Raw genomic sequence first — 66,812 nt, 5'->3', positions numbered from 1 at the left:
AGTTTTAGAATGGATTAGATGCAGTATTTCGAACCAGAGAAACAAATATTGTGAGCAAGTAGGAAAATCAAGTCTAATGCACACATTTTAATTTATTGTAAAATAAATATGCCAGATTTGCCTAACAATTTAGGGACATTGCATAATTTATTGTGACAGCTCATTTACGAAAGAACCAGGATGTCTTTTTTTTTTTAAGCCATAAAACAAATTAGAGAGTGACTCTTATCCCATGATTTATTTATGGTGGAATATTAATAAAAATATAAAGCATGATGAATGCATTTCCAGTGACAGAATTACAGCAAGAAAAAATTACCAGTGACCATAAAGTAAAATGAATTTTACATTCTTAGTCAATCTGAAGAATTTTGCTAAACAACAAATCAAGTGATTTTATTTTTATGTGGCACAACATTAAAAATGTTTTATTATGCAAACTACATTTAATATCTATTATATATTGCCTTTCTCCTCAATTGAGGGTTAAAACCCTGTGAATACAGAGGTCATGTCTCTCATTCTCATAGTCTCTGCATCCAGGTATTATCCTGCATTTAGAGGTACTTGCTAAATGTCTGTTGATGAAATATGAATTTGACAGTCATCAATACAGTTTTCAAATATATTGAGCTTTATTAAAGTAGGAAATAGATGAAATAAAGACAATGACTTCAGTTTGAATAGTTGTTGTTCTTCTGAAAAATAAACAATGATTATTTGGCCAAACAGATATTTGGGGAATTGTTTTTTGTAGAGTTAGGTTCCAAAGTTAGTAGATAATAAAAATTCATCTAGAAAATCTCTTAAATGAACCACAGAATTTAGCACATCTCTTTGAGTATAAAACTCATACCAAGATCCTTATGTACACAAAAGCAGGGACGAAAATGAAGTCTCTTTGCACCTGTGTGGGTGGCACCCACACCCATCTGTCTTGAAGTATTGATCAAATTCCCAGGTGAATGGACATGAGGGAGAGATGCTCAAGATGTTTCTGCTTGCCCAGAGGATGCACTCCATTCTGTCTTAATATTCAACCTTCATATGTGCCTCACTCTGAGAAGTAAATATGATATAGATAAGAAGTCACATTCGCTGTATCTTATGTAGGGAATGGTCAGATGCTGCAGTTAAGGAGCCCACTGCCTTTTATAAAGATGGTTTTATTTGAGGTGAAGGGAAACTGGAAGTGATTTTCTGACTGAATTACACTGTCTCAGAGTTGCTTTGGCTTCAGGATTGAGGAATCCTGGAGCGCAGTTCACTCAGAAATTTTGATCCAGCAAAGAACTGCATGACACTGTCCTGTTTGGTTAGTTACCACTCTTCGGATCACAATTTACCATAGAGTGACAGTAAAACATCATTTATGTCTGAAAAGTAATTTCGCTTTGTTCTGGGTCTTAGGAGGACTGTGTAACCACTGTCAAAAGAAAATTGTATAAGGTGTAGTAAGTCAGTACAGTATGTCACCATTATAAGCAAAAGATTGCAAAATCAGATAGGCAGTCTAAAGTTGATTGTATGTATGAAGTTCATCATTAGCTATGTGTTTGGACAAAGGTATAGTATTTCCATTCCACTGGTGTGAGTACACTGTACATGTCTCAGCCATTCTTTTAATGATGTCCTTTCTAATTGAAGTTCTAGCCAGAACTTTGTTTATAACCTGCATGTGGAACCTGGATGGTCAGAACTTGTGCAACATTATCCTGAGATAACTTGATGGTTTAGATGTCAGTAATACTGACTTGAATCTAAGCTTCAAATATTACTACCTATGATGGCTTAGCTTAGCGACAAGATTTATTCCTGAAAATTCCATGGAGGGCTTCAGCTTCAGAATGGTTTTCGGGGGGTTAGGAGAGCATCAATACTTGCCATATTGTTGAGCACAAATGGAATGATGGGTAGTGTAGAGTCCGTGGAATCCATGAATTTTTGTGTTCTATTAATTTAATTAGAGTGATTATTTCTCTTTGATTATCTGCTCCGTGTAAAGGGCAATGTCATGACAGATCCACGTTGTTTTAGGCTGTGAAAGCACATGTTGTTCTGATAGCACAGACCAGGTCTGCATTTCCACTGAGTTTCAGAGTAGACCTTGCTAGCCCATAAAAACAGAACTGAGCAACAACAATGAACAGACCCTGTTTATTTCAAACCATAGAGTTCATAATATCACATTGTCCAGATGTTTTACGCATATCACCTCAAGTTCTTTTGAAAAATAGAGTTAATTAAGTGAATTAAATAAAAATAATGGGGACACCCCCTCCACCACCACCTCCAGAATCAGAGAAATACTAACACTGAAGAAAGAGAGTCATAAATTTGAGAATCAGGATTATTCTGGATCATCTTTCAGGCTGGCAGTTAGAGCTAAAAGCTCAGTTTTGTCCCCCAAAGTGGCTCATATGCCAATTGGTGCCCTGTTTGACCAAGAACAAGAAATATGACTCAAGGAAATACAGTGTGAGGGCCTCATGTCTGGATGATCTCCTGAACAAGCTGAAGATTTATGGAGCATTCGTGCCACCAGCCTTCCATTTGATGCAAAACCCAATAAAAGCCTCATCCAACACCTTTTGCTATTTCTTCATTGGATCTGCCACCAGCCACCAATTTTAAAAGAGAATTTACCAAACCTTTGAATTTATAAGCTTCTTTATAAAACAATTCCCCACTCCATCTGCAACTCTAATCTATGATTTGCTCTCAACGTCATCACGTGAAATTAGATATTGTACAAACATCTGACCAGCAGCCATTTTTGACTTTGATGATGTAAGCATTTTGTTGGGAATATATATGCAATCAAGCACTTAGGAATTTTAGAGAGTTTCCAGGGTCTGTCTCTGTAAGAAGGTAATGTACTCATTGAAAGCCAGAACCTTTTTTTTTTCTTTCTTAGTGCCCCAAATAATGCTGGGGCACAGGCACTCTGGTTAATTTATTATGTACATTAGTGATGCAAGAGATTTTCTCACTGTAAACAAGGTCAATCAAGAAAAATGTGTTATCTTCCTATAGTAAATATTTGAGAGTCAACAATTTACTATGACTGTTAAGTGGAGTTTGCTATCTTAGCTTTGAATTGTATATGAAATATGCTTTTAAATAGTATAAACACTGCCACCATACATTAACCTTTCTAAATAGTTGAAAATAGTTTTTTAAAAATATTTCTCTAGAATTAATTAAAACGAACATTTTTTAAATTGTTATGAACAGATTTAAAAAATTTAAATCTTTTAAGAACAAAGGAGACTTCAAGAGCATGTAATATACAGTTCTCATGTAGGAAGGCAAATTATATTAAATAATTTAATTGGAAAATGAATATTTAAATTTATTTCCTGCAGCATGACTTAGCAAGGTCTAGAATTGTATATTTTTTGCCTAGTGAGCAGAAATTTTTCTTCATGATGAATTCATTTACTCCCTACATGTGTTATTTTGTATTTTTGTAGTTAATTGAATTAATAACATTAGTCAACATTAGTCATAAAATCCAGGTCATTTCATGATTAAATAATATTGTACTTATAATTCCTTCTAAACACGAGTTTTAGTTGAATCTCTTTAATGACAAAGTTATCAAAAATTTACTATAATATTTTCTGCAACTTTTAAAGAATTGATCACGAGGCAAAGCTGCCACCTTCTGGCTAAGATTTATTACTTCACTTTAGAATTCAAACTCTTTTTTTCATTCACTACGGCATAGGATGCAATACAATTTGAAACAATCCTACATAGACTTTTGAGATTTCCTAGGTTGTAGGCTTGAGATGTGGCTCAGTGGTAGAGTGCTTTCCTAGCATGCACGAGGCCCTGGTGTTCAGTCCAGGCACTGACTGGCACTGCCAATAAAAATATTTTTTAAATGAGATTTCTTTTTTATAGGTTGTTACAACCTAAAAAAATTGGAGCTTGGAAGTTCTAACAGTCATTTCCACAAAGCCATTAATAACAAGTCTATAGCTGCATATTTTTGAGTGATAGAAGAGCTTTAAACTAAACTGCCTTACTTTTGGGCTGTTATGAGCCAAGCTGTAGCTGAGAGTTTCCTGAGAGTGGTGAACCTGCTGCATTATTGTCCTCCTGTCTTTTCATTTTCTGAGCACAATTTCACAAATGCTGGTAATGCTGCTCTGTACCCTTCAGGGACCCCAGCCTCAGGCTGTCTCCTATCCCTTTGGCTGACCCTGAGCCCCACCCTGGAGTCATCCATCACTGAGGCTATCATTAGCTCATTGCTACAGTGACACAGTCATGCATTCTGACCATGGGGACGCTTCAAATCTGAAGAGTCCCCATTGAGGGCTGCTTTACTCCTGAAGACCTGTGTGGCAATTCCCTACAATCTGTTTCCTCCTTTGTAAAGTGAGGCTAATCTGTTGCCAGTTGTTTTGAGCATTAAGTTAGGTAATGCATGAAAAGCATTCACTCTATTATTATTTGTGAGTCTTTTAATATTATACTCTACATGTCTGTCTTTAGTAGTTAGAAGATTCACTCAGATATGACAATATGACGTTTTCTCCTATCTATATTGACAAATCCATTTTTTATCCCTGTTTCTTCCCCTCTTGTACTTTGAAGGCCCCCTTTGTTGACAGAATTTGTAATTCCTTGGACTAGGGAAATAACTGAATCACCATTAACATGACAGACAGCATCTGGAGGCTGGAGAGATGTTCCCCAGGGCCCTCCCAACATTTAAATCTTCTCTGGCTTTGCTCATTAAGCCTAACTTTGTATTTGCTAGAAAAAGAGGATAATGATGATGACTATTTCAGTAAACAAGAGCAAGTGAGGCAATTAGTTCAATAAATGTTAATTAAGTGCCAACTACATGCAGTTACCCTGAGAATACAAGATCAGGAAAAGAGTCCCAGTCCAGAGCTACAAAAATCTCCTCATTCTTTTAATCCCAGTTATGAGGCACCATTCCTAGGTACTATATAATGTCACATTCGGATTACCCAAGTTTGTTTGTTTTATGTTTTTGGTCTTCTAAGCTTCAAGGGCCTGAAATTTTTCATAATTTCCTTCTTTCCTCAGAAGAGTTGAGCCTATAGATCTGCAGGATGAGTCTCTGGCTATCCCAAATGAACGGTGTTCACTGTATAAATTAAGCATTCGGGAAAATGTTCATCTTTTTAAATGCAGTGTTTAGCAAGTGCTTGCTTCATGGAAAGTGTTCCATAAACACGTTTTAATTATTGAAAAAGATTTTCAAGTTGTCAGGGTACCATTTAATTTCAACATACTTAGTAATTTAAGTGTGGGGACAGCTGACAGGATGTGCATAATGTGGTATTCCTGGGAATAAGGAGAAGGTAGAGCAATATCTTGGAAAAGAGGCTGACACCTGAACTTGCATCTGCACCTCCTCTTCTCAGACCTGAGCCCCTGGGAACCCGCAATAAGCACAGGGCGGGGAGGTGGGGGTTGAAGCATTTAGGGAGAGATGTTTATAACTTTTAGTTTTGCTTATGACAGAATCACTGTTTTCCTTTGAGTTAATTAGTAAAAATATATGAGGACAAGTTTTCATCATATCAATGACCCAGAGGCATGCTGGTTGATATTTCTCATATAGGTCACCAGGAATGACGTTTATGCCTCTGTGCAATTCTTTTCCTTCCCTTCTCTGTTGACCCACTCTGGTCAGATTTCCAAATGCCCTCTCCTGGCCCAAACCTCTTTATTTCTAGGTCACCAGTAACTTCTGCATTGCGTGATCCAGTGGATCAATTCTTGGTCCACAGTTAGACTGGGTGGCGGTGCCTGCCTGGCTCTGTTGGTCCTTCTTCCTGTTTGCTGCCCTCCCTTCCCTGGCTCCCAGAGTTCCATACTCTCCTGGCACTTTCTATCTGATAGCTCCTCTTCAACCTACTTGGGCTCTTCTTTCTCTCAGCCTGTCCCTGTTGGCCTAGAGCTGAGACTGGAAATGGATGTTGCAGATGTCCTTATTTAATATGGAGTCCCTAATCCAAGAGGACTGCTGTCCTTGGAAAAGGGAGATATGGAGGCAGACATGCACTCAGGGAGGAGGCCCTGGGAGAAGTGGAATTCTGCTGCCGGAAGCCCGAGGACAAGCAGAAGCCAGCATGGGCCCTGAAACAGATCCATTTCTGCACCTTCAGTGGAGGTTACTGGTGACCTGGGAAAAAGCAGTCTGTTCTTGTTTGGACTTCTAGATTCCAGAACTTGGAAATAATAAATTTCTGTGGTTTCAACCACTCAGTGTATAGTACGTTGTTGATGTTGAAGAAATCTTTTTTTTTCTATTTTGGCTTAATGAAACTTTATTAAATTTAACTTGTCTAATATCTTTAACAGATTGGCCTCAGAAACAGGGTCCAAAGTAGACCTCCAGTATCCTCAGATGCTCTGGGTCATTAACCAAAGGTCCTTGCCAGGGCCCACTATGTCCACTGGTTCTTGCAGCTATTAGAATTTGGGGACAGGTTGTCTCAGATTTGAGCTCCAATAATTTGTGTTTTTAGCTCTGAGTGTATCTGAGCAATTCTTAGACAGGACTAGGTTCGGGATCAAACTGGATCCAAAAATTTACTGAATTGAATCCAGTCAAGGGCATTGGGTAGGTGTCTTTTTGATAACAGGCTTGTTTCAATACATGAAGTCTGGGATTCCACCTTGTGGGACTCCAGCTAATTTTGCACATAAGAGCAAAGTACTCAGAATCTGTGTATTTTTGGAAAAATTGTGTCAGCCTTTCTGGAGAAAACTTAGACTTAAAAGGGCCACCAAAGAGAAGTTTTAATTAAATAAAATTATTTACTTGCAGGGCATATTAGAAAAGAGGGATGGAATCCTCACAAAAAGCAGTAGAATACATTTTTAATTGCTATGCAGAAGCATCTAAAAGATTAAATGGGTTAAAGATTGCCTTCCTAAAATTTTCTTACAGAGGCAAATGAAAAGTTTAAGGACCAAGACTGCACCTTGACTGAATTAACCCCGACATCTCATTCTCTCTGTCAATCTTTACGAAATGCTCTGTGTCCACTAACCGTCCTGCTCCATTACCTTTGCACTCTGAAGATCAAGAAAAAGGGGGGAAGTTAGACAAAAATGCCTTAAGGAGGGAGAGCTCTGACCAGCCAGAATTTCCTGCTATTGCTGCATTTACTTCTTGGTCTAATGAGCTTAAAGCTGAAAGCCCTTGTTTAAAAGGCCTTCTCTAAACTGAGGGAAAATCCTTGAAAATTTACCAAGGGGTTGAGAATCCTCATAAGAGCTTACAAGACAGGACTCCCTGACCTTTGCCAATTGAGTCACAGGACAGTAGGAGCCTGCAGACCAGAGGGAGCCTGAGGAGGAGTCTGTGAATGATTCTCCCAATTCTCCTCACAGGATAGGTCAAAAGAACTGCTGAAAACCTTTAAAGTTGAATCCCCAAGGCTTTTTGGTTAATTATACAGTTTCAAAGAAAACACACAAACTCTGATGAACCAGTTTCAGATTATAGAGTTTATTAGGAAATAGTACTTGTAAAACAATCCAATCTGGAAATAGAGCAAGAGGCATCTCCTCTAGGGACTGCAGTGGTAACCGGTGTGTCTGTAAGTAGACGTCCCCTGAACTTAGCAGCCAAATTAAAAAAAGAAAAACTAGGATGAGAACTTAGAGAGTTTTGTCGAATTGGTGGCATTGGCTGAGCATTTTGAGAGGATTTAAGAGTAAGAGACCACCCCCCACCCCCCGAGTCTAGCAAGCTTATGTCTCTCCAAGTACAGATTGGGGGGTCCTGCACAATTCTGGTATATACTGGGACCACTTTACCTTCCATAAGCTCCACTTTAAAGAATCCCTCAGAGTAAAAAAAATGATCATTTCTGTTTTTGGGGTTTTTCAATCAAGGTAAGAAGTTCCCACTATCTGAAACCATCTAATTGACTTCAGGGACATTTTTAGAAAAACATGCCCTTTTTTTTTTTTTTTTTTTACTATGTGATACTGTTCCAGTAAGCTTTCTGGGTGAGACTGACTTCCTAAATGAAAAGGGCATAAAACATTCTCTTCAGAGGTTTATATAATCTCAGGATTTCCCAACTGTATGCAACCAGAACTACTGTGCTCTCTATAGACAGAAATTGGTAAATTCAAACTCAGGGCTGCAATGCTCTGGATCTTTCTAATATATAGGATTATTTATGAACTTCTTTTTCTACTGATAGAGGAAGGTTAAATGTGTGGAGCCCATTAAAGACTAAATAGATCATTCTAACCCTTTGCCTGAGTTAATCCAAAATACACTAAAGCCTGAAGCAATTCAAGGACTTTCCTCAATTGTAGAGAACTTAAACCAACAGGAACTCGCAATTCCATGCACCAGTCCTTGTGACACTCCAGTCCTATTAGTTAAAGAGCCAACTGGACACGTTTGGAAATGCCTTCAAGATTCTCAAGTAACTTATCAAATTGTGATACTGAGGTTTCTTGTAGTTCCAAACACTAATACCTTCTTGTCAAATATCACTGATTCAAAATGGCACATGCGAATCAGCCTACAGTCTTTTTGACTTAAATCTTGTCAGTTTATACTAAAATGTTTTCACATGTCTATTTAATAAATGTGCTTCACTCAAATAACAGCATCTATATTATGAACTGGCGGTTCAGTTATGAAAACTTAAAAATTACAAGTATGATAATAATGTTTGTATTGTTCATACTATTTTCTGAAGAATTGAACCTGCACCAGATATACTGGCATAAAATAATAAACAATAATAAACATTCTGTCATGAGAAGAAATAGCAAAGACCAAACCACCACCCAACCAACCCATGCAACAAACAAACAAATGAAAAAAACCCAAACAAAACAAAACAAAAATCCAAACCAACCCCCAAAACATAAAACCTAAATGGTACACAGTAACAGACCTTTGAACAGTAACAGACCTTTGCTTTCCTTAGTATCCTTATTGAGAAAGAGGTCCAGTATTTGTGTGTTCTTGGAAAAGTCAATAGAATACCTGGACTGTATCACCCTGGGGCTTACTGAAGCTGCTTTCTTTTCTCCAGTAATTGCATCAGGACCTCACAGTCCTGCAGTTTCTTAGAAATTCTAGTCTCATTCGGTACAAAGATGATTTCAGTGTTACTCTCCCCCACTGAACAGTGCCCTGAAATGGACTCATCTTACCTTTTACAGCAATTTGTACATAAAGATCAGAAGGTTTTGATGGAAAAGTTCCAATTTTTAATTGGAAAAGTCCACTATTCAGGACATGACCCGACTCCCAAAGGGATTTCTGTGTTGCTTGAGAGAACAAAACCTATTCACTTTCCCCTGGCCTACAACCAAAGACAATTAAGAGGTTTTCTTGGACTTGCAGAATACTGCAGTTCTTGGGTCCCCAAATTTCCCCTAACAGCCTTACCATTCTGTGAGCTTACTAGCAATACAGTTCCAGAGCCTTTAATAAGGGAAGACACTTATAAGCAGGCTCTAACTAAATGAAGCTGACCTTACAACAGGCCTCAGCCTTAGGAATTTCAAACTATTCTAAATCTTTACCTTGTTAATTCATGAGTGTAACAATCAGGCATTCTTACCCATGAATGTGGGGGACAACATAGACCCATCTTGCATCAGTCTGCAATTAGACCTAGTAGCTAAGGCATGTCCTAAATATTTAAAACAGAAGCAACAGCAGCCAGATGGGTTTTAGGAAATGAACTTTATATGCAAGTCCAACTTGCTGTGAAAAGTCTATTAATTTCCAAACTTAGCATTTCTTAACAGTAGACTACTAGAAATTGGTGAGATTCTTCTCCTTTCTCCTGCTGTCCATCTAAAATGTTGCAACTTAACCCTATCACTTCTACCTGATGATGGTGAAAAGTACAATTGTATGAGTGTAGGCCGAGAAATAGTGGCTGCTCAGGTTGATTTGTGAGATGCCCCATTGGATAATCCTGAGTTCATGTTTTTTTGCTGAATGGGAAAATATCAGTTAAGGGTCTCCTGTTAAACCAAGATGAGTCAATAGAAAAGGGAACTCTTCCTCAGTGGAAGTTGGATTGGCCTTTAGGGATTTTTGCTTTTACCCAAGTTTGTGAATAGCTAATCTGTAAATGTTTAGCAGAGAGTAGATATGCTTTTTGGAGTAGTCCACAATTTTGGCATGTTGTGGGAACAAAAATGGCTTCTTGCTTCTTGTTGTTGGACCCACATAAAAAATAGAGTCCAAGTAGATGAACTCCTTTCTGATATCCCATTGCCCTTATGGATTGCCTTTGTTAATGTTGAAGCCCCTACCTATGAACTAATCCTGAATATCAAGGAAATGTGGTATCAACTTCCCCAGATGACCTATTTAGTAAAGAGTGCAATAGTACCTGACAAAGTTGGTATATGAAAGGATATAAATTCAATGGTCAGCAGGGACTCATAGAGGGCTCAGTCAACCACCTGGTCCTCCCTGAGTCCTCGAAGTTTCCACTGTTTCAAGGAACAATTTCCCTAACATTAAGCCTCTGTGTTCCCAGTGAGACTGATTCTGAAAACCCAAAAGGGAAAGGGAAGACTGTGATATTGTACATATCACTACTGCTTGGTTTCTTAAGCTGACTGGAAATACTACCCTGACCTTTCTATTAGTAACCTGTTCACTATCAAATATGGAAAACCTATCCAAGTGATGCCTGCAAAAGGTATGTATTGCTAGGTATTGCACAGTCAAGACCAAGGGACTACTTATGTAGGTACAAATAATTGCTTGTATAATGTCACTGAATTAGGTCTAGTAAGGTCCCTTTCTACTAAATGTTGTTATGTACTATTATAGCATGCTATATGGAGACGGCATAAAAGTAAATTTCCATTGGACCTTGTTTAAGAGCTGCATAGACTCATGGGTGAACAAATTTGACTGATTTCTACGCAAACGCCACTAGGTGGCCCTCTTTTCCATTCCCTGAGGGCCTGTATTGGGTCTATAGAGAATTTGCTTCCTGTTTTGCCTCCTTTGTTGGTTTGGATCTTGCCATCTGCCTTGTCTTGGCTTCTGGATAATATTCCATCATCAGAGGGCAAAGCAGTCAGTAACTAAAATTAGTGCCAACCTTGAAATAGATGAAGATAAGTTAGTTTCCACTGAGGAAAGGTTCCCATAGGGTTCCTATGGAATTACTCTGGTCAGCCAGCAGAATCTAGTCATATGGAATTTGAAGCTACTCTGCAAGTTAGGGTAAATCTTGGATTTTGTAGTCAATCAGGTCTCTCTGGCGTTCAGTTCTACTTAGAAGTTCTACTTAGAAGCCATTCTCCAAAAAGTAAATGAGATTATACATGTTTGACACACATTTAGTGGAACATCACGCATCTTTAGATCTCTTTGCCCATGTTGGGGGCTTGTATAATATTTGTGATGAACAAAATTGAATATTGTACCTATTTTTCTTCTGATTTTACTACTACAGAAAACTTAATCTAAAAGGTGGCTGAGATGACTGTTTCTCTAGACGCTACCACTAACTAAATTAGGACATTTCTCAGGGAGAAGGAACTCCTAATGTATTTATGGGAGCAGCTGACAGTTGGTTTGCAGGCATCCCGAAGTGTGGCATTCCAGACTTTTCTAATGTTCACGTTTCTCTTTGTGGATGTCCAGATTACTGTGACCTGTGTTAATACGCTAATTACCAAAATGATACCTCTTAATCATTATCATGCCCTGAAAAAAGACTCTGATCAGCTGGACTTGAGTGTGGCTGAGCTACCTTTGTTACATAAACGTAGTATTGTTTAATTTTGATTAGTTAAGTTTGTGGAGATGCCTGTCAAAGAGTGTACTCTAGTTTCTTAGTATTATCCCCTAATGGCTGTTGTCACAACCTTCTGATCTTTATGCGCAAATTGCTGTAAAAAAAAATGTAAGATGAGTCCATTTCAGGGCACTCTTCAGTGAGAGGATGAAAGACTGGATCATCTTTGTACTGAATGAGAGTAGAATTTCTTAGAAGCTGCAGGACTCGCGTATGTAGTGCTGGGCTGGGACATCTTTGTTAGTGCTGAAAATTACTAAATGAAGTAAGTAGAAGGCTTATTTTATCTCCATAAGTCTAATTTATACTTTCCTCTTCTCCCAGTTAAGGGGATTGTTAGGTCTTCATTTTGGCCATCCTTTAGGCCCTGAGTCTCTTTAATCTCTTCTAAAGAGCTGTGACCAGTTGCCTCAGAAATAAGGATTTGGACTTGGGGCCAGGTGCTTTGACCTTTGAGGTAGAAGATGATGTGACATTTCACCCAGATGCCAAGTCAACAATAAGTATCATGGAGATATTCATATACACAAGGGGTAGAATAAATAATAAGGACATAAACTTCCAGTTCCTCAAAGGAACCCATAAGTTTACAATTGCTGGATCTTGAAACACAGTGTTGATTTGTTAAACAGTGATAGAAAACTAATACAGGGTATTTATGATGCACTGTCACAATGAGTGCCAGTGTTTTAGATATCACAATGTGCATGCATAGGAAAGCATCTTGAAAGAAAAGTGATCGATGCTGATGGCAATTATCAATGGGGGTGAGAGAGTGAGTGGCTTTTACTTTATTCCTCACACTTTCTATATTGTTTGAAAGTTTAGGATAAGAATATGTTACTTTAGGGCTGGGTTGTAGCTCAGTGGTAGAGTGCTTGCCTCTTATGCATGAGGCACTGGGCTCAATCCTCAGCACCACATAAAAATAAATAAATAAAATAAAGATATTTTTTAAAAAAGAATATGTTCCTTTAATAATTGGATGGGAAAATAATGATTTAAAAAATATATCCTAATACCTCAAAGGGTTGTAGTAGATTTCAGTGACATAACTGATAAGAATGTGCTTTTGTAAATTATGTAGTATCATGAAAATACAATGTAGTAAATTTTCCTATGCCCATGATTTCCCCTCCTTACTTAGAATTAATAGGCCTAATGCCTTCAGGTATGTTAATTCCAGAATTTTATTTTAAAGGGATGTCTGGAGCATATGATAATGTCTATGGTATTCTTACCAAAGGATTAATTATAATTATAATGGTCAAATTAGAACAATTTTTATAATAAACTATCACTAAATTTCCCTAAAAATAGAAAAAAATATACCTTATATACCATTTTGAACTTATTTCTTTAAAATTACAAATAATGTGTTTGGTTTCGAAGATTTACAGGATATTATAAAGCAACTACTGAGCACTTCACAATAAAATTCAAGATAAAAATATTTTTTTGCAGGTTAAAAATTAATCAGAAGCTATAAGTAAATTCTAAATATATTTTGGCTATCGGATGGACTTAAAGGCACTTCAAAACTTGTCTAGTTAAAATAGGACATACACAGACATGACACATTTGATGGAGTCCAATCTAGAAGTCCAACGTCAATGTTCATTTCTTACAAATAAACACAAAAATAATTTATCTGGAAAATCTATGAGTACTATAATCAGTTTGATTTCTTCATAAATTTTCTTTTATAAGTTGAGCTAGTCTCTGGAAGGCCTAAAATAGAAAAGAGACAAGAATGGATGAAATCAGGAGACTATTTTGGAAAAGTCTATCCTAATTTAAAAAATGCAAACAGATTACTTATGCAAGGTTGAGATAAGGAGTTGAAAAATCACCCTGGACATCACTTTTCTCTGGGGAGGATGCCTCCAACATCTACTATAATATGTAGATGGAAGCATATTGGATTTCCAGGATAATGGGGGTTCTTATAGATCTCAAAATCAATATTTTCCATTTTATCTACAATGCAAATTGTTTTATATTTTCATATAATTTCTGCCCTGAAAATGTATTTTATACAGTTTCAACTGTCCAACTCTCTTCATATATAAAAGCAGAAATAATTTATGAAAAGCACATTTAATGATAGGAGAAAGCAAGTAAAGAAAGAACACACCCAAAAAGCCCATCTCCCAGGTTTAAGCACAAGCACCTTTCGAAGGTGAATGGCACTGTCAATTTATAGCTCTTCTTTTTTAATTCCAGATGTGTAGCCCTTAGGATCTTCTTTCTTTGCTTCTTTTCATTTTGGTTAAAGCATTACTGAGATTAACTTAAGAATATTATTTTCTTTGACCCTTACTGATGCTATTTTCTTCAGAGAAGGAGAGTGAAGGATATGATGAATTTGTACTTCTCATGCGTGGTAACTTTGTGACGAAAGGAAACGGGTTTTCCCCATGACAAGTTGGGAACTTTCTGGGACTGCTCATTAGGTTCTGAAAGGTTCATCATGAAGACAGCAAACTTGAACTCCAGTTTCGTCTCTTTTATCTACAGAAGCCTAAAGGGAATGTTTAATGGGAGTTCATGACTGGCCCATGAATATCTGCTTTATAGAAACCCAAGAAGACATTGAATACTGTTCTAAATCACAAAGTGAACACATGCACCAAACCCCAGAACTGAGAGCTAGAGTAACTCTAACAGAATATGGTCCTCACCACATCCATCTGCTCTGGAGAGACTGAAGAGAAGGATACTCTGAAGTAAGGGCTAGGGGCCGAGCTGTCGACATAGAAAGCATTTCCAGGAAGCATTAAGACCTAGGAGACATGGTAGGACATCAGTGATGTGCCAGTAAGGAAAGGCTAAGAGAAAACATAGGTAAAACTGTTCTCAAATGGGGACGGACATTTTAGGTTTAAAAGCGGTCGAAGGAATCACAAAATAAAATGTTCACACAAAAACTGCACCCGCCATACAAGAAACAAAATTAGGTGCACAGAAACTGGAAAAATGTTTACCATAAATATGGCCAGTGCCATTTCTTCTCCACATATGAAGAACACATAGAAATGGAGAAGAATGATGGAGAAGAACATTGATAAAATTCTAGTTTTAATGTGCAAAGGACAGAAATGGCGATTAACGAATAAATGCCTCGCCTGACTAGAAAACTAATATAGATTCAAACAATGAAATACCATTTCACTTTATCAAATCTGAAAGTGTTAATTTGTTCTCTTTCCACATTTTTATTGGCGTATTGTAGTTGACCATAGTGACAGGATTTGTCGTCACATATTCATATGTGCACACGGGATAATCTGGCCAATTTGGATATGATTTGACCAATACTGAAAGAGATTTTTGAGCTGGGAAACCTGAAAGATAAGCAGATGTTATCCTGGAAAGAATCAGGGAACAGTGTCTTAGGGAGACAATATGGAGTGTGAATGCTCTGAGAAGGCAAGAAAATGGTGCAAAGAACTGAAAGGAGATACAAGTAAATAAATAAATAAAGTGAAGTATTAAAAATGTTAACCAAGTGTGTGAAGATAGAGTGGGAGAGCAACTGCAGAGACACTCCACCCTTGAGCTGTAGCTCAGCCATCTTTACTTTTTATTTTGAGACAGCGTCTCTCTAAGTTCCCAAGCTGGCCTCAAACTTGGAATCCTCCTGCCTGAGCCTCCCCAGTAGCTGGAACTACAGGTGTGAACTGCACCTGGCACAATTGCATTATGTCAGGAACAGCTCACTGACTGGAGACTCCACTGCCTTTTCATCCTGGACAAACATACTTAATTCCCTAGCCCTTCATTTCCTCCTCCTTTCCTTCCTTCCTTCCTTCTGGTGGGAATCGAACCCAGGACCTCACTCATGCATTCTAAGTACCTGCTTTGCCACTAAGTTATGTTCCCATTCTCCAGCCTCTTTCTAGTTGTGTGTGGTCACATGAGTGAATCATAACCAGAGTCATGAGTGCTACTTCTAGTCCTGGGCCCTGAAATGTTCCCCTGTGTGATCTCCCATACTCTTTCCACTTTGTAGCAATCTTAGAATCCCTATGAAGATTGGGAAGCAACAAGATGGAAGGAGCCAGGGTCTCTGAGTCACCATTGGATTGTATTTGCCTGCAGATTGCAGCTCTGAATTTTATGTCAGTCAGAAATAGGCTTCTGCGGGGTGTGGTGGTACATGCCTGTAATCCCAGGAACTTGGGAAGCTGAGGCAGGAGGATTGCAAGTTTGAGGCCAGCCTCAGCAATTTATTGAGGGTCCTAAGTAATTTAGTGAGACCCTGTATCAAAATAAAAAATAGAAAGGGCTGGGGATGTAGCTCAGTGGAAAAGCACCCCAGGTTCCATCTGAAATAAAAAAGAAAAAGAAAAAGAAAAAAATAGACTTCTATTGTGTTAAGTCTTTGAGATTTTGGGGTTTATAATTTACAGCAATTAATGTTAACTAGTGAAATTATGGCCTTCAAAAACAAAGTTCTGTTTGTTCTTAAATGGTATAAAATTGGGTACTATCCAGTAAAACAAGATGAGCTGGGAGTGAAATAATTTGGGGTACTCTTGGAAAAGGATTTCAAGGCAGAAGATGAGTTTCTTGGTACTGATTAATAAAATATGAAAACTACCATTTCTCCCAATATAGTGGAAAAGTTTTGGAATGGACTAGAAGCAAGGACATGTAAGAGAAGGAAGGAGTGGTAATAATCTCTTTTAAGATGACCAAACTTGCAGGAAAAATGATAGAATGAGATGACCATCATTACCCTAGGTACATGTATGCCTGCACATATGGTGTGACTCTACATTGTGTCCAACCAGAGAAATGCAAATTTGTGCTCCATTTGTGTACAATAAATCAAAATGCATTTCCCTGTCATGTGTAACTAATTAGAACAAACAAACAAAAAAATCGTGTAAAAAAAATGACCAAACTTTGGGCTAAGGCAGCAGTGATAAATTGGAGATTGTTTAGAAAATGTTGAGGAGTAGGCAGCAGAATATACAGAATGAATGAAGAAGAAGAAGAAAAAAAAAAACAAGCAAAGTTAAACATCAAGTCCACATCCTTAGCACTTAGCTCAGAGATACAAACACAGAGACATTAACCGAAGTGCTTGATGATAATGGCATTGATAGAGAAGCAAAGAAAATATAAAGTTGATTTATTATATTAAAATGTATTTGAGAATTAAAATCAGCATGCTATAGTGTAGACACATCAATGTTTACAGCAGCATGATTCACAATAGCCAAGCTATGGAATAAGCCCAGGGGCTGTCCACAGACAAATGGATAAAGAAAATGTGGTGTATACACATGATGGAGTATTATTCAGCCTTAAAGAAGAAAAAAAATCATGACACTTGCAAATAAATGATTGAAACTGGAAAATGTCATGGTAAATGAATTAAGCCAGATACAGAAGGCCAAAGGTTGAATGTTTTCTCTCATATGTGGACACTAGAACAAAATAAGGGGGGAAAAAAGTAGGGACATCATGAAAATAAAAGGGATATCAATGGATTAGAGAAAGAGGATTAAAGGGAAGAAGGAGTGGAATGAAATTGACCAAATTATGCTATGCACAGTGAATTCCACCTTTATGTTACTTACAAAGCACCAATTTAAAAAATAGATGGAAAAATGTATTTGTTTGATATAAATTAATTAAATATATATTAAGTACCTAGTATGTGACACTACTTGGATTAGAATAATGAGTAAAGTGTGAGTCCTGCCCTCAAATAAGATGGATAGAAAGGATAATGACTTTGCTCAGGTGGTCTGTCTCTAGATCTAACCTCTAGAGTCTCTTATACACCAGCTTAGGCACCCTGTCATCCACCAGTCAATTCACTCTCTCCTTTTATGTTTACAAATCCAAGAGAAAAGGCATCTAGAAACAGACCTCTGTGTTTACAAAGATTCAATGACAAACATGATAATGGAATTAATAAATGCAGAGGGATAATTTACCAAATATAATTTATTTGGTAAATTATAAAGCTATACAGAAAAAAAGTTTCCTTTAGAATTGATAGCCTAATCAATGCCCCCAAATGAAATCTCAGCAGATTTAATTATACAAGGGGAGAAAAAAAAATGACGTATGAGCTAATTTTAATTGAAAAAAATCAGGATACAAACTTTTCCATGTAATTTTAGCCATGCAAAATAACCACACGGCCGAAGGTTGCCAAGAAAATCACCATAAGTGGTCACAAAATGTGGGTGGTGAAATGATGGGCTGTTTTTAAAAATTTTCATTATAATTTATGCATTTTTTCACATTTCCTACTGTGAGCACACTTTACTTTCATAATCCGGGGGAAAAAAAAAACAACAACAACAAAGAAAGTCCCTCCATTGGAAATACTAGTGGCTACAACTTAGTAGGTGCCAGGTATTTATTAGTCCAAGTGCTTTACACAGAGAATTCATTTAATCATAGCAACCACCTTTTGAGGGATGGATTCTTACTCTCCCTGAGAGAAAGCACAGGGAGGGTGACTTCCCCCACACCACACGTCCAGTAAGGGGTGGAGCTGGACTGAAACCCAAGGAGTGTGTCTCCAGGGATCGTTCTGAGCCACTAAAGTAATCGTCCACTGAGATGAATGATAGTGTTTCTGTTGACTTAGACCAGCCGAGGAACTATAGAAGCCCACATTTATTACAATTTGAATAATGAGAAAAACACCTAATATCAGACCATTACTTATGAATGGTGGGCAACCAAAATATATCTCTGTTTCATTTTTATTCAAATAAAAGATTACCTTAAAGAAAAAGAGCAACTTTCCTTTAGGGTCCCCCCTTCCACCCACCTCCCAGGTTTACCTCTTTCTTAAGGGCTTTTTCTTTAATCAGTTGTTCTGTGTCGGGAATGCCTTTCATTTTAATCCATAAGAACATTCCGGCAACGGGAACATTCCATTCTGCCAAACCTACAAAAAAAAAAAAAAGGAGAATAAACATCTTCCAAAGGCATTTCGGATGGTATTAAATGTATTGTTCCATGACACAAGTGCAGTGATTATAAACTAGTACTTCCAAAAAAAGTTCCTTCAGTGATAATATTGGTTTTTTATTTGTTGTTTTTGTACTTTGAATTGGACATGGATGCTTTATCACTGAGCTTCATTGCCAGCCCTTTTTATTTTAATTTTGAGACAGAGTCTCACTAAGTTGCTTAGGACTTCAGTAAATTGCTTAGTCTGGCCTCAAACTTGCAATCCTCCTGCCTTGGCCTCCCAGGCCACTGGAATTACAGACAGATGCCACCACACCCAGTAATAACATTTTTTGAAAATATAATTTTATGATCCTTGAAAAATTAATGTTCTAGGTCTATTTCAGAGTCAGTGTAGGGATAAGAGGTAGGGAGAGAGGCTGAATAGTTCCTGAGTATACATGTACAGCTGCAGCCAGGCTTTGTGGAGATCAGGGAACTGGTGCCTCTCTCTCCTTATGTAATTAGGACCACACCTGGGGCAAATGTGTTTGTTTCATTTTAAAAGAGGATTCTTCATCTCTTTCTGGAGTCTTTTGGTATTTCGATAAATCCCATTATTTAGTTTAGAAGTCCAGTGAATTCTTTTTCATCAGAATGCAATTAATTATGAAAAGGAGGGCTTAAAATTCCAGCTTTCTGTTTCCCTGAGTGTTAGGAAACCAAGAAGAAAGGATGATTATTTTGATTTTTAATCACTATCTTAAGAAAACAACAACAACAATTTGCTGTTGGTTAAAACTTTTTCTTCAATATTACTATGAAAATTGGAAAATGGTACTCTTATCAAACAGGTAATAATTCTGTTTTTACCAAGACTTTATAGGGAATGAGATATGACAGAAATAAGGAATTGATATTTTTGGTTTATTATTGTTCTTATCAAAGGCTGCTTTTGATAAGACATTTTTAATGATACAATTAAAGCTGTGTAATCCATCTAACTTTCTTCCGCAATGTAAAGTAAATCTTAAGCTTCTTACAAATTAGCAATAGGTAATATTAGATAAATGAGGCTAATGATTAAAAGGCAAAATCTGTATGTCATGAGAGATCTGCCTTAGACTGTATTATTTGTCGATACAGTTTAGTTAGAAATAGAGTACATTGTTTGGGACAAAATTTTGAAAGAACTATAATATTTTGAAGATGGATGTTATTTAGCTTTAAGTAAATTATTGCTGGTTGATTTTTAGACTGATTTTTTTGAACCAAAATTCTTAGAGCAGACAATTAGGGATGGGGAGAACTGTGCCAGGGTGGTGGGTATAGGATGCTACTTGTGAGATTATTTGTAGGCAACACTTCCTTGGTAAGAACACTGCCAGACAATGTTGCCTCTTTCCCACCAGATTGTTCATTTGCCGTGTTTATCATCCATTCACATGGGTGCTGCTGTTTATCCTAAGGGCAGACACATGTTCCACTCACCACTTAGCCACTTGTCTGCAGCGGCCAATACTGCATCCCTCTGGCTCCTGTAGAAATCAGTGACCCTGGAAGAAGGAATCAATAGCAAGGGTGTGTTCAGTCCATGGGCTGCAGAAACACAAAAAAGCTCTGGAGTTCAGGCTGTAAGAATTTTTTTTTCTATCTTGACTACATTCTTGATAAGGGACCAGAATGTATTTGCATGACCTAACTGGTGATATTTTTTCCTTTATTATGGGCTGATTAGAAAAATGAAAATTAATAAAGCCAAAAGGGTTGTTTCTATGTAAAACAGGGAACGTAGAAATAGCAGGACTGGTCCTTGTGTTTAGGTGTCTCAAATAACGATGGTCATTGGGAGGCTAGGAGAATGCTCAAGATCAAAAGTATACCAGTAGTATACCAGTGCACTCCTCTGTATTTGCATCAGTCATGTATCTCTCATAGTGAATTGATTATTAAATAAAATATTTATGTGTATGAGTAGTTTATCCTCTAAATTGAGGATATAACTTAGTGTGAATTTCAGATTGTCGTGGACATGGGTGGCCCTGGCTCTCAGACCGTACCTGGGATGCTCCTGAGTCTCTCTAGAGAAGAGATACTAACATGCAGAGGCGGTGACTTCTGGGAGACTGTCTTATTGTCTATCTCAGGATACTTAAGGAAGAAGAAGAGGGAATCAGTACTGGCTGCTCCATACCTTGTCCACTGGGATCTTAACATCTTATAAACATCTTAACAAATGATTTGATACCTCTGTACATGAGCCAGGAAGCCCTCTTCTCCCCACTGCTGCAGAAGCTCTAACACCATGAACTAAAAGAGACAGAACGGTAACAAATGTCACGGCTCACTCCCTGAAAGTGTTTGGTTTTGTCAGATGTACAAGTGGATCATTCCTGATTACATGTGTATGCTGGCTGACTTACACCAATCAGTGATTTATAATAAACAATAGTTAATCACATGACTACCACATAGGTCAAAATGAAAAATATTCATATAGTCTTGTCATATGCTGGGCGCTATTGTAACATATCAATAGATTTTGGCTAACTTAATCTTTATAACAATGTCATCATTAGGCAGATTCTTTTTATTTTACCGATAAGAAAAACTGAGGCATTAGGGCTAATTTTTCTGATGAAGTAGTCAGAGAACTCATATTCAAAGACAGACTGTCCAACGCCAGATCCAAGGCATCGCTTACCAGTCTATTGCCTTTTCTCCCCCCACCCTCCTTTTCAGTGGCAAACCCAGGGCCTGCACCTGCTAAGCAAATATTTTGTCAATAACCTGCATTTCCAACCAAAATACACACACACACACACACACACTGTTTAAGATATGTAAGTTCTATAATATTTAGAGATTTTTCTATTTAAAGTGGAAGTTCTAAATGTTATAAATTAATATTGACTCATTGATGATAGCAGGTATAACATGGGAAAAGTCCCTGACCCATTAAAATATGGGGACATCCACACTTTATGGAATTTACAAGACCAAACAAGTGTCCCATAAAATACAAACTTTCAGATACATTTTGAGTTGTTACATAGTAATTCTATCCTTAAAAATCTGATTTTAAAGATTGCGATAATTTTCAAATATAATAATTTCTCAGTGCTTGTGGGAAAATTCATAATTTCTCCCAAGTTAAGTTGACCTTATTTTCATTAAAATGCATTCCAGCTAGTGTCTGCAGGAGACGGCATCTGTGCAATGAAGGCCATCTCTGAGTTACTAAAGAGGTTTGAATTTCATGCTCCCATTGCAGGTTCCAAGACAATAAAGCTAAAGTCAACATTACTTCAAAAATTCAGTTCCATTTTGTTCTGTTTCACAGGCTTTTTTAGAGTCCCCTGAGGGTACAAGATGAATATGATGCCCTGATTCTCAAGACGTTTGGGTTTTTGCTGCACGGCAACACCAGGGTCATTCGGCTCTCATCCGCCTTTTAGGTAAATACCTGGTATCTCATCTTCAAATTCAGTCTGTATTTAGAACCAGATTTAGCAGTGGTGATTTTTCTTCCCTGTCACTTTAGCTTAATCTCATTTGCCAACATCTACTTTATTCTTATCTGATTTTTTAAAACTCCTGTTTCCTAAATGGTACTTACCTGTGAGAAAGTGCAGGGGTGTAGGGATGAAACTTGAATGTGTAAAAGAATTCTCTCTATCAAGGGTTTTGGGCCAGTTAGGAACCCTACCCTCAACCTACACAAAAACAGAAAAGGCTCCATGTCAATCCCGTATTAACAATTAGTACACATCACCTTGCTGATTTCACGAGGAAGAGAGCAGTGACCTGGGCTCAGATGGATCTAGACAATTAAAACATTCTAATAAAACTAAGTTCTTATTTTTTCAAATACAAATTTAAATTAAAGTGTACATGTATAAAATCATGCAAGTCTAGCCAAGTATTTCTGAATATCCTCTTTCATACACTATACTGGACTAGTCGCTCTATGACTTTAGATTCATGGCCAAGCATCTTTGACTACTGAAGATGAATAAAGAGAAAAAAAAGGGCCTATATTCATATTCACAAAGAGACTGGTGTTGATAAGGCAAGTGGAATACAAGCATCTTAAATGAGAAGAATTGTTTGGACTAAACGATACTGAGGCCAATCTCAGGTTAGAGACACAGGACTTACCCAGAGGACAGGACTTTTGAGAAGGTGTCAGCTCTGATGACACGCCCATCAACATCCATGGAAAGAAATGTTGGTTCCCAGGGCTTAAAAGGGGAAGAAAATTACTGTTAATTTATAAACTCAAACTGCAGGGTTATTTGTACAGAGCAGAGAAGGGATGGATTTGAAACCCAATAGCACTACTCTTTGTCTCAGCCCTTTATCATGGAGAAAGAAACATGTGCACGTTCTTTTACTAGCATCTGCCTGTCTTCAAGGCTTTTTTTCCAAACACACGCAGAAAGGCTTCTGTCTTTGCCCAGATGTCATGGCTACGAATTTAGAGGTTTCTCAAACAGGCCTTCTTTGTTCCAGGAGATAAAATCTGGATTAACAGATTTAGAGGAAGGACTCAAGAAAAATTTGTTTGGACAAGATCAACATGAAGAGGGCCAGAAGCATTCAGGATTGTTGAGAGAATATTGATCCTTAGAACCAACTAGAAAGATGGGGGGGTGGGAAGAGGGGAGAATAAAGTTGAGAAACACAGTCAATATGAAATAATGACTTCAAAATTTGCTTCAAACGTAGGTACAAAGAAAGGGGTTTATGGTCATGCTGAGGTAGGAGGGCAGGTAGGCAAAATAATGTTCTGGCAAATCACAGAGAATTTCTGTTTTTTTTTTTTTTTCTCAGTAAATTTAAAGGGAGCACTGAATCCAAGAACATGTTCTCTGCAACCCTGAGAGCAAGTAAAATATCAGATTTGAGGAATCAGGCGTTGGGTAGTCTCCCACTACCACTGTTCGTTAGAAAATAGTAATTGTGAAAAGCACATCTGTGTACAGTGAAAAGGAATCTAAAAGCCCATTATTCTGCAGATATTGTTCAGGGCATAAATGACAGGAATGGCAACTAAGTGGCCTGTTGCCTGAGGCCTCTCTCTGTGTGTAGAATGGAGAGCACTAACTGAGCACACGTCTAATTCTTCAGCTTGAACATGGCTTCCCCATCCTTCTTAGCCCTACCATTACATGGAGGTCGACACCCAAGGTGGAATGCTTAAGGAGCTAGATAGAACACAATTTCAAGTTCAAGACAAGCAGCCTGACTTACTCTGTTCACTTAAATGCATGGTATAGAGAGCCAGTTACTATTTTAAAGGTAAACAATTTCTAGAAAGAGCAGTAATAGAAAAAAATGAAAAGTGCTAATCCTGAGATAAAACTGGAAGACCAAAAAATTAAAGTCGGTAACGAGTTAGTAATAATTCACTAATTTCAGTGCAAAAGTAGACAGTTCTAACCGAGCAGCCAGACTGACCTCAAATGCTGCACAATAACTTACAACTATGTGTCTTCTACAGGCGAAATGAGTTGACATCATCACTTACCTTGTTAAACTGGAGAAAATAGTAAGGATCATCTTCTATTATGAGGAAATCATATTTTCTTGCAAGCTAAAAGGTTAAAGTAATATATTTACTTCTTAGGAACTATCTAAAATTAAAATCATTTGGAATTGTAATTTTTTTGGTACTCATTTGTCCATTCATTTGAGAAGTGTCTGAGGGTCTGCCATACCAGACAGTGAGGATAGAGATGAATGAAGAACTAAAGACTCCTTTTCTTCAGAAACCAATGTCTAGTGGGAAAGAGAATGCATAAGCCAGTGGGCAATGAGCAGAATAATCATTAGATGCGAGCAGAGGTTAAATTCTAGGAACATTCAATATGATCAGGTTTGAGAGAGAGGTAGTTATTCAGGTTGAATCCTTGGGAAGCCCTCCCTGCAAGGTAACACTGGAGCTCAGAATGATGGGAACAAGTTGTGCAAACATCAGGGGAAAGATTCTAGACTGAGGGATGCATGACAGCAAAGATCTTGGGGTAAGCAGAAAGCCTGGCATGTTTAGAAAGAAGGCCAGAGTGACTGTAGCAAGTAGGCTTGGCAAAGATGGTAAGAGAAAAGGCCCAAGAACAGAACTGACCATGTCATTTGGCTTTGCAAAGTGAACACAGGAATTTGGACTCTAACTGCAAGGGAAAGCCACCTGGGACTGGAACCTGAGACTGGCTTCACATTTACCAGGCTCCTGCCCTGCAATGAATGGTCCATTGGTCAAAGACCGAGAGTGAAATGCAGCAGTGTCCTTTTCCTAGTCTGGTGACAGCAGGTGTGGCTTAGGAGATGGGTCTAGGAATGGTAGTGTAGAAAAATGGATGGATTTTGAATGAACACGGGGGTTGAGTTCACAGGATGGACTGGATGTGGGTGTTGGGTGGAGAGAGGGAAAAGAGAGGAATGTAGGCTAACTAACTCTTTGTGGACACACTATTTATGGGGATGGAGCACCTGGAGTGCTTGTGGATTAGAGGTTTGGGGTAGAACTGGGGAAAACCAGGAGTCCCAGTTTGGCCATGTTAAGTTTGAAATTCTATTAGACATCTATGTGGAGATACAGGTAGAAAATTAAGGACAGAAGTCTGGAGTTCAGAAGAAAGGTAGAGCTGAACAATGTGGGAGTCATATGTGGAATGGAATTTATAATCGTGAAATCAGATAAAGCTTTCTTGGGGGGTTAGAGAAACGAGCACAGAACCCAGGAGAGAGCATAGGAGAGTACAAATAATAACAAGAAAGTGTTTTGAAACTATATTTTTCTGAGTAAAAGGAACTGGTTGGTATCTGTCTTATGATTCCACTGAAAATGATTAAATTCTATATAGTTTAATACAATTTTGGTACTTATTTTAAAAAGTTATTTAAAGGGAAAGCTTAGGGAACACAGATATAGAAAAGAGATTTTAAAAACTTCTCTTATTTTTCAAAGATTTCTGTATAGTTCAATAAATTTTGGATATTTTAAAAAATGTTTAGGGTGAAAATCTAGGCATCATAGATACTAAAAGAGATTTTACTAAAAAAGAAAAAAAAAGGAGCATGTCTCTTATTTTTGAAGAAATCTTTGTTACCCAAATGATAAAGAATAGGAAGCAGAAGAGACAAGTTAAAAAACCCAAATTTAAAATAATGAAAATCAAATGTGGGGCCATATATTAAAGGAAAAAAATGAAGTTTAACATCAGGCCAAGAATGTTATTTCTGTCATATGAAACATCAATTAAGGGAAAAGAAAAATTTCATCAACAAAGAACATAGTGATTTCTTGTGTCTAAATTTACTAGAATTCTCAGCATTGGTGAGCTACTTTTATTAAAAATTATCTTCCTCAAAAGCAAGAGGTTAACAAGGAAGGGAACTTGCACATCACTCTTCCAAAATGTCAAACATAAACAAAAGCATAACCACCTAACCCATTTTTCAAAAATACCTCATAGATTTTCTTTTTTCGGTCACCTCTCAGTGAATTTCCAGTTGGGTTGTTGCCATTTGGGACAGTGTATAGAAATTTGGGGGTGTTTTTCTTGGGGTCCTTTGAATCTTCTGGTTTCCATTTGCAAAGTATTTCTGTGAGGGAGTCTGGAATAATCCCATATTTATCGCTGGGAACATTAATAATGTTGCAGCCCAGCGGTAGCAGCTGTATAGCACAAAGAAAGTCCAAGAGTCAGACAAGAACATGAGATGGAAGTGCCACTTTTTTTTTTTTTAATATGAACCAAGAGCATTTTACTTGCACCCTTGAAGATATGAACCTGTACTCAGCTCCAAGCTCTGGAGGGCTGAGGTTACATACTGTAATTCTATTGTCCCTCTGGGGTAGATTCTGTTATTGTCCCACTCTACCTCCTGTCTGTTTGCAGGGGAAGCATTATACTTCCTTGCCCCATTTATGTTTGACTTGGCCATGTGCCTTGCTCTGGAAAATATCTTTTGAGCAGGGGTGAGGGGTGTTCCCTCCAAGCAGAAGTTTTATAAACCCTAGCATGTGATTTTCTACGTCTGCTTTCCTTCTTCTTTAAGATTGGTGGTGTTTGAGATACAAGCTGCTTCTGTCAACTTGAGGCTTAGCATGAAGATGCCATAGGAGAGAATGGCAGCAGTCTTGTGAATCTGTAGTGCGAGGGAAACGAACTTTTATAGCTGCAAGCCAATGAGATACAGGGGTCTCTCAGCATACAGTCTCACAAAGCCTTTTCTGAAGGAATTGTTTTAGAAGTCAGAATTTGAAGTGGTTCTTTTTAAAAATCTTTTAAAGATTTATGTATGACAGCAGAATGCATTACAATTCATATTACACATATAGAGCACAATTGTTCATATCTCTGGTTGTATATAAAGTATATTCACACCAATTCGTGCCTTCATACATGTACTTTGGATAATGATGACCATCACATTCCACCATCATTTCTAACCCCCTGCCCCCTCCCTTCCCCTCCAACCCCTATCTAGGGTTCATCTATTCCTCCCATGCTCCCCCTCCCTACTCCACTATGAATCAGCCTCCTTATGTCAGAGAAAACATTTGGCATTTGGTTTTTTGGGATTAAGCAGGTAACTTTGAACACCTGCAACGATGGGAAATGTGTAACTTACTTAGGCAGTCAGGTAAGGCCAATAACTAAAAATTTCTTATTCTGAGTTGAAATCATTTCCCTGTAGTTTCCACCTTTCAGTTCTGCCCACCTGAGAACATGGACAAATAAATCTAATTCTTCTGTCACATGGCTAACTTACATATTTGAGAACAATTTTCTGTCTTCTCTGTGGCCTTCTCTTCACTTCTGTGGTTCCTATAACCATTCACTATGGTTTCCAAATCCCTATTCATTATGACTATACTTTCCTGTACTTGTTCAAGTTTGTGGACATATCTATATGAAAGCAGAGTGAACCAAAGAAACCTAATTCTCAGTGGTGAGGCAGAGGATCAGACTTTTATTCTGGCTATTATAGTCTCATTCATTTCACAGTAGAGTGGGAAATCCTAAGTATTCCATATTAGTTTGAAGTTATATTAAGTTGACATGCAAAATGGTTACACTTAGGCATACTGCAACAAAAGATGGTAAATACAAAGCAAGTTTTTATAAATTAAGTCACATTTCAAATAAAATATTAAGATGTAATTTGCGCACTCATTAGTGCCTATACATTTGGATTTTAATAAAGAAATGTATGCAGCAGAGGATACATTTAACCTATTTCACATACATCATTTAAGATCCTCTTGTTTACAGATGAAAGATGCTATTTTAGTTTTCAGTGGGCAGATAATTCTCAAGGAGCAAAGCTTTCTTCTAATTACTGTAAGAGAAATGCTGTCGTATAGAAATGTGTACTCACAGCTTGAATGGTTGCTGAATAAGCAGGTTCATTTAGGAGGATGTTGTCTCCAGGATCAACAAGCATTTCAAATATCTAACAAGAGAGGCAGAGGTAAGCTTGGATAATATTATTTTCATGCTCAAAACCCCCTTTGTTGCTTAAGTTCAGAGGACTCTAGAGTTGGCAAATTTTCTGTAAAGATCCATATAGTCACTATTTTGTTGACCATAGTGTCTGTGTTGCAACCACTCATATATTCCTGAATAGTAAAAAAACAAAACAAAACAAAAACCCAGTAAATGGGTGACCAAGTTCTGATAAACCTGTATTTACAAACTTATATGCCAATCTGGGTTTGGCCTTCAAGCCATAGTTTGCCAACTTACATTCTAGGGTGAAAAAGAACATAACTGGCTTGGCTCCTAAAATCCATTGTTTCCCTTTATTGCTTCTTTGAAATGTGTTAAATGCCTACTAGTAGTCAGGCCAGTGTAAGGTTCTGCAGATAAAATGATGAGCAAAAGGACAAGGTTCTAACTCTCACAGAGTTACCAGTCCTCTGGAAAGCTAGACACTATGCAAATCTATATGTGATCACAAACAGTGGTGCTTGCTATTAGGTACAGATGCACAATTGCAGGGCTTGGGCATTTAGGGAACTCAGATAAGGCTTCCCTGAGGAATTGATAAGTTGGTGTCAGGGTGACAATACATACATGTTGAGAAACTGAAAGAATTCTGGGAAGTGAGATTGAGTATCCAGAAGGAGGTAGAGAGAGAGGCTAGGAGAACTGGACAGACACCACACCAAGCAGGCAATCAGGTAAAGGGAGATGGGTAAGAATTTTAAGGAAGGAGTGGGGAGGAAAGCTCACAGATAATCATTAAGGAATGGGCATTCTGGCTGTAGTATGAAAGAAGAAGAGAAGAGCAAGAACATACGGGAAAAAGTTTGGGAAGTTTTTAGGGTGATTAGGGAAGTTACTGCTGGCTCTTTGGGAAATGAAAGCCAACAGGGCATGATTATGGACCACAGGGCAGTGAGGAAAAGGAGTTGTCAAAAAACGATTCCTAGAATTCTGATTATCAAACTGATAGATGGCGGAGATGGTGCTCCTCACTGAAATCCAAAACCAAAACCTCATCCATATCTGGGGGAGAGGATGAGGAGCTCTTTTGGTTTGGTCTTTTAGTCTGGTGGACGATGGACAAATGGACTTGGAAAGAGTTTGGATGTTACTGGCCTATGGTTGATCATACGGTTGTGAACGCAGGAATCCAGCAAAGTGCACAGCTGAGGAGATGATCTGCTCAAGGACTGAGGCTGAACTCCATAAAGTAATGATAGGTAAGCACAGGAGGACCCTGCAAAGATGTGGCACAGGTGAGCTGGAGAACCATGCTACAAGGTTGGGAGACCCAGTGGAGAGGGATTTAAGAAGGTTGGGCTGGTTGATAGTGTTAAAGGCTATTTAGAGGTCAATTATGACTAGGTTTGACAAGTCTTAGAGTTTTTGACCACTGACATCATTGGTCTCAGGCAATGGGTTGTTCCAGCCTATATCAAAAGGGTCATAATAATGACTGAATGGTACACAGTAATCCCTTCTTACCTTGTGATATTTCACAATCCTGTCCTCAAGCCCTTATTCCTATCATTTTTAGCAACCTACATCTCAGAACCAAAAATAGGATCATTTCCAATGGAGACAGGAGATTTGACTTTTGTTCTCCATTTTGGCCTGTGATGTTCAACTTATTTTTTTTTTTCTTATGGAACTTTTAATATCTTAAGACAAACATGTTCTTCTGAAAAGTTCCAACTGACTCAGGCTTTACAGAACATCCTAGGGCCAAAAAAATCACTTAAGTGACTTGTGCATTACTAAAAGACCAAAGAAAAACCTAATTATGTCCATTTTCCATTTCAATTAGGGGACATACAAAAGTCAAATATCCTCAATTAAAAGGGAAGGCTGTTTCTCATCTGACAGCACTGTTTAATAGATGCAGACAGAAACATAGTAGCCCAAAACAACATCCTTCCTGGATAACAAAGTGGAAGAAACATTAAATCAGATCCCTACTAAGGCCCCTGTAATAAGCATGTACACAAATAATCAACTATTTATTTATTAGGCCATTTGTGCTATCTTCCTTCTTTTACGTGACTGGTGTTGTGACAGGTGGAGAAGAAACTGTCTTGAACATCTTTCTGTAGAAAAAAGCTCATCGTCTATCTACTTGCTAAAATAATTTTATTGAAAGAGATTTCTTAAATATGAAACCAGAGAATTATAAATGCTTGTCCTCATGCAAAAGCTCTACCAGTAGCCAATCCTTTTACTTTTTTTTTTTAATAATTAAATACAAAAAAGAGGAAGGAAAAATTGTTTTAACTTCTAAAAATCTTTAAAAGGTATTATTACTACAATCCATTATTCCCTAATAATAATTCAATTAAAATTCACTAAAGCTAACCAGATTACAGTTTTCACAAAATAAAGAAGAAAAATAGCTATTCTGATGTAATATAAGTAACCATAAATAAGAGTCATATTTTAATTTAGATGTGAAGACTGAATATACAGAATCTGTATTCAGGACTGATTATTCATGAAAAAGAAAAGGAAAAAAACCTCAAATAGATGCAACTGATCAGACATGGGTCTTTTTATTGTGAGATCTACCCAGTGGTGATTCCAACTGTTGAGTTCTAAGAACCCAGTAAGGAGGCAGATGGAATAGGTGACAGAGGTAGGGAGAAAGAGAGAAGGAGGGGGATGGAAGGGATGAGAGAAGTTAGAGACAGACATGTATAGCTGGTCCCTGACTTAGAATGATTTGACTTATGATTTTTCTACTTTATAGTGGTGTGAAAGTGACGTGCATTGAGTAGAAACCACACTTTGAATTTTGATAGGGATCTTTTCCTGAGCTGGTGATGTGGCATATTGCTATTCTCACAGGATGTTGGCAGTGGCAGCTCCCAGTCAGTCAGGCAATTGTGAGGGCCAACAGCTGTGTTACCAAGTTATGAGATTCAGCAGGTGTTGTAAATGTACGTGTGACTTTCTCAGATTTTCAATTTACAATGGGTTTATCAAGATGGAGCCCAGTTGTAAGTCAAGGAGTGTCTGTATAAAATCTAGAGAAGTACAGCCACAAGGCAGATAAAATGCAAGCAGTGGTGAGCCTGGGGATTCCATAAATAGGCACCAAAGGAGTACCATTTTCATCTCAGAGGTATGAGGATGTGCCCTCTAGGGAAGTTTGAAATTCTATCAGAATTTCATATATACAGGTAAAAAATAAAATGTAACCCGAATCTTTGAGCCAGATAAAATGAGGCAATGCTCATGAGCTTTTTTTTTTTTTTTTTGGTTTTTGGTAGGAGTTGAGTATTCTTTTGGTGGGGAATCTCTGTTTAATGATTCATAGCTCTAGGCCATTGGTCACATGCTGTGTATTTAAGAAAAATCAGACTGACGAGTGATATTAAGAGCAGATAATTTTTGAAAGTCACAATAAGGGAAATTTACAATAAGGGAAAGAAGAGGGAAATATTGATAGATTAACCTAAAGAATTACTATCTGGCTTTTGTTTATTGGAACCATCCCATATATACACTTTTGTCCCTGGGCTTTGTCTTTGAGTTTTCCGTTTATATTCTAGGTGAAGGTAAGAAAGACTACCAGTAATCTACAAAACATGAGCCTCTTGTGGTTGAGGGAGAGATCGCTATATTTAGGCATATTTGATTCTTGCATGATGGCTATCTTTTCCTTGCAGCCTTACCTTACAAAGACCATCTTGGGAGCCAGATGTGACACATAAATCCATTTTTCCTTGACTGGGTGGATAATGAATGGTGGGAGGATTATGCAATTTTATTTGTAACTGTTTTAGCCAGGATACAAGTTTCGGAAGTCTAAAGTATAAAATGTATTTGTAAATTGGTAGTAGTGAAGTTGTAGTAGTAATAATCATAATGATAGCAGACAGAAAATAAAAGGTATCTTTATACCAAACCCATTATACATTCAACTTAAAAATCCTAAAATGCTAGTGTCAATATTCCCATGTAGAAGATGAGGTAATAGATTCAGAGATTAGAAAATTCACATACTGTCAATAATCAGAAATTCACATAAAGTCAATCATTTAATCAATGAGCTGAGATTTGAATGTACACCTTTCCTATTTGAAAGCATAAGGTCTTTCTTTTAGCTAGAGCATACACTGCATAATAGATTCCTTGTTCTCTTTAGGAAGCTTTCTGAAGACTTCTTGGAAGTTCAGGCTCAGTAAATTATTTGTATCATGGAAAGAAAAGCTTAGGTATAAGTTACATGTAATTCATGCACATTATGTTTCAATATATTCTTCAGTTGCAAAATAAAGAAGGTTCTAATAAAGTCCAATTTATAGATTTCATTAACTGTCTTTTATCCTTGGAAGAAGACCAGGTAGTAAAAGTCTTAAGGTACATATTTCAGCTTGCCTTTAAGAAGTTAGAGATATTTGAACCTTTAAAAGCAATGTATTTGCGTAGTTACCTGTTTAAATGGGGCCCTTATTCAAGATTGCTGCTTCTTGCATTATCCATTTCTTCCTTTCTCCCAATATGCTTTTTCACCTAGCCATCTTTTCAGTTGTCATACTCAGCTCAACTCATACTTCCTTCTAGAAGCTTCTCTGGTTTTCCCAGCCATTTAAGTTTGAAATATAGTGACTGAGTAATGTTAAGTAAATATTTAATATCCCTTTTGTTTTTAATTAGCACTTGAAAATTTTTCCCTGAACCTCCCTAATCATGGAACACCTCATTAAAAAGCAATGTCACTTTATGAGCAGGATATGAAGATGAGCAACCATAAAATGATGTTATCTATGATGACCTACCCAGAAGATGGAGAATACTGAAGTGCTTCCTTCATCATCTCTTCTCCAAACTTGATGGAATTTCCATTTTCTACAGTGATAACAGCACTCTTAAAGGGGAACATATTTGCATTTGGAGTTCCAGCAGCCAGGGAGATGAGTGATTTTGGTGCCTTGCTCACAATATCAGCTAGGATAAACATGGAAGAGAAGAAAGATCGTTATCAATAGAGACAACTTAGTATGCATTATAGTCAACTCGAAAGTGTAACAATTTCTGGTGATAAAATGTGCTGTGGGTGAATGTTAGTGTCCACCCCCTCTCCATTGGTATGTTGAAACCTAATACCCAATGTAGTAATATTAGGAGGTGGGGGTCTTTAGGCAGAGCCTTCATGATTGGGATCAGTGTCCTTAAAAAAGAGAGGGGAGGAAGGCCTCCTTCTGACATGGAGGATACAAACTAACCCCTTTCACCACATGAGGACCCAGCAACAAGGTACTATCTATAAAGAATGGTCCTCATTTGACATGGTGTCAGCTGGCACCTTGATGTTGGACTTCCCAGCCTCCAGATCTGTGAAAGATAAAATTGGTGATATTTTGATGTAGTAGCCCAAATGTATTAAGATAGAATGTCAGTCTAAAGTAAATAGAGAATAACTTTTTCTGGGCTTCCTTGTTGGCAGAGGTCCTGAAGAATGGAGATGATGAAACCGAAGGCAGAGGGATCAGGAATAAGCAACAGAAGACCCTCTTTCGCTTAACCCTTGCCTTCCCGTGTGTTTTGTGGCTCAGCCTGTCTCTCCTATTGACCAGGCCCTCCCAATTCCACACAAATCTGCACTGTGCACACATCTTTCCAGGAAGATTCTTTGTGGCCAGCTCCTCTTCCAAGGATCCCTCCTACAGGAGGCAGCCTGAGCTCCCCTGGGGCTGTTCCTCCTCTTTAGCAGGACTTCTTTGAATACAAGGACTAATGCCTACTTTATTTCTGCGTGCAGAGCCTGGCTCACAGTGAGCCTTAGCAGTGGAATAAAAGGTTGCAACCAAACCCTCAGCTGGAAGAGCACCGTTCTCAGCTCCACCCCGGCAGAAGGGGCATTACCCCGTTTCTCACCCGTGGCTCTGATGGGAGAAGTCTTTCTGACTGCGCTCCTGGCGGTTATGAACCGTGCGTAATTCATGCCTCTGATGGCCAAGCACCCAGCTCCTTCCTTCGTCAGTGGTTCAGGACTAGAAAAACAAAACAGCGCGTCGGGTGCTGCCTCCTAATTCCTCACTCTTGCAACGTGACGTTGTTTGTCCCCGCACACGGTGACCAGAGGACACGGCCCAAACTCCTCCCTGGTGAGGGCCGCGTTCGGTCTCTAGGTCTAAATAGGCCTGGAGAGGTGACAAGATGGGCAAAGTCCACCGCAGAGGGAGAGTCCGCGTGCCAGGTCCTAGGAGGCTGGGCTGGCCGCCCCCTCTCCCGCCCCGAGTCACGGCCTATGGTCACCTGACTCCGCACCTCGGGGTCCCGGGCCAAGACCCTCTCGGCTGGCGCGCAGGACGTGACCGGGATGAGGCCTGGCCGCCAGGCCCTTGCGATCCCGTACCCTAGTCTGAACCCATTCAAACCTTGCAGGACTCTCTTGCGGTTGGAAGTTGCCCCAACACAGCGTCCAGATTGGTGCAGACTTGTCCCTCGGAAGTTAAGAGGCTGGAGGGACCCAGAGGTCCGCCACGATCCTGATCTTTGAGTGCCATCTGGTGGTCGCCGTGGTTCATTGCAGCGCCTCGTCCCTAAACCAAGCCCTGGAGGTCATTTGCTGCTGCGTTCTGGTTGGTGTGCGGGTACCCTGCGTCTTCTCTGCCACAGACTGAGCATTTTACTGGTTCAGACCCTTGCTGTGAGCAATTAGCATTTTTTTTATACCAATAAAACTATGGGCACTATCCTGGCAAATGACCAAGGCGACCTAGATGAATTCCAGTAACACTTTCTCCACAACCATAAAATTGAAGGCCGCTTGTTGACAGGAATTTTTGAAGAAGCACCCAGAATGTCTCTTCAGTGTCACAGTCAGTCCTCTCTCCTGTTGAATCTCCTGACTTTTCATTATGTCAGAATAAGGTTGAAAGTGGTGTTGCAAATGGCGGAAACAAGGAGATGATTCCATGAAACTCTTGATTTATTAACATAAACTGAGAATTTTTTCTTTGGTTCATAATGTTGGGGGGAGCGGGGAGAATGTAAACAAACTTCAAGGGGAATACACTTGATAGAGGAGGTATGTTGACATTTCCAAAATTATTGAAGTAGGATGGAAGCAGGCCTTTGTGGAAAATAAAGTTTAATTAAATTTCAGGAATACCTTCATGTACTTGATTACCATAGCTGAGGTGTTGGTGGGGGAGGCTTTGGAGGTTTTCTCCACTCTAACAGAGGGTCACTTTGTTGCAGCCTGACCTTTCAGCATTGGAGAGGCAGCTGAAAGAGCATAGTTGACTCACCATACACTCCGGGTCTTCAGAGAACCAAAAGTAAAAGATTTAAAGTCATCAAATCATAAATGCAGGTTTTCAACCTTTAAACAGCTTGCTGAATTATTGTCTATTCAATCTGTCCTGGAGTCAGATAGATGAGATGGTGGGGGCCACTGATTTGATTATAATCTGCGTGATGATTCAGGCCAGCTAGGGAGAGCAGATAATGGGATGCCTGGGTACTATGCTATGGTTAGAAAATACAAGGCAGAGCACAGCCATGGTGGTGGGAAAGGAAGTGGCAAGGGTTAAGTGGTGAAGAGCTTACCAGTCAATCAATGCTGCAAGTTGAAGGTAAAATTGATTGTCTGGAAGGTCAGACTTTGGCTTTGTCAGGAGCAACGGAGGAGTTCTCTTAAGGGAACTAGATTAATGAGCAAGGCTCTCAGCTCGGTGCTGCCTCTTTAAAGACTTGGTTTTAGGACTGCCAGAGGATAGAACTAAAGGGGCAGATCTTTTCTCCAAACATTGATCGAATCCTTACTCTGTGCTGAAACTGTCATGAATTTAAAAGGATAACCGAGACAAGTCACTGCTCTTGAAGAGCAAGAGGGGTCACAATGTCCTAAGATACAATGTCTGTATCAGAGGTGGATGCAGGCAGCTAAGGAAAGCACAGAAGGCAGTGATTATGTTTGTGAACCCGAGTTCTCAGTTGGATTAGAAACAAAAGTTTCTTTTCATTTCATCTTCCTCTCATGGTCTTGGTCATGGTCACATGGTCACAGTCTAAAGTCAATCAGGGTCACACTCTGCTTAATTGTCATCCTATACTGCTTTCTCTTAAAACTCAGAGGTCACTGATGGAAAGATTTGTTTGCCACAGACTTTTCACAGTCCTTTCTATAATCTGTGAGGGAATCAAACTTCAGAACACTAAGTTGGTTCTGAGAAATTTTGTTCAAGTTCCCATTTACATACTTTGGAGCTAAGCTGTTAAGATAGTTTGGGAGGTGAAGAGAGATGGAAAGTATGTGTTTATTGGGGGATGGAATGGGAAAGTATATTACCTATTATTATGTGACAAGTTATCTCCAAACCCTGTAGCATAATTAATCTTGTAGGGATGCCACAACGCAGTGGTTGCAGTAGGGATGCAGACTAAGTTGTTTAAACAATGGAAATTTATTTTCTCAACTCTGAAATCTGTTGGTCCAAGATGGAGTTGTTGGCAGGCTTGGTTTCTCTGAAGGCTGGCCTCCTTGACTTGAAGATGGCTATCTTCTCTTTGTGTGCTCACATGGCGCTTTCTCCGGGCATTCCTGCAGCCTCTTCTTCCTCTTTTAAGGACTCTAGTCATATGGGATTAGGCCACATCCTTATGAACTCATTTAATTTTAATTGCCTCTTTAAGTTGTCGGAGATAAGACTTGGTTGTAGGACTGCCTGAGGATAGAACTAAAGGGGCAGATTCTTTCCCCAAACATTTATTGAATTCTTACTCTATGCTGAAACTGTAATGAATTTAAAATGATAACTGAGACAAATTATTGCCCTTGAAGAGCAGAAAAATCCTTCTTGTTCTGCACACCCCACAAGTGTATACACAGATTAATGCAACAAAGTTTTATCTTAAAATTTTGAGACTGCAACAATTCAGATAAGAACACAGCTATCTAGCTGACACCAGCTCTTGCCTCAGTCTCCATGACCAATGAACTGTGTTTCCAAGCAGTTTATGTGACTCTCTCCCTATTTGTGAATAAAAACTTTGCTTACCCTTCCTCTTTCTTTTCCTCCATTTCTTTCTTTCTTCTTCTTCTTCTTGATGATCTCCTCCTCCTCCTCTTCCTCCCTCTTTTTCTTCGCTGGGGATTGAATCCCAGTGCTTCCCACACGCTAGGCAAGAAGAAGACAGAAAGGGAGGAAAAGGAGGATGCTAGGCAAGTGCTCTACTACTGAGCTACACCCCCAGCCCTCCCTCACCCTTCCTTGTTCAGGTGCATCTGTGGCTTGCCTTATTGTGCATCCTGAATTATCATTCTTTTTTGCTTATTTCCAAATATGTTTTTTACGTTTAGAGAGATTTTCTCCATTGTCTGTTTTTAAGCTTGGATAGGCTTCCATAGGTGAATTTTATTTCAGAGATGGTGGGACTGTAAAGGTCGGGCGAACGTCGGAGGAAAAGACCACCAAGAGACTGTCTCATGCAACAGCAAAGGGTTTAATGGGGGTCCAGCATGCTGGGGCTCAGAGCTCACTTCAGAGGAGCAAAGAACAAAGAGCCCCAGGAACAACTTGAGCAGAGCTTATATACATTCTTTGGAGGGAGCAGGGACTTTACATACATCATAGCATCCTTTAGCAAATCATCATATACCACGGGAAAATCAAATAACAACTCTAAAACATAATTAGCACATTCACTGGCGGAAACAGGTCAGGTGGGGGTGATTGGTCAGTACTAAGATGGGTATATATTTAAACTGATTGGTTTAAGCCCTGAGGTGTGTACGTGCGGGACTGCATGGTTTCTGAGGAAAGGGGGTTGTTCTCGTTGAGCAACTAGGTGGTCAGGGGAGATTTCGACACACATCTAATGGGCAGTTGCGGGAATTGTTTTATGCTTTCACAATTTTCAGGTCCCAGGAGAACAAAACTTAATCTTACTTCAGAAATGTGTAACTTAACAGAACTAGAAGAAAGACTTTATAGAATCAAGTTTTATCCTTTACATTTTAGCTTCTTCAACCTTTCATTTTCCCACTCTTTTTTTCTGACTACTTTTAATCTTAAAAGTAATTAATCATATCTATTGAGGGGTTTCACATTCCATTTCTGTCAGTGGAGCATATTGTTGTCTGATTACCATAAGTTTTACTTGTCCAATCTGAGCCTGGAGGAAAGAAACTACACGGTTAAGCAAACAGGGTTCTACAGTTAGCAACAGTATGAGGATGATTAAAGGACCAGCTAGGGCTGATAGGAGTGTAGTTAGCCAGGGGGACCGGGTGAACCAAGACTCAAACCACCCTTGTTGGGTTTCTCTCTCTCTCTCTGGCACTCTTCAAGGCGCTTTCTTAATTTACTCATAGATTCTTTTACAACTCCAGTATGGTCAGCAAAAAAACAACATTCTTCCCTTAATGCCACACAGAGGCCTCCTTCCTTAATAAAGAGGAGGTCTAACCCTTGCCTGTTTTGTAAAACAACTTCAGAGAGAGAGGTTAAAGATTCCTGCAAAGCTGTGATAGAGGTTTCTAATGTCTTTAAGTCTTGGTCTATTGCTGTCTCCAATTGGGCCATTGTTGCTGAACAGGTTGATGGGGATTAGGACTGCTGGTAGTCAGGGGAAGAATCCATAGCCCTATCCACATGACGGACATGCAACTTGAGAGAGTTACCAGTTTGTTCCAGTTTCCAGTCAGAGTCTGGACAGGGCGCAGGCTTGAGATGGGAGGCATGGATCCAGGGAGCGATCCCATCCACTTTCACCGCTGTAGGTGTTATAAGCAGCACCTGGTATGGTCCTTTCCAGCGGGGTTCCAGGGATGACACGTGATGCTGTCTCACGTAGATGAAGTCTCCCACTTGATATTGATGTGGGGTTCCCTCATCTCCAAGTTGGTAAGCAGTGGCCAACTGTTTCCACAGGTATCACTGGGTTTTTTCAAGAGCTTTAAGTCTGCCAAGCAAGGGGGTGTGAAAGGAATCATTAAGTCTCAGAGTTGGGGTTAGATCCCTTACTGGAGGAGGGGCACCATAGAGAATTTCATAAGGGGTGAGGTTACACAAAGAGACGGAGGGAGTATTTCTTGCACGAAACAGTGGGTAAGGTAGGAGCATAGTCCAATCTTTTATGCCGGTCTCTAAGCTTAATTTCGTTAAGGTCTCTTTGATGGTTCTATTCATCCTTTCTACCTGTCCTGAGCTCTGGGGTCTATAAGCACAATGTAACTTCCAATTAATCCCCAGGGTCCTGGCCAATCCCTGACTTACCTGGGCCAAGAACGCCGGTCCGTTATTGGACCCTATTACCTTAGGCAGGCCGAACCTTGGAAAAATGTCTTCTAGGATCTTTTTGACCACCATCTGAGCCGTTTCTTTTTTCGTGGGGAAGGCTTCGACCCATCCTGAAAAAGTATCTACAAAGACTAGGAGATATTTAAGTCCATACCTTGCTGGCTTAATTTCAGTAAAGTCCACTTCCCAGAATTGTCCTGGTCTGGTTCCTTGTAGGCGCTTTCCTGCAGGAAGCTTGGATGGATAAGCATTAACTAATTGGCAGACTTGACAAGCTCTGGTTACCTGCTCAGCTATTTCTTTCCTCTGTGAGTCAGTCAACGGAAAGTCCTTTCTTTGGTCCTTTAAGAATGCCTGTAACTTCTTTGAGCCTAAGTGGGTGAGCTGGTGTACGTCTTTGACATAAAGTAGGGCTTTTTGAAATTGTAAACTTGGCTCTGTGGGGTCCCAGAGTTCTGTATCTGTATCTTCAGATGATAAGTTGCCTGAATGTTTCGGCGTGGCCAAGTCTCCTGATTGTTGTTCCCCCGGTGTGGAAAAAGTTAACAGGGTTACTCTGTTTAGGGCTGCCAATTTAGCTTCCTCATCTGCCCTTCTGTTTCCAACTGCCACGGGGTCATTTCCCTTCTGGTGCCCTGGACAGTGCACTATAGCTAGTTCCTTAGGGCCCTGCACTGCTGAGAGAAGGCGGAGAATCTCATCTTTGTTCTTTATTTCTTTCCCGGCCGAGGTTAATAGCCCCCTTTGCTGGTAACTGGGCATCCCCCTTTATCAGCAGGTATAAAGGGGCAGCCAGAGACGCAAACCCAGGAATCCATAACCTGCAAAAGCCGGCAGTCCCAATAAACTCTCTGAGTTGTCTCTTATTAGATGGGGGCGGTATCTGCACAACGGTTTGTTTTCTGGGCTCAGTGAGCCATCGTTTACCGCCCCTAAGGGAATAGCCCAGGAAGATTACTTCTTGCTGGTAACTTTGGGCCTTTTTGGCAGAAGCCCTATATCCAAGCTGAGCAAGCTCGGATAATAGTGCTTGGGTCCCAGACTCACAGTTCTCCTTGGTGTCGGCTGCCAGTAGTAGATCATCCACATATTGGAGTAGGGTGACTTCGGGGTGTACAGTTCTGAAGTCGTTGAGGTCCCTGTGGAGGGCTTCATCAAAGAGAGTGGGGGAGTTTTTGAACCCCTGTGGGAGTCTAGTCCAGGTTAGTTGGCCAGATGTTCCTGTTTCTGGGTCTACCCGCTAGAAAGCAAACAGCAACTGACTGTCCTTATGTAGGGGCAAACAGAAGTAAGCATCTTTTAAGTCCAGTACAGTGTACCATTTCCACTCCAGATTCAGAGTGCTGAGCAAATTATATGGATTAGGTACCGTGGGGTGAATGTCCTGCACTCTGTTGTTGATCTCTCTTAGGTCTTGAATAGGACGGTAGTCCCCAGTTCCTGACTTTCTTACTGGTAGCAGGGGGGTATTCCAGGCCGATTGACAGGGCCTTAGGACCCCAAGAGCCAGGTATTTCTGAATATGGGGCCTTATCCCATCCTTAGCTTCTTTGCTTAGAGGATATTGTTTAACACTGATTGGAGAGGCAGAGGCTTTTAATTCTACTACTATTGGAGGTTGTTTTATGGCTAGACCTAACCCAGCAGTTTCTGCCCAGGCATCAGGATAATCTATCATCCATTTCTGGGGTAGCTTGCCTGTTTGATCAGTCCTGGGCAGGGTGAAGAGTTGATGTTCATCTTCTACTGACATAGTCAGGGCCGTGACTATGGGAGTTTTTACTGAAGGATTTAGAAACTCCACTTGGGGACCATCAGGGTTAAAGGTTATTCTAGCCTGGAGTTTGGTAAGCAGATCTCTGCCCATCAATGGGGCCGGGTATTCTGGGATTACTAGGAAGGAGTGGTGGACTTTTCCCTTTCCTAGGTCCATAGTCCTGTTAGTTGTCCAAGCCCAATATTTACTGCCATTAGCCCCTTGAACCAGAGACCTTTTATTTGATAGGGGGCCCAGTGGGGTCTTAAGGGCTGAGTATACTGCCCCTGTATCCACCTCAAAGTTTACTGGGGTCCCCTCCACTTCAAAAGTTACCCTGAGCTCGGAGAGGGGATCCGAGCCCCGACTTTCCTAGTCATCTTCTAGAGTCAGAACGGCAGGCTGCTTCTTCCTAGGGCACTCTTTGGCCCAGTGCCCTTTTTCTTTACAGTAGGCACATTGATCTGAGGCCAGGGGCAGCCTTTGGCGTGGGCCCAGGTATCCCTTCTTGTCTCCTTGCTTTCTAACTTCTGGCCTATTTGCTGCTGTGACCAGGACCTTAGCCAATGCTTTAGTCTGCCTTTTGCTCCTTTCATCCTCCTTTTGTTCCCTTTCTTTTTCTCTTCTCTGTTCCCTCTCTTCCTCAGTTTCTCTCTTATAATATACTTTCTCAGCTTCTCTGACTAAATCTCTTAAGGTCATATCTTGTAATCCATCTAAACGTTGTAACTTTCTCTTAATATCTAGGGCAGACTGCCCAATGAAGGCCATTGCAACAGATGCCTTTTGGTCCTCTGCCTGAGGATCAAAAGGAGTATATCTCCTATATGCTTCCATAATTCTCTCTAGAAACATAGAGGGAGACTCATTAGGCACTTGGATAATCTCTCTTACCTTGGCCAAATTAGTCGGCCATCTGGCGGCCGCTCGGAGACCCTCTATTAGAGCCCGGCGATAAGTGGACAGATGCTCCCTACCTTCAAAGGTGTTAGGGTCCCAGTTGGGTCGGTTTAAGGGGATGCTGGCTTCAATGATGTTGGGAAGTTGGGTTGGTCGCCCATCTGGTCCGAGAATATTCTTTCTGGCTTCCAAGAGGATTCTCTCTCATTCCTCTGTCGTGAAGAGAGTCCCCAGGAGTTGTTGGCAGTCATCCCAAGTGGGCTGGTGTGAAAACATCAGTGACTCAACCAAACCTGTGAGCCGGGTGGGGTCCTCAGAAAAAGGGGGATTGTTATTCTTCTAGTTATATAGGTCTGAAGAGGAAAAAGGCCAGTACTGGTAGGCTTGCATTTCTCCCCCATGGCCATCATCAATCATGGGCCCGTAGGGATGGAGGGGGAGGATCACAGCTTCAGGGTTTTCAATCATTAGCCGCTGGTGGGTTCCTTTAGCCGGCCCAGCTTCCTCCAGGGGAGGAGGGGCTGGGGCTGCTGCGGGGAAGTCCTCTGGAGGGCACGGGTCTGGCCCAATTGCCTCCAGCGGTGGAGAGGCTGAGTCAGCGGTGGGAGGATCATTTGGAGTGTGTTGGGGGTTGGGGAGCGAGGGCAGGGGATAAGGAGGGGGAGGAGAGTCCAGTAAAGTTAAATCTTGTGACTCAGGGAGAATGGAGGGAAGAGGGGGAGGAGCAGAGGGTTTGAGTGATAGGATCATGGGGGAAGGGGTAGGAGTGGGGGCAGGGACAAGGAAAGGCTTCACCCATTCAGGAGGAGATTCGCAGAGGTCCTGCCAGGTTAAGATATATGGCTGTTGATCTGGGTGGCCACGTGGTCCCGGCTGAAAGACAATATTTCTTACTTTTCGGATTAGAGGGAAGTGGAAGGATCCTTTTGGGGGCCATCCGACTCTGAGGGTGGGCCATTCTGAAGTACAGAGAGTCTGCCAGGTCCGGCGTTTTACTGAAAAAGAAAGATTCTGGGCCCTTGAGCGGACTTCAGTCCAATGATCAAGGGTCAGGGACAGAGGCGTGGAAGTGCTTTGTCCCATAATGGGAGATACACAAACGGTGAAAGTAACGACACAGACAATAAAGACAAACAGTAAACGTTCAACACGAGTCCGAGACAAAGACCAGAACTGAGTAGCTGGCAAAACCTGATGGGCTGGCAAACCAAATCCGAAGCAAAATATAACAGAGTCAAGGATACTACTGTTCCTCGATTTCCCGAGTCCTCTGGAACGTCCCCCAGGGACGTGGCCTGTGGCTCTGTGACACGTCTGTCAGCCACCGTCGGAGAGAGCTCACGCTCTTCACCGGCAGCCACTTTGCCAAGCCCTAACCTGAAACCCGAAACCAGAAAGAGGCGCCTTACTTACCCCAAGAGGAGTCCATTGGGGTCTTTCGTCCGCCGCTGCCGGATATCTCGCTGGGGCCTCCAGATGTAAAGGTCAGGCGAACGTCGGAGGAAAAGACCACCAAGATACTGTCTCATGCAACAGCAAAGGGTTTAATTGGGGGTCCAGCATGCTGGGGCTCAGAGCTCACTTCAGAGGAGCAAAGAACAAAGAGCCCCAGGAACAACTTGAGCAGAGCTTATATACATTCTTTGGAGGGGGCAGGGACTTTACATACATCATAGCATCCTTTAGCAAATCATCACATACCACGGGAAAATCAAATAACAACTCTAAAACATAATTAGCACATTCACTGGCGGGAACAGGTCAGGTGGGGGTGATTGGTCAGTACTAAGATGGGTATATATTTAAACTGATTGGTTTAAGCCCTGAGGTGTGTACGTGCGGGACTGCATGGTTTCTGAGGAAAGGGGGTTGTTCTCGTTGAGCAACTAGGTGGTCAGGGGAGATTTTGACACACATCTAATGGGCAGTTGCGGGAATTGTTTTATGCTTTCACAATTTTCAGGTCCCAGGAGAACAAAACTTAATCTTACTTCAGAAATGTGTAACTTAACAGAACTAGAAGAAAGACTTTATAGAATCAAGTTTTATCCTTTACGTTTTAGTTTCTTCAACCTTTCAGGACACAATTTAGTTCATAAAAATACTGAAAACATCAAATATTTATATTATCATTTTCATGGGGCAGGAATTCAAGAATCACTTAGTTGACAGCTGTGGTATAGGACATCTAAAGAAGTGGAAGGCAAAATATTGGTTGGAGTTGTAATCATCTGAAAATTTGATGGGATTGAGGGGACTGCTTCCAAAGTGCTCACATACCTCATATATTAGCTTCATACAGCTGCCATAACAAAGAACCCAAACTGGGAGGCTTAGAACAATAGACAGTAATTGTTTCACATTCTGGAAGCCAGAGGTATAAGATAAGGTGTCCTCAGGGTTGGTTTGTCCTGAGAACTGTGAGGAAGTATCTCTTTCATGCTTGCTTTCAATCTTTGGCATTTGTAGGTTTATAGTTGCTCTAATTTTCACTTTTGTCTTCACTTGCTGTTTTCCCCACGTATGTCTGTGTTTAAATTTGACCCCCTTGTATGGACGCTAGTCATATTGAACTAGGGCTCACCTCAATGACTTAATTTTACTCGATTATCTCTGTAAAACTCTATCTTCAGATAAAATCACATTCTGAGGTAATAAGACTTAGGATTCCAAGACACTATGGGGGGAGTCATTTTTTGGGGGGGGAAGGGGAGACATGATTTTATCCATAACCCATGACTACTGGCAGAGGACCTCTTGCTGGCTATTGGTAGGAGGAATGGGATGCTGTCCACAATATATCTCTGTGTAGGGATGCTTGAAGGTCCGTATGACATGGACAGCTTATTTGAGAATATCTTTGATGACCTACTCTCAGAATCTATTCTTCACTATTCTGTCATATTCTCTTCATTATAAATGAGTTGCTAAGTCTGGTCCACGCTGAAGGGAATCAGTTTCGTCCTTTGAAAGAAGGAAGGCCACATAATTGGGGACATATTTTGAAGCCATAACTGAAGCAATCCAGGGTTAGATCAGTCAGAAATATTAGTCAGAGTAGTGGCGTGAGAGTAAAGTAGGAATCACATCATGGAGATATTGTCATAAATGCCAGCGTCAGACATTGGGACACTCAAGAAAGGACATATTGAGTGAGAGGGTGGGTATCTGCAGTTGGTTATCAGTCACACTAAACAGAAGAAAAGTTGCTACATATAGAATCAGAGAAAGAATTCTCTGGGGAAGATAGTTGTACCAGCAAGGCTGCCTTTCTAATTTCAGATATTCTACTTTTCATTTCTATATTTTCTCTTTGGTCCCTCACAAAGTTTCTACATTTACAATTGACATTTACAACCTTTTCATTCTTCGTGAGTCTATCTTCTAGGTTAATTGTAATGGTTTCTTTAACATGGTTACAATAGTTGCTCTGAAATCCTTGCCTGCTAATTCAAACATCTGGGTCACATGTTTGAAGGGTGAACCAGAAAGAAAAAGAGTTCTTTTTCTTTGCTTTTTTCCTTGAGACTAACTCATATTTTCCCTGATCCTTTATATTCTAAGTAATGTCATGAATTTATCATGACATTGAGACTGTTATGCTGTAGAGACTCTGAATTCTGTTATATCCCTCCAAAGAGTGTTGAGGATTTTGATCAAAGAGTAATTTCTCTCTCAAGTCAGATCAGGTCTTTCATCTTTAGCTGTATTCTCTTTAGTCTTTCCTGTGCATGCATTGATGATGGATCAAGCAGGAAGTGGGACAGTATTAATATACAGAATTTGGGATGTCTTTTCTCAGACCCTCTGTTTTTGGGGATTTCATCATCCATTTTTCAGTGCCTGTGGTTGCCTTGAACACTGTCTTTCCTTCTTTAGGCCAGAGACACTGTGGATTTTCTATTAGGGTTAGCTTCTGCTAGGTGTTGATTTTGGCTATTCTCAGGTGGGAAGGTGTAAAAAAAAAATTCCTCTTCCAAGTATAGATTGCCTGCAGATTCTGTGTTCTAGTGTTCACTTTCCAGAACCTTCAGCTTTCCTTTCGTCTCCGTTCTCACCCACCCTTCTTTCTCTCTCTCTTCCCTCCTACTTTCTATTTTCCTTCTTGCATTTTGTGCATGACTTAAATTCGTTGTCTGGGGGAGATATGAGTGCACTAGAAGCACATTTGATCATAGCCCAGATGGCAACTTGTGGATACGTCTTCTTTAAATGGATCCGAGGCAGCGTGGTATAGATAATGGTTATGGCTTTGGAGTCCAGACTGCCTTGTTTTAAATAGCCTTCCCACTTACAAGCTATGTGTATGGGCAAGTTACTTAACCTCTTTATATCTAAGTCACCTATTATGTAAATAGGATAAAAATGTTACCTATTTCATAGGATTATTATAGATACTAAATGTACATAAATTTGCTTTATGGCCTATAACAAGTGCCCCATAAATGTTAGCTGCTTTTATTCTTGCTATTATTAGCAATATTAATAATGTAAAGAGGGACAGCTCAAAATATTCAGAGAAATCCAACTTACAAAGGAAAGAAAATCCTACTTAAGAAGGATTTCTCTCAAGACCAAGGGGACTATATCCACTGAATTGAAAATAATTACTGAGTACTTAGCATCAAGTGTAAACTGTGGGTTGAATTTACTAAGACCAATAAATACCACCCATTCTTTATGAGCAAGTATATGTATGTGTATTCAATGAATATGAAAAATCAAGAGATTATGATAGGGACAATGAGAAAAATATAAAGTACATGGCCCTAGTACATACGTAAAGCACAGAGATTGGAATGATTAATTTTAAAGGAAATACTTGTTTCTCACTGAACACATGAATTTTTCATGGTCTGAGAGAAATTTAAGTTTCAGAGAACCAATGTGACTGAAGAGTATGCTAGGCTTAAAATCTAATAAAGAGAAGTGTGTGATTTTATATTATTTAGCCAACTATTAGACATAATAGAAACTCAGAAAAGTAAGAGCTATTTTATGCCTTCTTTGCTGGGAGCCATTAGCCAAGTAGGTATGACAATTTCCTTGCCAGCGTACCCCATGTTGCAGTGACATTGAATGTACATGACCTTGCTCAAGGACCAAGGCAGATTAGGGTGTTCCCGGTTTTAAGATAATCGTGTTTAGGGCGTTCCCAGTTTAGGTTCCAGGTTTAAGGTTTAAGATTATTCCTGCTGGGAATAGGGCGTATCCTGCTGCCTGAGTTCCCCTTGAGTTCTCACGGGATTCAGACAATATATTTTGGAGATAGAAGCCCAGTGGAGGTGGATTTGGGCAGAGAACGTGGATTTGGGAAGAGAACGTGGATTTCCCCAGAACGTGATTGTAGACGGCTGGTGTGAGTTCGGGAATAAAGAGTTGCTGTTTGAATCTACAAGCTGTGTGGTGGCTCGTGATTGTGTGCCCAGCCAGACTGCGGCATTTGTGCCCAGCCAGACTGCGGCATTTGGTGGCCCGTACGGGGAACTTCTGAAGCTTAGAGGTAAGTGAAATTTCTCACCCTGAAGAAGAGCGAAAGAATGGGTGACCAATTCAAAAAACAATGTGTTATTGTTTTGATTTATTTTGTTTTTATTTCAAGTTGCCTGTTCCTAGAACTTTCTCAGGCAAACTGGGGAAAATGGTTGACTCAAGGTTTGAAGTTGTTCGCCTCCGAGCAAGAGAAATTGTTAGAGGAAGGAGGCACCCCAGTGAGACCAAGAACAATTAGGGCATATGTTGATACAATACAAAAATGTAGCCCATGGCTTTTTAAAGACAAGTTATTAAGTATATCAATGGGACCATCATGGTATCCTGTAGAAGGATTTTTCTTCAACAAGAAAGAGATGGCTAGTTCTGTTTACTACACTTGTCTAAGATCTTGGTTTTTACAGACATCTGATTAATTTACAAAGCTAAAGTGTTAAAATATCAACCACTAAATATGAAATCAAGTACTCTTTACTTATTAAGTTCCATAAGGTAATATATTTAAACATTATGTGTGTTTTCATAAATTGGTAAATGGAAAAATGTTTAATATTGCTTTGTGTCTGTGTCTTTGCTGAAACAAGGTTACTAAGTGTTAAGATTCTATCATGTGTAATTTATATACAAAGAGTAAAAATTTTCAGTTGGGTTTCAATTATAGTATTATAGTATCATAAAAAACATGAAAGTCTTTCATCTTATTAAAGTGGAGTAATTTGTCTAAATCAGAAATTTTATAAGAGTTGTTTCAAAATGTGAATTTATAAAAAGGGTTAACGGTTAAAAAAGAGATAGAAAAAGATTCAAGATGTGGAAATATATTTTAATATAAAAGGTTAAAGGAAAAAGAAATGTTTCTAGATGAGATAATCTCTGTGTGGTAAAGTAAAAAGTTGTAAAATGCCATTTAAAAAGATTTTGAGGAAACTAGACTTACTTTAAAAGCTTGAGAAAGGAAGAAAGAAGAAAAAGGTATTTGTACATGGCAGATTGAGACAAAGCTTCTCAATGGAGTTTAAAAAAAAAGCCTTTGGTTGAAGGGCAGCCATGTAAACTAACATTGAAGCGATTTAAACAGAATCTAAGCCTCATTTAAAAGAGTGAAGTTGTAGGTGGTGAAAAAGTACATTTAAAAGTACAGTATAGATGATAATTAAAAGGCTTTAAAAGGTTAAATTGAAGGTGGTCGAGATACCTTCATGGCGGAAAAAAGATTGCTTTATTGCATCATTCGAAGCCTAGTTAATCTTAAAGGCATTACTTAAAAAAAATGGGAAGATAATAGGATAAAAGATATTTAGATAAAGAAGATTAAAAATTTAAAGTGAAAAACTTTAAAGACAGAAGTACAGAAAGGTAAAAAAAGAGAGAAGATGTAGAAAGATAAAAAAGATATAGGAGGATTAAAAAGATATAGAAAGACAAGAATTTTAAACCCACAAAATAGGAAACAAAAGAAAACTAGGAGAGAAAATAAGCAACTAAGGGTAAATATAAAAACCTTAAAAAAAATTAGAAGATAGAAATAAGAAAAAATGGTTGAAAATGTCAAGTAAGGTATTACAGATAGAAAATGCAAAAAGCTAAGACAACTATTAGATACAGACATATACTTATTAAAGCAAAAAGAGGGAATTGGAAAGGGGTATATATCCCCCAAAGATAAACTTAAAATAACGCTTTTTACTCTAAACTTTTTAAATTTGGATTCATCAGGACTTAGTGCTGCGGAAAGGCATATGTATCCAAAAAATGTACATAAGCCTAAAGTACTTTGGAAAGATATTCTAACAGGACAATGGAAAGGTCCTGACCCAGTGATTGTCTGGAGTCGGGGATCTGTTTGTGTTTTTCCACAGGGAGAACAGCAGCCCATTTGGATTCCAGAGAGATTAACTAAAACAGTTTCTACAGATCGAAAAGAAGATGATTTGACTCAAATCCATAACAGCTGATATCCAGAACTCCAGCTTGGCCATTCTTACATCTTCGACAGTGATTAACCAGGATGCTTTTTTCAATAGCTATTTTATTATTGCATTTTTCCACATCATAAGGTTCTATTTTTATTTTTTGAGCTCATACAAACCTAGGTTAATGTTTTTCTGATCAGTTTTATTTTTTGACTGTGGAGTTTTTAAACATTGCAATGGAGATTTCACCTAGGTAAAGCTACAAGGCCTTTACTATTTTCTTATGTGTTGTACGTTTGTGTACACTCTTGTGTTTTGTGTTGTATGTCTGTATGTGCGTATGTCCATATTTCTTATATGAGGAGCGCTCATGAAAAAATGGATCCGAATTATTATTATTTTTTTTATTCACGTGATTTAAATGGTTTAATTTAAATTATGTAAACAGCTGTTAAGTATTGTTTTTAAAGGTGGTTAACAGATCTGTTTGTTTACTAATTTAAATTAGGTAAAAAGCTGTTAAGGATTGTTTTTAAAGTAGGTTAACAGATCTGTTTGTTTACTTTCACCTTTCCTTTTCATTATATTTAATAATTCTTTTCAGGATAATGTCTCTTTAGCATCATTGCCAGAATTCCTATCTCCATCCCAGTGCCGGTGAAGAACTCAACAAGTAATGCTCAATCAAAGAGTCAACTTACTTTGGGAGGAAACGGATTTTGGGAGGAAATGGACATATTGATAGATTCCTCTGCTTTGAACTGCTTGCAGAACTTGCCTGGACTATGTAACTATCGTTTGGTGCAGCGAATTGTGGTAATGCTGGCATATCTTTGCTGATGGTGTCACTAGTGATGCAATTTTTATTTCCTTGCCAGCGCACCCCATGTTAATTGTGGTAGTGCTGACATATCTTTGCTGATGGTGTCACCAGTGATGCAATTTTTCCCAAGGAGCCATCAATTGGCTTGGTGTCGTGGCATTTCTGTATCCTCCTCCCTTCTGCTAGTGATGGTCTAAAATTTGGGGGCCAATGGCTTATGCTGGACCGGTAGTCAGTGATGGGTATGATCCAATTGCAGTGGTATCAACCTAAGACAGGAGGCTGACGCCTAAAGGTCAGTTTTCCGATGACGGGTAAGAACCATATGTTGAATTGGACAACCTACCAGGCACGGTCCATAAGCCACATTAACCTCACTCCCCCACTGGCACCAAGGCCAAATTTGGGGGCCAACAGAGGTGAGGCAAAGAACCTCACCCCCCCACTGGTGCATAGACCTATCCACAAGTATGGCTGTATGCTGGACCGGTAGTCAGTGACGGGTATGATTCAATTGCAGTGGTATCAACCTAAGACAGGAGGCTGACGCCTAAAGGTCAGTTTTCCGATGACGGGTAAGAACCATATGTTGAATTGGACAACCTACCAGGCACGGTCCTTAAGCCACATTGCTTGTTGTTTAATTAATCAGAAGGGGGGAGATGCTGGGAGCCATTAGCCAAGTAGGTATGACAATTTCCTTGCCAGCGTACCCCATGTTGAATGTAGGTGACCTTGCTCAAGGACCAAGGCAGATTAGGGTGTTCCTGGTTTTAAGATAATCGTGTTTAGGGCGTTCCCAGTTTAGGTTCCAGGTTTAAGGTTTAAGATTATTCCTGCTGGGAATAGGGCGTATCCTGCTGCCTGAGTTCCCCTTGAGTTCTCACGGGATTCAGACAATATATTTTGGAGATAGAAGCCCAGTGGAGGTGGATTTGGGCAGAGAACGTGGATTTGGGCAGAGAACGGATTGGAGGAAGTGGATTCCCCAGAACGTGATTGTAGACGGCTGGTGTGAGTTCGGGAATAAAGAGTTGCTGTTTGAATCTACAAGCTGTGTGGTGGCTCGTGATTGTGTGCCCAGCCAGACTGCGGCATTTGTGCCCAGCCAGACTGCGGCACTTCTTGACCATTTGTTTTTTGGTTTGATTTTTTTTTCTGTTTTGTTTTGTCAAAAATAAGTATTCAGCTGGCAGCTGAAATGAGATTAAAAAATGGAGCAGGGTATTGTTCCTTTGGATAAGTCAAGTCTCCTGGGTCAAGAATTGATTTGGAAAATGTTAATTTGATGTTTCCTATGAGCCATCGTTGTAATAGACACTGATATAGGAAGGCAGTGTAGTGTGGTTAATGGTATGCCTTTGGAGTCCAGACTGGTTTTAAATCTTGAACTTCCCACTTACAAGCTATGTGTAGGGGGCAAATTACTTAACCCCACAGTGCTATGATACAAAATGGTATAATGTTGTAGTCTTGGGGGTTGAAAAGAGACAGTCTTTAGAGGACATGATGTTCCTACTGTGATTTAGTGGTTGAGTAGAAGAGTGGGTAAGAAGCAGGCCACTTCCAACGGCATAAGCAGGATGAGCAAAGCTTTACTGAGTGAATGGAGAGGGTATCTTCAAGGAAGTGAAGGAAAACTAGACATAAGAGGTGACTGGGAAGAGATGAAACTAGGGAGAGAGCCAGAAGACCAATCATATGGCCCAGGTAAGCAATGGTCAAGGTTGTGTCCCTTGTCCCAAGAATAAGAGAAACAACTGAAGAGGTCAAGTTGGGGGGAGGAGGTAGGGATAGAGGTGGTGTGGGAGGTAAAGAAGAGTTGGAAAGGGCACCATGATGAGATTTGCATTTTGCCTGCAACATACAAGATGAATTACAGAAAAAACTAGTGGGTAAAGGGAGATCAGTTAGTAGATTATTATAGTAATATTAATGAAAGTTGACTTTATTTTGACTGAGAATTGGTTATGAAGGCAAAAATGGAAAGAAATGGACATATTAGGAAGTAAAATGAGCATCATTTGATGGGTTGGAAAGGGAGAAGGGAGAGGAAGTGATAAAAATGATTTCTAAGTTTCTGATAGGAAAAGCTGAGTGGACAGTGGTATTTACTGGGTATGGGTCAAGGGAAGGGGCTTAGATTTGGGTGATGCTATTTTGAATGTAATAGAAATAAGAGTGCTCCTATTACTTGTGTGTAAACCAGGATACTAGGGTAAAGAATGGTGAGCACTGTTAGCACAAATGTAGTAAACAAATTGGGTAAGAAGGTAGAACAGGATTTGCCTTGGTTTTACTTTTTGGTTTTAGCTAGTAACAATAACATCTTCAGAAAGAGGGAGAAAATATAGATTTATATTATTGTAATTATATATTACATATATATTTACAGAGATGAACTTCTCTTCCAAGCTACTAGCAAACCTTTGTGATTGTGTAGTACACTTGATTGAATGGAAATAAAGGGGAATGGAGAATTGTGGTCTCTAGTCAGGCTGAGAAACAGTGACTTCATTTCCTTCCCTCTTCCCTGTCTTTAATGGTCTTGGTGGCGATACCTTCTCCAGAAAGAGTTAAGTCTTAAGGCTACACTTGGTATGGTTAGACCTTGTGTGGGTAAATGTTTAGTTTGAAAACTAGACTTAAATGGTAAGATGATAAGTTGTTAATGATTAATGAACATATTTTAAGCAGAAAGAGTTTCTAATTTTCGGATTGTGAGCAAAAGTTCATTTGCTGGTAGGTTGGTTAAAACTTAATGTTTATTTTTTTTCTTTCAAGTAATGATGTATGAAGGGTGATTGAAGTTTCTGTACCTTGTTTCTGTTGAAATACATTCTCAGTTGAAACTTGCATTTCTAGAAAAGTGTATCTGTTCGGTTTTGATTAAGCACAATTTAAGAAGAGTTGATTGTATTCTGTCACTGTTTCAAAAATGTTTACTGAGCATTTTATATATTTCTAGGTACTTTAGGCACTGGGGATACTCTAGTGAACAGGACTGCTGTAGTTGGTTATGGTTTGTTCCTCACAAGTTCATGTATTGAACGCTCGGCAGTGGCAGTATTGAGGTGGTTGAAACTTAAAGAGATGAGGCCTATTATTTCCTTATTTTGCCTAGCTACACTGGATAAAATTTTAGGTACTATATTGAATAAGGAATGGTGAGAGTGGACATCCTTGTCTTGTTTTTGATATTAGAGGAAATGCTTTCAGATTTTTCCATTTGGTATTGGCTTTGTGGGGTCAAGGGGAGGTATTAGGGAATAAAATCATCTTATGTGCATGTATGAAAATGCCATAATAAAACCTCTGATTCCGTATAATTAGTTTGCACTGAAAAAAAAATAAAAGGATGTGGGATCTACTTGAAAGTTAGGTCATGGGGGCTCCACCAACATGTCTTTCAGCAATGAGTCAGGTCTCCTGTGGGATATTATAAAGTGAGGTCATCCATGCCCTGGCTCAGTCTTCATGATACTGGTTCACTTTCTACTTCTCTACCATGTTGTGATGCAGCCAAGGGAGCTCTCACCAACACACTGAACCATGCTATGTGAACCCTTTGGTCTCTAGACCTATGGACCAAACAAACTTGTTTTTTATTTTGAAGTTACCCAGCCTCAGGTTTGTTGTTATAGCAACACATAATGAACTAAGACATAACCAATGCAGTTTCTGTTTTTTTTTTTAGAACTTCCATATCAATACATTACTAGATACACAATTGAAAGCTTGTTCAGCTTTAATATGTAAGCATCCATGAGAAGCATGGCAAAGTTGAGGAAGTACAGTCTACCTGGAGTTGATATAATGAGTAATGAAGAAGGTGCTGGTAGTTGACTTTGGGATAGTGGGTTGGTTGGATCATAAAAGGGTTTGTTATCCAAATGAAAGAGTTTGAACATCTTAACTGCAATAGGTAGGTTTTATCTGTGCTTTTAAAGATTATTCTGGCTACCAAGTTGGAGAAATAAACGTGTGGAGTAAAAATAAATGTATGGAGTCACATTTTCCTTTTATAATAGCCAGGTGGGAGATGATGAAGACTTGTATTAGATGGTAAGAATGGGAATGTAGGAAACAAATAGAATTGAGAAATACTCAATGGACAGAATAAGGACTTGTGATATGTTGATGTGGAGAGGGAGAAGTTAAGGATGAGTCGGTGTGTAAGTTTCCCAGGTTTGACATAACAAATTAGCACAAACAGGGTGACTTGAAACAACAGAAATGTATTCTCATAATTCTGGAGGCTGGATGTGTGAAATCAAAATGTCATCAGAGCCGGCACAGTGGAGCACACCTGTAGTCCCAGCGACTTGGGAAACTGAGGGCAGGAGGATGGCTTGAGCCCAGGAGTTCTGGGATGTTGTGTGCTTATGTCGATAGGGTGTTTGCACTTAGGTTCAGCATCAATATGGTGACCTCCCAGGATGTGGGGGACACCAGATTGCCTAAGAAGTGGTGAACCAACCCAGATCAGAAATGGAGCAGGTCAAAAAGTCATCAGAGCCTTTATAGATTTTTTTTTTTTGGGGGGGTATCTCTTCTTGCTCTTCCTAGCTTCTGGAGGTTGCTTACCATACTTGGCGTGTTTTGACTAGTAGCTGTAGCATTCTGACTTCCGCCTCTGATTTTACATGTCCTGCTTATATCTCTGTCTCTCTCTCTCTCTTTCCTTATAAGAACACTAGTCATTGGATTGAGAGTCCCCTCTCCTCCCGTATGACTTTTTAACTTGGTTACATTGGCACATGCCCTATTTACAAACAAGGTCACGTTCACAGACTCTGTGTGGACACACATTGTGGAATAACACTGTTCAATCCACTACAGTAAATGTCTAAAGAGGCCTCAAATGCAATAATCTGTTAGATAAAAGGACAACTGGGGAGTTTACAGGGAAGAATTCAGCAAAGAAAGGCAGTGTTTTGAGAAGGACTGAAGGCTGCTAAGAGGACAAACACCAGCCAATTCCCAACTCTGGAATCCCGTGGGCACACCACTGCACTGCCTGGGAGGGTGGCAGTCCCACAAGTCATTCTTGGCTCTGGGGAATGACTCTGGAACAGGCCACTGAGTTCTGTGCTGAGGGCAGCATGGTCTGCAATGCAGAGTGGAGCACAGGGCACAGCCCTCGGGAATTGGAGGATCAGGGAACCTGTCCTCTGAGACCAAGGAGTGTCAGATTGCTTGTGGTTTTGCAGGGCGTCAGGACTGAAGACACCAGGATTAATGGCAGATCACATGTGTCCTGCTGTATCCCTCCCAGCATAGAACTGGGTGGTTCAGTTGCCTGCTGCTCTCAGAGTCACTGGAAACCCACTGTGGCTGTGGCATTTGCCCACTTCTGGGGCACACAGCCAAAAAAGCTCCAGAGAGAATGTATGCCTGGTGCAGCCCGCATTCTGGCTTCACTTGTTCCTGTGTGAAATCCAGCTGAGAGCAATTTCCACTAGCTGCAGCCGCACTCACTCTCACTTGATACCTGTTGGGTACCACACCTGAAAGTTCCAGGGGACAAAGAAACCCTGGATACCTTTCTGCTGTCAGGGTGAGTAGCCTAAGAAGACCTGGAGGAAAGGTTTGAGCAGCAAAGCCCATGATCATCCACCCTACCCCGTTCACCCTCCTTGCATCTTGGCTAGGAGGGAGGAAATACACACACACACATATACACACACACATACATACTTATTTGTTTATACATGTATATTTGTATATACATATGTGTATTCATATTTGTATATATATATACATATATAAATTTTAAATTATATATTCTATTTTTCTAGTATTTTTCATATTTTATAAATTTTTTATTTTTACTTTTTAAAAGTCAATTTACTTTTGTATACTTTTATGTTTTCTTCTATATTTTCTTTTTATTACATTTTATTTTTATTTCCTCTTTTTTTGTGATGCTAGGGCCTCACACATATTGGGTGAGTGCTCTGACCTACACTCCCAACTCAGCTGAGAGGAATTATGCCCAAGTATCAACATGACCCAATCTGGCCTGAATCCTGGTGAATACTTAAAGACTAGGAGGGGCTGGTGTGGTGGTGCAAACCTGTCGTCTCAGTGACTTGGGAGGTTGAGGCAGAGGATCTCAAGTTTGAGTACAGCCTCTGTAACTTAGTGAAATCCTCTCTTAGGGGGAAAAAAAAGGCTGGGACAATGGCTCAGGAATGACAAGCCCCTGGGTTCTATCCCCAGGAAAAAAATAAAAGAAAAGGAAAGAATAGGAGGACATAAGCTCACAGGTGTCCACTCATACTCAGATGGGGCACAGCTTAGGGTGTTTGAGGTCCCACTCTTGGGAAGACTTCCCTACTGTAGCAGCAGAGAGAAGAAAAATGTTTACTAACAGTGCACTTTTAGGAGTCCTCTATTACAGTTGCACCTGCACCTTGTCTGGTTGTACATTGTTAACAAAACTAGAGGTGAGTGGCATAGAGGGGGAGTTGTGATTCCAATTTGTGCCTCTTCCCATGAAGCACATGGATCTGCACCAGTGTCAATCAGAGGACAAGAGTTTCTGGCCCTACCACACAACTGGAGCAAGCAGCATCATAGTTATTTTCAGCTAAAACTGCCACTATCTGCAGTGCCTGTGGAAATGCCCGTCGCCTAATTAGGGATACATACAGCACACCTGACTCAATTTTCATAGTGCTCCCACTCTTGCAAAACCTGCAGAGACAGTGGGTCTCTCCATTTTAAACTGCTATGCTTGTGTCCAAATCCACAACTAACAATCAAAGAAACTATCGAAAGATTACACTATCATGTTCAGTGGGAAGTAAACTCAAGAATACCTGCTAAACCATACTCTAAGACACATCATCAGGAGAAAGCTGCTTTCCAAGAAGGTTATCACATAAAAGTGGAAGAGATACCCATCTCAGCAGATATTCAAATCTCAACATAGAAACTCAAGAAATATTGAAAAATATGAAGAAGAAGGTATATGGCATCTCCTGAATCTCCATAATAGATTTCAAAGATATCAAAGTAGGTGACATTTTGGATAAACAATTCAAAAGAATGATTTTTAAAAAGCTCAATTAAATCCAAGAAAATGCAAGTAAGTAGTTGAATAGAATAAGGAAGACAACACAGGGTATGAATGACAAGTTGAATAAAGATATAGAGATATTAAAAAAGAACCAAACAGAAATCTTGTAAATGAAAAGCTCAATAAGTTAGATAAAAAAAATCAGTTGAGAGCCTCAATAACAGACTAGATCAAACAGAGCTTGAAGGGTCTTTCAATATATTACATTCAGAGAAAAATAAATAAATAAATGAATAAATAAATGAATGAATGAAGAAAGAAAGAAAGAAAGAAAGAAAGAAAGAAAGAAAGAAAGAAAGAAGAGAGTATTTAAGATCTCTGGGACATTATTAAAAAAATCAAACATCTGACACATAGGTGTCCCTGAAAAAGAAGAACTAAAAATTGAGGACGTAGATAACCTCTTCAATGAAATATTGGCATAAAATTTCCCTAATCTTGGGAAAGACATGGACATTCAAGTTCAGGAGGCATTTAGAGTCTCAAGTAGATGTGATCAGAAAAGAAGCTCTCCACATACAATATAGTTAAACTGTCAAAACACAGGACAAAGAAATATTAAACAAGAAAAAGTGCCAAGTCATACTCGGAGGGAAACTTACTAGACTAATGGAAGATTTCTCAACAGAAATTCCAAAGATCTGGAGGCATGGAATGTAGTTCAAGTCCCTAAATGCAACCAACATTACTGTACTCAACAAGGCCATCTTTCAAAATTGAAGAAGAAATAAAGACCTTCCAAGACAAGCATAAACTAAGGGAACAAGGTTGATGGACATAATCAAAACATGATACATGCATGTATGGCAATATAACAGTGAATCTTATTCATTTGTACAATTAATATGTTAATGATTATAATAAAAATTAGAATAATTTTCAGGCTATGTTTACAAGGTGTACATGGAACAAATGAATTTTGTGTTTGGATTTTGGTCCAATTCCCAAGATATGCCATTATGTATAGGTAAATATTCCAACATGAAAAAAAAAACCAAAATCTGAAACACCTTGGGTATCAAGCATTTGGATAAGGTATACTCAACCTGTATCTTGAAAATGGTCACTTCTTTCTAGTTACTGTCCACAGTCTGTAAGTCACTATCATATCCCTCTCTTATTCCTCTATTTTAAATTTCTGTCTTATCTTCTAATCCTGAATCTATTCTAATAACATTGCAGCCAGAGTAAACTTTTTAAACTGTAGATTGGATTATTTTTCTCTCCACTTAAAATCTTTTAATGATTTCCCTTAGGAATCCAGAGTAAAATATATATATATATGTTTTTAAATTTGTTCTAATTCGTTATACACGACAGCAGAATGCATTTCAATTCATTTTACACAAACGGAGCACAACTTTTCATTTCTCTGGTTGTACATGATGTAGTGTCACACCATTTGTGCAATCAGACATGTACCTAGGGTAATGATGTTTGTCTCATTCCACCATCTTTCCTACCCCCATACTCTCTCCTCTCCCCTCATTCCCCTCTGCCCAATCCAAAGTTCCTCCATTCTTCCCATGCCCCCTTCCCACCCTATTATGGATCAGCATCCACATATCAGAGAAAACATTTGACCTTTATTTTCTTGGGAATATTTTGCTTAGCATGATATTCTCCAAATCCATCAGAGTAAAATCTTAAGAGTGTCAAGAGTAAAATGCTGGGGGAAGGAAGATGGCGGCGAGGGGAGTGCATTACCCCCGTGTGCTGCTTTACTGTGTGGGAGTATGACAAGTCAGGACGGCTAAAGGATATCTTGTTAGGAATTTCCAGCAATAGTGGGGTGCGCCGGAACCTGGAGGAAGGATTTCCATCGCACGAGGATCGGCTACGGGGACTCAAACGCGAGAGGTTTGTCGCACGGAGGGTAAAACTGCTTATTCAGCAAATCGCCCCGCGGCTAGAGGCTGCAACGCACGCTGGGATAGAGACGCAGGGTTACAGTGCTGCAGTTTCTGCCAGCCGCGCAAGCACCGCACTCAGGGCTGAATTCTGGGTTCGAGACGGGGGAAGGAAGCGGTCCATCTCGTTTCTCCACACCGGTCAGACCACAGAGGAGGCCAGCAGCCACCATGTTGGTAAACTGACGTCACCATACCTGTTTTTGACTGACCGCAGCTCATTCAGCCATAGAACAGGTAATTTCAGGCTGCAATTCGCCTGCGGCTTGCAGACAGATTGCTAGGGTTCAGCGCCTGGGTGCTTCTTAAAATCTGATCTTATCGGAGTGAACACTGAGCGCGGGGCGGCCGAGTTCCGGCTCCCGGAACCGTCCCGGAACCGCCCTGGCTCAGGGCTGCGGAGCCTGCAGAGGCTGCTTCTTGGACCCTGCTACTATCAGAGCAAACACCAAGCACTAAGAAGCCGAATTCCGGCTCCCAGAACTGAGCCCGCGGGGACTGCTTCTTGGAGCTTACACTTATAGGAGCTTACACCGAGCACGGAGCGGCCGAGTTCCGGCTCCCGGAACTGTCCCGGAACCGCCCTGGCTCAGGGCTGCGGAGCCTGCGGAGGCTGCTTCTTGGACCCTGCTACTATCAGAGCAAACACCAAGCACTAAGTGGCCGAATTCCTGCAGATCAGGCCCAGGGGTCCGCAGGCGTGGTAGGAGGGGCAGGGCATATCCGCCGCCCGCGCCTTCAAGGTAGGCAGACCTACAACAGACCGGCGGATCAGGCCCAGGAGCCTGCCGGCGTGGTACAAACACCACCCTAATTGGAGTAGTGACAGAGCAGAGTCGCCTCCCTTGCCAGGAACAGGCCCAGCGTCCTGCAGGCGGGGTAGTCACGACACCCCAATTGGAGTAGGGGCAGAGCAGAGCCTCCACCCGTGCCCGAAAGGTGGGCAGATCTGCGACCGACCAGCGGGACAGGCCCAGTGGCCTGCTGGTATGACAGACCCGTCACCCCATTTGGAGTAGGGGCAGAGTAGAGCTGCCGCCCACGCCTGCAGGGTAGGCAAACCTGCAACCGACCGGCGGATCAGGCCCGGTGGCCTGCCGGCGTGGTACACTCGTCACCCCAATTGGAGTAGGGGCAGAACAGAGCCGCCACCAGCTCCCAGAACAGGCCCAGTGACCTGCTGGCGTGGTAGCCACGACACCCCAATTGGAATAAGGAGAGAGCAGAGCCGCCGCCCGCACCTGCAGGGAAGATACGCAAGCAGTATGAAAAGACAAGAAAAGAAAGGACCACAAGCAATGCAGGTCAACGCAACTTTAGAAGAGGTAACAGCTGCAGCAGATGGAATGTCAGATAAAGAATTCAGGATATACATGCTTCAGATGATCTGGAGTATCAAGGAAGACATTAAACAGCAAAATCAGACAATGAAAGATCACTTCGACAACGAATTACGCAAACAAATCCAAGAAGCAAAGGATCAACTATACAGGGAGATAGAGGTTATAAAAAACAAGCAATCAGAAATCCTAGAAATGCAGGAAGCAATAAACCAACTTAAAAACTCAATGGAGAATACTACCAGCAGAGTAGAACACTTAGAAGATAGAACATCAGACAATGAAGACAAAGTATTTCAACTGGAAAAGAACATAGACAGCTCAGCAAGACTGTTAAGAAACCATGAGCAGAACATCCAAGAAATATGGGATAACATTAAGAGACGAAACTTAAGAGTCATTGGGATACAGGAAGGTACAGAGCTCCAAACCAAAGGAATGAGCAGTCTATTCAATGAAATAATACAAGAAAACTTCCCAGACTTGAAGAATGAGACAGAATCCCAAATCCTAGAAGCCTACAGGACGCCGAATGTGCAAAATCATAAGAGATCCACACCTAGACACATTATAATGAAGATGCCCAACATACAGAATAAGGAGAGAATTTTAAAAGCTACAAGAGAAAGGAAGCAGATTACATTTAGGGGTAAGCCAATCAGGATAACAGCTGATCTTTCAACACAGACTCTGAAAGCTAGAAGATCCTGGAATAACATATTTCAAACACTGAAAGAAAATGGGTTCCAACCAAGAATTGTGTATCCAGTGAAATTAAGCTTCAGGATGGAGAATGAAATTAAAACCTTCCACGATAAACAAAAGTTTAAAGAATTCGCAGCTAGAAAACAACCTCTTCAAAACATCCTCGCCAAAGCATTACAGGAAGAGGAAATGGAAAATAACAATGAAAACCAACAGTGGGAGGTAGGACAGTAAAGGGGGGGGGGAATAATCAAAGAGGAAAACAAACAATGTTTAGTAGCAGAAATAAACAAATATGGCTGGAAGAACAACCCATATCTCAATAATAACCCTAAATGTTAATGGCTTAAACTCACCAATTAAGAGACACAGGCTAGTAGAATGGATCACAAAACAAGACCCAACAATATGCTGCCTACAGGAGACGCATTTGATAGGAAAAGACATACATAGGCTGAAGGTGAAAGGTTGGGAAAAATCATATCACTCATATGGACTTTGGAAACAAGCAGGAGTGTCCATACTCATATCAAATAAAATAGATTTCAAGCCAAAGTTCATCAAAAGGGATAAAGAGGGACACTACATACTGCTTAAGGGAACCATACACCAAAAAGACATAACAATCATAAATATTTATGCCCCAAACAATGGTGCAGCTATGTTCGTCAAACAAACTCTTCTCAAGTTCAAGAGTCTAATAGACCAACATACCATAATCATGGGAGACTTCAACACACCTCTCTCGCCACTGGACAGATCTTCCAAACAAAAGTTGAATAAGGAAACTATAGAACTCAATAACACTATTAATAACCTAGACCTAATTGACATATATAGAGTATACCACCCAACATCAAGCAGTTACACTTTTTTCTCAGCAGCACATGGATCCTTCTCAAAAATAGATCATATATTATGTCACAGGGCAACTCTTAGACAATATAAAGGAGTAGAGATAATACCATGCATCTTATCTGATCATAATGGAATGAAACTGAAAATCAACGATAAAAGAAGGAAGGAAAAAGCATACATCACTTGGAGAATGAACAATAGGTTACTGAATGATCAATGGGTTATAGAAGACATCAAGGAGGAAATTAAAAAATTCTTAGAGATAAATGAAAACACAGACACAACATATCGGAATCTATGGGACACATTGAAAGCAGTTCTAAGAGGAAAATTCATTGCTTGGAGTTCATTCCTTAAAAAAAGAAAAAACCAACAAATAAATGATCTCATACTTCATCTCAAAATCCTAGAAAAAGAAGAGCAAAACAACAGCAAAAGAAGTAGAAGGCAAGAAATAATGAAAATCAGAGCTGAAATTAATGAAATCGAAACAAAAGAAACAATTGAAAAAATTGACAAAACTAAAAGTTGGTTCTTTGAAAAAATAAACAAAATCGACAGACCCTTAGCGATGCTAGTGAAGAGAAGAAGAGAGAGAACTCAAATTACTAGCATACGGGATGAAAAAGGCAATATCACAACAGACACTTCAGAAATACAGAAGATAATCAAAAACTATTTTGAATCCTTATACTCCAATAAATTAGAAGATAGTGAAGGCATCGATAAATTTCTTAAGTCATATGATCTGCCCAGATTGAGTCAGGAGGATATAGAAAACCTAAACAGACCAATATCAATTGAGGAAATAGAAGAAACCATAAAAAGACTACCAACTAAGAAAAGCCCAGGTCCGGATGGGTATACAGCAGAATTTTACAAAACCTTTAAAGAAGAACTAATACCAATACTTTTCAAGCTACTTCAGGAAATAGAAAAGGAGGGAGAACTTCCAAATTCATTCTATGAGGCCAACATCACCCTGATACCTAAACCAGACAAAGACACTTCAAAGAAAGAAAACTACAGACCAATATCTCTAATGAACCTAGATGCAAAAATCCTCAATAAAATTCTGGCGAATCGGATCCAAAAACATATCAAAAAAATTGTACACCATGATCAAGTAGGATTCATCCCTGGGATGCAAGGCTGGTTCAATATACGGAAATCAATAAATGTCATTTACCACATCAATAGACTTAAAAATAAGAACCATATGATCATCTCGATAGATGCGGAAAAAGCATTCGACAAAGTACAGCATCCCTTTATGTTCAAAACTCTAGAAAAACTAGGGATAACAGGAACATACCTCAATATTGTAAAAGCAATCTATGCTAAGCCTCAGGCTAGCATCATTCTGAATGGAGAAAAACTGAAGGCATTCCCCCTAAAATCTGGAACAAGACAGGGATGCCCTCTCTCTCCACTTCTCTTCAACATAGTTCTCGAAACACTGGCCAGAGCAATTAGACAGACGAAAGAAATTAAAGGCATAAAAATAGGAAAAGAAGAAATTAAATTATCACTATTTGCAGATGATATGATTCTATATCTAGCAGACCCAAAAGGCTCTACAAAGAAACTATTAGAGCTAATAAATGAATTCAGCAAAGTGGCAGGATTTAAATTCAACACGCATAAATCAAAGGCATTCCTGTATATCAGCGACAAATCCTCTGAAATGGAAATGAGGACAACCACTCCATTCAAAATATCTTCAAAAAAAATAAAACACTTGGGAATCAACCTAACAAAAGAGGTGAAAGACTTATACAATGAAAACTACAGAACCCTAAAGAGAGAAATAGAAGAAGATCTTAGAAGATGGAAAAATATACCCTGTTCATGGATAGGCAGAACTAACATCATCAAAATGGCGATATTACCAAAAGTTCTCTATAGGTTTAATGCAATGCCAATCAAAATCCCAACGGCATTTCTTGTAGAAATAGAGAAAGCAATCATGAAATTCATATGGAAAAATAAAAGACCCAGAATAGCAAAAACAATGCTAAGCAAGAAGTGTGAATCAGGCGGTATAGCGATACCAGACTTCAAACTATACTACAGAGCAATAGTAACAAAAACAGCATGGTACTGGTACCAAAACAGGCGGGTGGACCAATGGTACAGAATAGAGGACACAGAAACCAATCCACAAAACTACAACTATCTTATATTTGATAAAGGGGCTAAAAGCATGCAATGGAGGAAGGATAGCATCTTCAACAAATGGTGCTGGTAAAACTGGAAATCCATATGCAACAAAATGAAACTGAATCCCTTTCTCTCGCCATGCACAAAAGTGAATTCAAAATGGATCAAGGAGCTTGATATCAAATCAGAGACGCGCCGTCTGATAGAAGAAAAAGTTGGCTACGATCTACAGTCGGTGGGGTCGGGCTCCAAATTCCTCAATAGGACACCCATAGCACAAAAGTTAATAACTAGAATCAACAAATGGGACTTACTCAAACTAAGAAGTTTTTTCTCAGCAAAAGAAACAATAAGAGAGGTAAATAGGGAGCCTACATCCTGGGAACAAATCTTTACTCCTCACACTTCAGATAGAGCCCTAATATCCAGAGTATACAAAGAACTCAAAAAATTAGACAATAAGAGAACAAACAACCCAATCAACAAATGGGCCAAGGACCTGAACAGACACTTCACAGAGGAGGACATACAGTCAATCAACAAGTACATGAAAAAATGCTCAACATCTCTAGCTGTCAGAGAAATGCAAATCAAAACCACCCTAAGATACCATCTCACTCCAGTAAGATTGGCAGCCATCAGGAAGTCAAACAACAACAAGTGCTGGCGAGGATGTGGGGAAAAGGGTACACTTGTACATTGCTGGTGGGACTGCAGATTGGTGCAGCCAATTTGGAAAACAGTATGGAGATTTCTTGGAAAGCTGGGAATGGAGCCACCATTTGACCCAGCTATTCCCCTTCTTGGTCTATTCCCTAAAGACCTAAAAAGAGCATGCTACAGGGACACTGCTACATCGATGTTCATGGCAGCACAGTTCACAATAGCAAGACTGTGGAACCAACCTAGATGCCCTTCAATGGATGAATGGATAAAAAAAATGTGGCATTTATACACAATGGAGTATTACTCTGCATTAAAAAATGACAAAATCATAGAATTTACAGGGAAATGGATGGCATTAGAGCAGATTATGCTAAGTGAAGCTAGCCAATCCCTAAAAAACAAATGCCAAATGTCTTCTTTGATATAAGGAAAGTAACTAAGAACAGAGTAGGGACGAAGAACAGGAGAAGAAAATTAACATTTAACAGGGATGAGAGGTGGGAGGGAAAGGGAGAGAGAAGCGAAATTGCACGGTAATGGAAGGAGACCCTCAGGGTTATACAGTGGAGGGGGTAGAGAGAGAGGAGGGGAGGGGAGGGGAGAGGTGGGGAGGGGGGAGGGTGGATGATGGGAAAGGCAGTGGAGCACAACAGACACTAGTATGGCAATTTGTAAATCAATGGATGTGTAACTGATGTGAATCTGCAATCTGTGTATGGGGTGAAGGTGGGAGTTCATAACCCACTTGAATCAAAGTGTGGAATATGATATGTCAAGAAATTTGTAATGTTTTGAACAACCCACAATAAAAAAAAAAAAGAGTAAAATGCTTAGTGGCCGTTGGAGTTCTGCATGATCTAGTCTCTGGCTACGACTCTAGGTTCATCTATTACCATTCTCTCTCCTACTCCTCCTCCATCTGCATTGGTTTTCCCAACAGATCTTCACTATACCAAGGTCTTTTCTACCTCATCATTTTTCATATATGGAAAGAACTTCACTATTTTTTTTTTTCAGTGATGCACAACATTATAAAAAATTTATTGGTTCTTTTTAGTCATACATGACAACAGACTCCATTTTGATATGATTATACAATATTATTCTGATATTATATTGTATTATATCTGATATTTTTAATATAATTTTTCTATTTAGGACCCCATTCTTTTTTTTTTTAAAGAGAGAGAGATTTTTTTTTAAAATTTTTATTGTTGGTTGTTGAAAACATTACATAGTTCTTGACAAATCATATTTCACACTTTGATTCAAGTGGGTTATGAACTCCCATTTTTACCCCGGATACAGATTGCAGCATCACATCGGTTACACATCCACTGATTTACATAGTGCTCTACTAGTGTCTGTTGTATTCTGCTGCCTTTCCTATCCTCTACTATCCCCTATCCCCTCCCCTCCCATCTTCTCTCTCTACCCCATCTACTGTAATTCATTTCTCCCCTTGTTTTTTTCCCCCTTTTCCCTCACTTCCTCTTGTATGTAATTTTGTATAACCCTGAGGGTCTCCTTCCATTTCCATGCAATTTACCTGCGACCCACCGGCAGAACAGGCCCAGCAGAAAGAACTTCACTATTTACTGATGTTTCAGTTTTGGGGGCATTATTCAAAAATTTAGAGATAATAGGAAAAGTTCACCAAACATCTTGTTTCTTTCTGTTCTGAATTTTCT

The 66,812-nt window shown here is 39.8% G+C and overlaps 2 protein-coding genes and 1 long non-coding RNA gene across 4 annotated transcripts; all 3 read right to left on the bottom strand.

Moving 5' to 3' along the window:
• Positions 1-7,491: 7,491 nt before the first annotated feature.
• On the bottom strand, positions 7,492-34,753 carry Aadat (aminoadipate aminotransferase). 2 transcript variants are annotated; one of them, XR_006852358.2, is made up of 15 exons: positions 34,636-34,753; positions 34,133-34,248; positions 33,034-33,202; positions 31,927-32,059; positions 28,146-28,220; positions 26,227-26,436; positions 24,286-24,351; positions 22,914-22,996; positions 22,372-22,468; positions 21,001-21,062; positions 20,244-20,308; positions 18,641-18,747; positions 14,504-14,605; positions 14,143-14,343; positions 7,492-13,550 (listed from the first exon to the last, which is right to left on the bottom strand). XR_006852358.2 is itself a non-coding variant. In XM_046447899.2 (13 exons), exons 1-13 carry the CDS (start codon positions 34,197-34,199, stop codon positions 13,509-13,511), a joined length of 1,278 nt encoding a protein of 425 aa, XP_046303855.1. In that variant the 5' UTR covers positions 34,200-34,457; the 3' UTR covers positions 7,492-13,508. The 2 variants fall into 2 exon arrangements, 1 of the variants encoding a protein (XP_046303855.1); XM_046447899.2 differs by lacking the exons at positions 14,143-14,343; positions 34,636-34,753 and having other exon boundaries at positions 34,133-34,457.
• A 2,500-nt stretch (positions 34,754-37,253) lies between these two features.
• Positions 37,254-39,659, bottom strand: LOC124094884 (uncharacterized). Its single transcript, XR_006852359.2, has 3 exons — positions 39,484-39,659; positions 38,889-39,169; positions 37,254-37,383 (listed from the first exon to the last, which is right to left on the bottom strand). It is a non-coding gene; the product is annotated as an uncharacterized LOC124094884 (long non-coding RNA).
• A 545-nt stretch (positions 39,660-40,204) lies between these two features.
• LOC131424295 (uncharacterized) lies at positions 40,205-43,246 on the bottom strand. Its single transcript, XM_058580427.1, is given in 3 exon segments — positions 40,205-40,747; positions 40,877-42,735; positions 42,802-43,246. Coding segments are annotated over 3 exon segments (2,847 nt in total).
• Positions 43,247-66,812: the final 23,566 nt, after the last annotated feature.

Source organism: Marmota monax, unplaced genomic scaffold, assembly GCF_021218885.2.
Source record: "Marmota monax isolate L192 unplaced genomic scaffold, Marmota_monax_Labrador192_F-V1.1 WCK01_AAM20220418_F8-fsc00040, whole genome shotgun sequence".
Classification (NCBI taxonomy): domain Eukaryota; kingdom Metazoa; phylum Chordata; class Mammalia; order Rodentia; family Sciuridae; genus Marmota; species Marmota monax.
This window is presented reverse-complemented; position numbering and strand designations above follow the sequence as displayed.

What these genes read in the sequence shown, in the direction of transcription:
- Aadat (XM_046447899.2), bottom strand. Translation starts at nt 34,199, where the DNA reads ATGAATTACGCACGGTTCATAACCGCCAGGAGCGCAGTCAGAAAGACT. An exon ending in ATTCAGCAACCATTCAAGCT is followed by an intron (nt 26,437 to 28,145) that starts GTGAGTACACAT and finishes TGTGCTATACAG; the next exon opens with CTGCTACCGCTGGGCTGCAA. An exon ending in TTCCTGGCTCATGTACAGAG is followed by an intron (nt 20,309 to 21,000) that starts GTATCAAATCAT and finishes TCCTTCTTCCAG; the next exon opens with GGTCACTGATTTCTACAGGA.